Source organism: Oryza brachyantha, chromosome 8 (assembly GCF_000231095.2).
Source record: "Oryza brachyantha chromosome 8, ObraRS2, whole genome shotgun sequence".
Classification (NCBI taxonomy): Eukaryota; Viridiplantae; Streptophyta; class Magnoliopsida; order Poales; family Poaceae; genus Oryza; species Oryza brachyantha.
This window is the reverse complement of record NC_023170.2, coordinates 12,791,465-12,860,712: the sequence shown is the minus strand read 5'-3', so window position 1 is coordinate 12,860,712 and position 69,248 is coordinate 12,791,465. Positions and strand designations below refer to the sequence as shown.

Below are 69,248 nucleotides of genomic sequence, written 5' to 3'. Positions count from 1 at the left end.
GGTTGGACTGTGAAGTGGTCTCTGAGGGCAGAGATGATCCCTTCCGTGAAAACAGATCGCGATGGCATATACTCCTTCATGCGACACAAGAAATCTGTGTGGTTCCTCGCCTGAAGAATAATACAAGCAATCGATTTGGAAATCAGTATGCAAACATCGAGGTGCCTAAAGTTATAAATATCAAATGCAAGGTGCTGAATCACAGTGTTTCTGATTTAGGCTTGGCACTTGTTTTAGTATTCCTGAAATCAGAACCTACATTGAATAGAGCAAAAAGGTGTGCCAACTTCTGCACCATCATTACAGATAACAAATAAATGCCCATTTGTTCTGCGGGAAAAGGAAATGTGTGCATTTTGATTTCAAGTGTGTGCGGTGCTGGGCCACTTAGGGATCAAAGCTAATCTGCTAGTGGTCCAGAAGATATCAGCAGGTTTCCAGACAAGTTGCTGCTTGCAGCCGCTGGACTTCACAAGATGTTTCCTGCAGTACCAGATCTTTGCATCCAAAAGCGGGTGGAAAGCCAGTATGCTCCACTCAATGCATTGCTTTCAGATAGATTGTATTCAAGTACAATAAAATAAATGTTTATATTACAATCCCTAGAGTACAAGTACTTCACTCTTAAGTTGTAATATCCAGACCAAAGAGTAGGGATGGTTCGATGGGTGAATGAACCATGCTTAATGGTAAACCATAACTTTTGTACTGCTCAACTCTTTGGTCTGGATGGACCAAGTGCAATGGTTCATTCACCCATCGAACCATCCCTACTCTGCCTTTCTGTGAAATACTGTTTATGTTTCTAAGATCACAGGTAACCGATCACTATCAGTTACTGAGCTTGGGCCCAAAATCACTGATTGCAAAAATGTTTTGAAAACTCAGACCAAATTATGGGAGAAACTTGCCTACTACAATGTAAAGTCGTGTTGGTATTCATATGCATAGTCATAGTCTAAAAACCAGACCAGAAAGGAGGTTTTAACAGGAGAAAAAAAACTGAACCATGGCCTTATTTCCATAGTTTCCTTTGAATACTGTTCACAAAAGTGGACCACAAAAAATAGGCCCAGTAATTTTGTAAAACCAACAACTGAACAGTTTTGAATCTACCGAACTGCTCTTGTTGGACAAGAAAAAAAAGAAAGAAATAGAAAAGAACAGTTACATGGGCTGGCTAGAGGTCTGGCCCAGTCAGCGCCTTGAGCTCCCTGGCCACTACTTCTCTTCCAATCTGGCTAGTTTTCCACCATGGAGTGGAGTACAGATCCAGGGAATCACCATAGGGAACCAAAATTCAAATGTAATGGCTATTCTCTGCCACTGGTGCAGAATGGATGGGACATGATCGGTGGGAATAGAGGCTTGCAGAAACGATGGACGATAGAGAACCATAAACGATAAACTGACCTAGTTTTCTCAGCTGGTGCAGGAACAGGTGACTAGATTACTTTGTTTCTCTTTTTTGTCATTAATATCCTCTAAGTGGTTATTCTATAGTTGCATTCATAATATAAGTAGTATCGTACTATTAAATTACTATTATTAAAAAATAGAGTGAAGTGTACCGGCAATCCGAGGTGTATCATCTAGGTCCCTATACTCTCAAATTGTACTTTGACGTCCCTAAACTCGATTATGCGTCCATTAGTGGTCGAAACCAGCCACGGAATGACTTTTTAGCCGACGTGGCATCGTGACGTGGATGGTGCTAGCCAGCTGCGGGGGTAATATTGCAAAGGGGCCCTCCAATTTTTTATCGTCACACACATCTCCCCTGTGTCTCCTCGAGTTCTTCGCGCCGCCACTTCTCTCTAACGCGAAGAAGAGACACAGGGGAGATGTGTGTGACGATAAAAAATTGGAGGGCCCCTTTGCAATATTACCCCCGTAGCTGGCTAGCACCATCCACGTCACGATGCCACGTCGGCTAAAAAGTCATTCATGGACGCATAATCGAGTTTAGGGATGTCAAAGTACAATTTGAGAGTATAGGGACCTAGATGACATACCTCGACAAGTTTGAGGACCGCAGGTGCACTTCACTCTAAAAAATAAGCCATTCAGCCATCACTATAGATTTCGGAACTATGGAACACATTATAAAACTATCTGGTTGAGAAACCGCTGAAGCCTTTACCAGATGTTCAGCGGTTTACATATCTTGAACTATTACTGCAGTACCAAAATAGTGCGATGATAGCCAGGTAGCTACTAACCACTTGCCTGTAGCTCAATTTTCCTTCCCAACATATATGGGATTATCAAGTCTGTTAAGGTTAAATTTGATAGTCTTACAAAATAGAAACTGATATCCAAGCATATCTAGGCAAACTTAAAGTTTATGAATTCTATGTTTTGTACAGAAATGTTAAAATATTGGTGTGTTGATAAGGAGAAAAAAAGGAAATAGCTCTACCAGTCGATAATCAGGTGCACGCTTTGGAATTTTGAGATAATCCATATTCTTCATATCATAATCCCATAAGAATGATGTATCTCACTTTTGGAAATTCCTAAGTTGGTATATTTGGCCAAGTTGTTTGGATTGTTTTGGCGGTTTTATAGAAAGTTGTCTCGTTGCATTTTTGAATGTGAAAACTACATTCGCAATTCTCATGGCATCATTTATTTGTTACTTGTCTATCATGTATCTGAGTACAGGCTGTTACCTTTTTGTGCTTACTCTCTGACTAACTATAGTGAATTACTACAGGATTGCCATCTAATTTTATATTAGTTTGTTTTTCTGGTTGTGGGGCTCCTCATTCTACACCTAGGTTGTGTGTATTGTCAATTATGAATTTAGTTAATAAAAGGGAATGGCAATTGTCTTCACATAATGTTGGCATTGTAACCTACTTCAATGAATTCTATGTTTTGTACAGAAATGTTAAAATATTGGTGTGTTGATAAGCATATAGAGAAAAAAAAAGGAAAGAGCTGTACCAGTCGGTAATCAGGTGCACGGTTTGGAATTTTGAGATAATCCATATTCTTCATATCATAATCCCATAAGAATGATGTATGATGAACCCAACGATCTCTTGTTATGGATTGAGCATTGCCCCCAAACTTTCGATGACTAAATGCATAGTCTGCAAAAAGTACCAATACATGAATAAATTTATTTCTCAGATAACATTTACAAAAGTACAGAGTACTACATATTCAAGCAACATATTGGTTCCACGATACCACAATTGAAGTTCTAACTATAAATTTTGGAAAGAAATATGCCAAACTGAGATTCATAGCTCTTCAACAATCAAATTGGTCTGTTAGAAAAAAAACTAAAGATTTAATTAGTTAGGTGATTTTTGCAAGACAGACTAATAAAAAAAAGAATAAACTACATGTAAATATGATATTGATATCTTGAAATTAGAAAGATATAACTTAAAACCAGTATATGAATATGAAATTTGATAATGCAATTTATGAATTAATAGCATGGCAATTTTTATCGACTATGGTAAAATCATGGCATGACTAAATTAAGCTGTCAAGTGATGAAATACTCTGCTGCTATGGCATACCATTCTCACGCAGATGAAATTCACCAAAACCATTAAAGACCTTTCCATACAACTGACCAGTCCACGACATGATGTCCCGTGGAAATGGCTGCAGTCCAGCAATGGCAGTCTTGCTGCATATGAAAGTGACAAACACCGTCCCCTGATCAACGATGACTGTGCCACCTCCACTAAACCTCCTTATAACTGGGACCTGATCCCGGAGTACTGGTTCAGTCTCAACAAGCTCCGAAACTCTCCTGTCATCATCGAAACCATGTTATAAACTGAATTCATCTCCTCCACAGTTGCCAAGACACCTCATTAGGCCTTATCGTATACAACGCCCACCAGGAAGATGAACTTACTTACCCCGACACGCCCATGACGATGGTGGCAGGAGCCGTGCCATCGTTGATGATGCACCAGTTATCCCCGGTGCGACGAAGCAGCCGTTCCTCCAGGTGCAGCTGCTGCAGGATCGGCGCACCGGCCATGGTGACCAGCCGCATGAGCGGCCGGCCGGAGCCTCTCGCTCCAGCCACCCCAGCAGCCATTCCTAAAACCCTCTGTGTGGGGTTGCGCGGCTCAACGCTGCGAGTCAGTCTCGCATGCGCATTCCGTCAAACAGGCAGCGCGCGCGACGCCAGCGGCAGCTGTCCCCTCCCTCCCTCCACGGCGGACAGATTCCCAATCCAAGCACGGCTCAGCGGAGGGGTAGGAAGGAGGGGCTGCGCGAGGAGAACGGATACCTTCCGCTACGGTTTGAACCGAGAAGGGAGGGAGAGAGGGACGTAGGCCAAAGGAGCCCGGCCGGACGCGTCCACCCTCCAGCACCTGCTCGCCTGCCGTGCGCGCGATGACGGCGCCGCCGCGCGGGGTCGGGAAGGATACTGAGACCGCCCTCTCGCCGTCGCCGGCCTGCCTCCGCCGGCTCTGCAGATTGGAGACGGAGGGGTAGCCGGAGGCAGAGGAGGAAGACGACTTGACCAGTTTTTTTTTTCTTTTTTCTTTTACTCTTTATCGGTAAAAAGAAAAAGAATTGATGTTCAAATGGGCTGGAATTAATTGGTTTTGGGCCTCAATGGGTCCGATAGTGAGCAAGCTGACCAGCCCATCAGCCCATGCTGTAGATGCCCTGCTTTGTAACATTATTTCTTTGTAGTTGTATATAAATTATACTGATCCCTCCTCTTCTTTTTATCTGACGTGGTTGACTTGATCATTTATCTTATTAAAAATATTTATATAGTTATTAATTATTTTTCTTTGATTTGGTTTATTACCTATAGAACTTTAAATATGATTTATAATTTTACATATTTATGTAAAAATTTTAAATAAGATAAATGATCAAACATAAATGAAAAATCAACGGAATCAAATAAAAAATCGGAGCGGAGTACTCTACTTCTCCACATGTATAAGGCAGCTGTGCATCGCATAACTAAAAAAAAATTATTTGGTTGAGCGGTGATTTGCCTCTCGAGAAAATGGATTTTCAGAAAATGGCTTAAAAACTAGGACAGGGGATTTAGTGACATTGAGTTACTGATGTGTGGGACTTACATGTGCCTGACACGTATGGGTCCCGTATATTAATGACTCAATATCACGGAGAACGTCACGGGACAATATCACTGAATCTCCGTCCGGTTTTTAGGCCTCTACATGACTACATCCGAACCGGACATACACGACCACTCTCTTTAATTATCTAGTTATGTTATGGTAAATAATAGTTTTTCTGAAACATCTATATCATGGATCATAAAGCACTTTTTTTTTTTTACCGATTTTCTCCCGAAGACTCTTTGCTAACCAGTCGTCGCTTGTGTGACTGATCTGAAGCGTTGAGAGCAACAGACGAAATCTCATAGAGAAGCTTAGACGTTAATTAGTGGATATTTTTCAGAACATATGGACTGTTTTGTGGTGAAAATATGTGAATCTTTCAGTGGTAATAAATCCTTTAGCATACCGAATATAAGCAAGCATTTAGCATCGCAGATGCAAGTATACAACTAGGAAATACCAACTAACAGCGACTGAATAAGTTGTTTTGTTTGTGAATTAGACTTTCCAATGGTTAAATTCAGACTGAATTTTCAAAGATCAAGGCACATAAAAAAGCTCATTCAGCTGGATTCCATCGATCGATTACCAGACCCTCTCCCAACTGCCTCACCCAATGACAAAACAAAAACCAAGCACATGAAAAGGCAATTAATCATAGTTCATCCACCATAATTAAGATCGAGACCCCATGAGATAGCTACAACGCTGCTGCTACCATTTTAGCTTCCCCTGTAGTACTGTACATAAGCAGATCACCACCACTCAACTCACCACCCCTGGATCAATCACCATGCACCCAGATCCATGCAAGGAAATTACCAGAACACACACACACACACACAGTTAAGCCTGAATCACATCCATCTCCTCCCAATTGATTACAGCTTATACATACTCCACAGAAAGAACGAAGAGAGAAATGAGAAGGGGAAAACAAGAACATCTCCTCGCCAGCCTGAACTCAATGCAGTGCACGCGTGCGTGGTTTTCCATCCATCCCTGCAGAGATTAAGGTGTGTGATTTGATCAAATAGATCAGCCTGACAGGGTCTGGATGATGGTGTTGTGCCACGGGTCAGACAGGTGCTGCAGCAGGTTGTCGAACGGGCCCTTCTGCGTCACGTTGTGCTGCACCAGGAACCCCAAGAACGCCAGCATCGCCAGCCTCCCTGCAAATCATATACAGATCGATCGATTTACACATGATAAAAATTTAATCAACCTTCGATGAACGGCCATTCGCCCCATATTTTCGCCTCCGTTTATACTTATATGCCAAAATTCGAATTTTTATCTTAAATTTCGAGTTGATTTTAGGTCGTTTCACCGAAGTTTGATAAAAATACGTATATAAAAATTTATTGACAGATTGTTTTCCGTTTGCAAATATGCCGTGCTTACCGTTGGCGAGCTCCTTCTCCTTGGCCTCGAGGGTGGGCGCGAAGTTGAGGGGGTTGAAGACGCTGCCGGGGTAGCCGCACTCGTGCGGCGGCAGGCTGTAGCTCTTGAAGATGGGGTCCTGGTTGACGCACCCGGGGTTCTTGATGTCCTGCCACCGCCGGATCTCCACGTAGTGGAACAGGATGAACTCCACGACGAACAGCGTCGACGACGACGCGAAGTAGGTCGCCTTGCCGGCGTCGTACCACTGCGGCGCGTCGATGATCCCGGCCTTCGTCAGCACCTCCGGCAGCAGCATCCCGGCCACCCCCAGCATCGCCCACCGCCCGTTCACCAGCTCCGCCTGCACGAACCACCGCAGGTTCTCCGGGTCCTCCGCCAGCCCCAACGGGTCGAACCCGTTATCGCCCGGTAGGCTAACGCCACCCAAACCATACAACCCATTTTCTTATTACACGATGCTCTCTACTGGTAATGGTAATAGAAATAGATAATTATTTATGGTTTAACACCGACGACTCACCTGCCATCGAGGTAGACGGGTGAGGGGAGGCCAGGGAGCCACTCTCCCTTGGCCTCCACCCGAACATTACGCCTCGCCGTCGTCGAGGCGCGGCCGAGGCGGGTGCTCGGCTGCCCGAGGAAGCTAGACTTGAGCGACGCCGCCGATGGCCGGAGCGCCGCAACGGGGGCACGGGCGGTGACGGACGCCATTGCTGCCAGAGAGAGCTCGATCGGGCAGCGGGGATGGCACGGACGTTTTCTTTGGCAGGCAGGGAGCAAGAGAAGCTAGCGTGGCTTGTATTAAACTGTCTGGGAGTGGCCGGCCCGGCCGGGTGGCGACGGCGGCGATGGACGGGCGGGATCGGCGGTGGCCGCGGATCGGACGGCGGGGACGACGCTCCGGGTGGGTGTGGCCAATGGGAGGCGCCGGCTCTTATCCTGCGTTATCCGGATGCCCGGGATACGGGGGGAATCAAAGCGAGGGTTCCTATTGGACGGAGGCCTGGGCTGCGGCTGCTTGCTGCTGCCACGTCGGATCGGGGAGATGGCTGGTGCAGATCGCTCTCGGCCTCACGGTTGATATCTTTTATGCTGCAGGGGAAGGGGCTCAAGAAGTTTTGGAGCAGCGATAGAAAAATATCTGGTCAAATGGGGGTATTGGATAAGTGAAATGATAAAAGCTAGCTTTCGCCTTGCATTTTGGCACAAACCTTATAAACGTTTAGCCCCCATTGTTTAGCTTTTTTTATTGAGAAGTCAAACGGTATTTCTACAAATAAAAGATAATTTGTAAGTGAAAATTTTATATACATACTCCTCCGTCTAGAACAGCTGGACTCATTGACCGAGGAAAAGAAAATCATCTCCTAATCCATTTACTCCGTTTCGCAGCTGCATGCACACTTGCCTTCTGCATGTTCCCATCCTGCATGCTTGTTGAATGGAATGGATAGCATTTAACCGATCGGGATACGATACAATTTTAAACGCATGCATGCATACTAAAACGAAGCAATAAATCATCATTTTCAAGATTTCTTTCACCTCCCAGCCTTATACGACAATCAAATTTGGATTTTTGCTTTTTGATAATATGATGATCAATTCTGGATGGATGGAGTAAAAACAAAGAGTAAAAAATAAACTATGATAAAAAAACTAAAAAACCAACTATAAATTTTTTTGTTTATAAACACAAGCAGAAATAAAAAGATAAGGTAATAGTTTACACGCGTTTCACGATCTAAATTCATCTTCTAAGTGTATGTTAATCTATCCAAATATCCAAATTTGCATGCCAGATTCATGTTGTGAGTAGGTTAATCTATCCAAAATTGCATGGGTTCTTAGTAACCAACCAGGTATGACTGCATGAAGAGTATGACCAAAAAAAGGTACTGCTGTTGCATAGAAGTCGAAAGAATCACTATATACTTAAGTTTTCTGAGCAGAACAATACCAGACATGCTAATGGGGGGGATTTCTAATATTGCCGGACAGTTACAGACACCGACTGACGCAGAGGTACATTTGCGACAGGGAGGCTCGCGGAGTTACAATATGAATAGCTGCATAGGCCAGTTACATCGCAAAAATTGAAGAGAAGATACCCAGACCCGAGTATTGCAGGCAACATTTTGCAATTGCTTGTACATCGGATGAAGATATAAGCTTATTTTGGGAAATACATTAGTTGGCCAGCCGGTGGTGCATGGGGCGGAGCAGCTGTGGGTACACCATATTGTGGCATCTGCTGTGAGGCCTGGAACGATACTGGTGGTGCACCGGAGCTGGACCCAATTCCTGGATAGTGCGGAACAGAGCCTGGCATCATCGGTTGGGTTGGGTATGCAGATGATGCTGATCCGTAAGCCCCTGCCTGCATGTTAGGATTCCATGCTGACACTTGACCAACAGGACTCGCTGCTGCCGTGCTTGCGTAAAAGGAAGCAGCAGGGGCAGTGTTTTGCCATGCCGCTCCAGGAGTCGCTGCTGGCACTTGTGCTGCAGCTTGCAATTGCGCACTAGGATCCGAAACAGTGTAATCTCTGCTTCTCTCGTCATGTGCCTGAACGTCAGAGCAACAGAATTTCAATTAGGGGGAACAAGGCGGAAGGGAAAAAGAAAAAAAAGTTCAGAAAGCGTACTTTGTCAAATTTATTCTGCTTTCATATAGTAGGCTATTTTCTAAATGAGTTACATTCACTAATCATTAGTCAACAGAGAAGTACTTATTGTTTGTTAATTTAGACAAGCCTGAAACTACTATTTATACCTTTACATTGAGATCAGTATGACGAGAGTATGACAGATGAAGCTTACAGTAACCTCCATCATAGATGCAGTGCCCTTCCAAAGCTTGTTTAGCAACTGCTGCCGTTGTGATGTCTGCAATATAGTTTTATTAGTCATATATCCAATAAACTTTGAAGGAATCATAATAATATCCATGATTAAATCTTTGAAAAATCTGAAATAAAAGTCTCCAATGGAAAGTGATGAATCCATTTGTAATGCTCATGATCAAGGAGGCACGTTAATCAGGAAAATCTTTCCATTTGATAAAGTTACAGAAACTAGTGAAGTCATTTCAATAGTCGAAGATTTCATAAGATCAAATATTGTAATATGAGGTGCCACTGTGTAGTCACTTTGGAATAACAGTCACGGTAAGATATAGAAAATTAGAAACAATAACCAACAAATCAGATGCTGCAGTTCTCTTTCGGACTGCAGGTGCAAGATAGTTGTTGATATGGTGGATGGTACTCTGACCCCAAAGTGCTATGCTTGGAAACAATTAAAATAGGTGATATCTGATGCGGAGTACAAGGAGGAAAATATGATGCAATGACAACAGAAAGACCTAAGAAGCAAACCTCTATTAAGAAAGAGAATATGCTTACACAGAAAATAGAAATGATCAAGAAATTACTAAAGGCAACTTTATAGCTGTGGATAGTTGCAGTTCTCCATTCTAAGCCTTCACGAACTCCGACACCCCTCTGCTGAAGTTCCCAAGTTTAGAAACTTACGATGCATAATCAAATACTTAACTCAATAGTCAGCACGACATCATTAAGATGTCTACACGGTTTAGTATCATCTATGAGATGGATTATCAGGAATTCACAACTATACGAGGTGTGGACAAATCACACCCAAGTAGCCAGGTTATGTACATCCAACAAATCAAGGTGTGAACAGGTCATGGTTTATCCAATTTATCAAGAGCCATGGGGCCATGAGTTGCATTTGACAAATACCTGGATATTGAATAAGAGCTTGCATTCCACCATTCTTCTCAAACATTGCAATCTTTTGGACAGTACCAAAAGCAGAGAACACCTGAAATTATCCCATTACATGATTATACAATTTTACCATTATTAGATAAAACCAACTCAAGAATACTAAGGGTAAAATATACTAACAGTATGTAGAACATCCACTGTCACAGCATACTGCATGTTCTCTATTGAAGCTAGAAGTACATTGCTCTCAGGTTCCTTTATCTTCCCATCAGGGCCTAATGTGGGCTGCAGAACTTCCAGTGTGTAAGGAAGGTTTAAAAACATAATGTAATAGTAGTAGATGTTAAAGCATACCTGTGAAATTCCCTCAATTGCTGTTGGGTTCACAGGAAGATATGGATTTGTGTAATCCCTGATCAACAAAAAATTCAGCAATGTGAATTTCAATATTGTTTCATCAACCATATGTTATGCAAAATACAGCTCAAAATCAAATTTTAAATTTTAAATATTGTCAGCTACAGCTTTCTTTTACCTGCTACGATGTGATTGAAACTTGATATTCAAATCCTTGTGTGCAGAAAAGGTGATCCGCAAGTGACAGGTGGGGGCATGATCAGGAAGTAAATATCTGCATAACTTGAATATCAGTAACTCAACATTGGATGTTTGTAACACATAATAATAGTTAAAATTGAGTGGAACCTTGGGATGCTTCTTCCATCCAACGAATTTTTTGCTTCTAGAGCAGTTGGGGCATCAGTATATTGGATAAGGGCCTGCGAAACTCCAGATGATAAACTGAGCTTAAGAGAATTATAATAACAGTTCTATAAGAACTATATTACCTGGAAGCCAGCGGCCTTCTCAAAGGTTGCTATCTTGTGGACAAACCCAAATGCAGAAAATACCTAAAACATTCAGAAACCATTGCAACAAAAAATGAGAATGCAAATCCACCTTCGAGTAAGTTGAACATCTGCAAGATTATGCACAAAGATGAAAAGTATGGAGCATAGAGCGGATCGTACTGAAGTAATGAGCTTGTATGCAACTATAAATTAGTGGACATGCATTATGTAGAGAAGTTTTATATAATGCAGGATGACAAACTTAAGAAGTAATAAACTTGGTAGAAGCAGGAGTAGAAATTTTGAGTTTCCTTTGACATGAACGTGTCATTTATGATTTGAAGTACTTAACTACCTGTGCAATGTAACTTTTATTCTGGGAAATTGATAATTTGTAGACTGTAATACCTTTAAATACTACATCGTTCAAAAGTTCCCTGCCGGGGAATCATTATACATGTCCTAAAATACATGGATTAACACAGTCTAGAAAGCATAGAAAAATATAACAAATTTGCATGCATTTAACAAATAGCTTACGTAAAGCCAATTTTATTTTGATAAAGGAATGTCACAATAGAAGAAAGATTGATGTATTATAGCACCAAAGGACCAAGACAATTTTGAAAGATAAATAACAACCAAGCTGTTAGCTAATTGAAGTGTCACATGTAAAATATACATACTTACCAGATGAATGACTTCTATGGTAATATCATTAGGCTGGATGCCTTCAAAAGTGACAAGCAGGACATTGCCAGAGGAATCACCAGTTCCTTTATTGTTGGTAATTTCTTGCCTATTTGAATACTGGATATATACAGTTTTACCACGAACTTGAGCAGGTTCTGAAGAAGAAGCATAGTATGAAACCATTGAAATTGCCTGGTTTTGATCTGCCTGAAAAACAGGTGCATTTATGATATAAGTGATGGACAAAGAACAGCAACTCAGTGTCCAGTCTACAAACTTCTGAAAAATCAACCCAGAGGGTAATACATCTATGCAACTAAAAAGTAATTTCTCAATGGTTCTTTTATTGCCTAGAGAACACTTATTCTTTTTTAACAGGGAAGAATTTTTCTTTCATGAATCAATCTTTTCTGATGTCTCAATTCAACATAACCAGCAGGTCATCAACCATGTTACATTACAATACCATTGAAATCATAAAGTTTTCATCAACCAAAAATGGAAAAAAAAACTTATTCCAAACAGTGGTACTACGTGATCAGGAATGCAGACCTTTGCAATCAAAGATCGAGCATGTACAAAAAAAAAACTTAATAGAGATCTCTTGGCGATTCACTAACTTTATATCTAATCATATAGTCCAAAGCTTGGCCACCAGATAAATCATGCTCCAACAGTAGTATCTTCTTCACTGTTAGTATTTTAAATTGAGCTAACAAATAAAAAAATCAGTTGATTTTCCTGTGCACTTGAATATCTGACATATCATGTCAGACAACATCCAAATTCATGTGAAGGTAAATGGCCAAATGGAAACAAACACATGCACAAAAGTCAACTAGAGTAAAGCATTTCCAGCACATGACAGAAAGCTGCAGTGTTGTATTCATCTCATTGGAGAGAACCATACCATCTTAGCGGTTCAATTCCAAAGCACATATCCAACTAATAATTGAACACCAGATTCTGGCACTACTACTGCTGCCCAGATCAATGGACGAAGATCAGACAATTTTCCTCTCATAGATCATGCTCCCACAAAAACGAGCAACTAAGGGCCCATTTGGCAGGACTCCAACTCCTAAATATAACTCCATGTGAAGCTTTTTCCGCCCTTTTAGTTCATTTTTTTTTTCAGATCATTCCAGCCCGTTCCAATCCTTTTCCAGGTGGAGCTGAAAGTGTTCGGTTGGAGGGCAGGGTCCTAAACAAACACCGTCGGTACCGGTTACCAAACGAACTCTAAGCAACAGTCGTTACAGTCCGACCCCATCGCTAGATGCAATCGCATAAACCCTAAATCGCGGACACAAGCAGAGTCTCCCCGGCAAACCGGCCTCACACGCGGGAGGGAACGATCGGCACGCAGCTGCGGAGACGGAGGGATTCAGCGTTTTCATATGACGACGCGGGGAGGAGGGTTGGGGGGGGGGGGGGGGCGTCCTTACGAACTCGACGAAGGCCTGGTTGCGGTTGGTGCCGACGTTGCACATGGTGTTGACGACCCTGCCGAAGGGCTTGCAGAGCTCGACGAGCTCCTCCTCGGTGCACTCCCACGGCATGTTCCGCAGGTGCAGCACCTTGGACGGCGTCTGCGTGTACCGGAACTGGGTCGCCGACCCCGACGGCATCTCCGCTCCGCTCTGTGCCTCGCCGGCGGGGCGCGGGGATGGGATGGGTTGGGATGGGGGATGATAGGGTTAGGGTTTGGGTGCGCTGCCGCCGAGCCGAGTCGAGGGCTGGGGACTAGAGAGAGAGAGAGAGAGAGCGGAGAGCGCGCGGAAGGAGATGAGATGAGAGAGAGAGGGGGGGGAGGGGGAGGGGGAGGGGGAGGGGGAGGGAGAGATTGGGATTGTTTGGGTTGGGTGGTTCTAGAAGGAGACGACGATAGACGCGAGTGTGACCGGTGGACCCTTACGCATCTGGAGCATTTTTTTGGATAGAAATAACGAAAATGCTGTATTACCAACGTTGGATCCAATGCCGACGGGATGTGGCTACTGGTTCTAAGGAACGGCTCATTTTCATACGGAACAAAATTAACATTTCACATAAAAAATAGCAGTGACAGCATAGGGGACAAGGGCGGTAACGACCACGATAGCGGCGCACTCTGTTCCCTCTGGCAAACTAACCGTTTCTTACCTCAATCTCCTCCATTCCTATGATGAATCAGCAACATTTTGGTGGATGTCTTTTCTACCTCCTCCATTTATACCTGATTGTCTTAATTTGTCATTTTTCTCCTCAACAGTCTCCTTCTGCCTACATTTTTAGGGTTCATCCAATCAACAAGGACAGAAGCTCATACTAAAATCTATATCAAGTGAGCGTTGCACTATATGTTTTTCTTATTTTTTTCTAGGTGCATATATAGATTCATGTGATGCTTTAAGGTTTTCAGACGTGGTAGGATGAAGTGATACAATCATTGTTGCAAAAAAGGCTAAAAAATAAAATGCAACATCTGCTAAGGTGAAAAATGCATCAAAAACTTCTGTCAAAGGGAAGATTGCATCAAAAACTTGAATCAAAGGGAAGAGCCCTAAGGTGAAACCAAAAGCTAGTCCATCTAAATATGATAGTACATGAAAAAGGTCTTGCAAAAAAAGGAAGAAGCCAAATAGCGAAAATAAGTACTACATATGGATCATATTTTTATGGTTGTGTTTTTTTTATCATGTATATATCAAGATAATACTTGGTAGATATCATACATGTGTCTTAGTATTACCAGACATGATACCACTAGTACTAACATGATATTATTTAGGTATCATACATGGTACATTTGAGGTATCATATTACATGGAAGTAACTAGTCATGATACCATGTCTAGTACCTTAAAGTATCATGCATGGTACATGTGAGGCACCATGCTACTCGACCATAGTACTAAGCCTGGTACCCTTAAGGTAGCACTTATGTTATTCGGAAGCCTATTCGTGCAAATGTCTACCACAGACATGCTCCTCGTCGTCGCCGTTAAGTGAGGTTGAGCGTGCAAAGGCGCACGAGACCGAGCAGGGTGGCGGTGAGGATTAGTGGCGAGAGTCGCACGGATGATAGGAATAGGCGACGAGAGGAGCGCAGGTGATAGGATTCACGGCAGCGAGGAGCGTTGGCGGTAGGAATCGGCGCCGCGGCGGCAAGGAGCGTGTCATAGAGAGTTGGCGTCAAGGAGTGCGTCGTGTCTTGATTTGATGTTGGAATCGGGGTTTATCCCTTTTTCTTAACACTAAATCGTATTGCAGCAGTTCCCTAAAAATAATAAGAGTAAATTACACTGCTTCGTCGTCCATCTACCTTACGGTGCATCAACACCAAGCCCTCATGACCAAAGACCATGTGACACATCTAATGGGATATATTCTTCTGTGTGTCTCGATCCAATGGCATAGATGAATCTGGCCTCACCCAAAACACTCCTTCCCCACCACCGCACTACTGCCCCCTTAACACTGCACTCCTCAAATCCTATTTCAAAATTTTATTTTATAATTGAGCACTCCATATTTAAAAATGATACTTTAAGTATTGTTATTTTATAATGTTTTATCAAACATATTATAACACCATAACGTTAGCACGTGCGTATTACTAGATAAGTGATGTTAAAAGTATTTATCTAGATTTACTCCTAGAATCTTTTATATATAAGCATAGAGATAGTTCTTTAGACCACATTTTATTTTATCTTTTTTTACTTTAGACATGATGAATTTATTATCGCTGTGTTTACTGCACTCCATGTATTTGCTGAAAATAGGTTTAGAGATGGCCATGAAAATTATTTAGGGTAGTTCACATTGCAACATTGATAAATATACCCAATCCAAAGTAAAAGGATAGGTTTAACAAAATAAAACTTAGGTAATAATAGATGGATCTAAAGTGCAATCTAATCTAGAAATAGCTTCAGATATGGAATATGATGAATTGATGGAGGGTGAGATAGTTTTGAAAGACCAAGTCCATGGGTCTTTGCAGGAAAGGACTATAGTGAAGTTGACTGCAGTCAGGGCCGGCCCTGATGCAGGTCATTCAAGGCGACCGCCCTAGGCCCCTAAGAGATAGCCCTACAGCCATGTAATATGCCCCTATATATATCAATTGAACATTATTTGATTTGGCCCAATTAACACATGTTGGCCCAATCTAATCCACGCAAAAGTGAATCACATAAAAGAGGTGGATCGATCTAACTTAGTTGCAAACATCGCTAGCACACACCACACACGTTTTCCCCCTTCTATTTCCCAAGCTCCCATAGTTATTTCTTCGGTTCTTCATGAGATAAGCGTTGGTAACACTGCCCCTTCCGCCTCTTCGCTTCAAGCGCCAAGATTAATGGATGGAAATAATCTAATCTCGTCAATCTCTAGCAATCTTGTCTTTAATTTGCAATAGCTCTACTCAAAATCACCTCATGTTGCATCCATGCATGGTATGCAGTATGCTCTCCTCTATGATTTCTTTCTTCATTGCTGTTAAATACCACTCCATGGTTGGGCTGAGCCCCTGATTTGCTAATTGCTTGCAATTTCGTTTCCCCCTCTTCTAAAGATTTGATTTAGAGCTAGTAAAGAGGTGGAGAGAAAGGGTTTAGATCGGCTATAGTCTGCAGTCCGTAGACAGTAAACTTCACTGGTACGATTTTTTGGCTAATATATTATATATGTATAACTAAGTTATTGCTGTTATTTTGCAAAGTTTCTAGATACTCTATAATATTTTTTTCAGGTGTTTTTTTTCAGAGATCAAAGTTCTTCGGATTATCAGATTTTTGACCAATTTGCACATCAAAGGAACTACTGTTGCTTCTACTATGTCATCTAGGATTAGGAAGTATTTGTCCGGAAGTGAAAAAAAGAAGAAAAAAGCATCTGGATGAGTTTATACAATCATAAAAGGGAGATTTTGATAATTTTTTAGACTAATACTAGTTCTAAAAATCATGATGAATTGATGTGCATGCTAATGAGAATTTAGAGGATACCAATAATATAAATGAAGTTGATAGTAACTTAAGTGAACATGAAAACTTACATGATTCTATTGATACAAGTTCTATGGGTGTTGATGAGCAATCAACTTTTACTATTAATATTTATGATCCAAGAAATTGTTAGTGTATTCACATGTTCTTTACAGACTTGACTTATAAAAATATCATTAGTCATTTGTAGGGGCAGGTCTAACATGTTGGAGGTAGGGGCTTGAGCCTCCGTTACCCCCATTAGGTCTATAATAGTCCCACTAAACCCCTTCTAAAATTTTATGTTAAAGATAAATGGAAAGAGGGGTTGACAGTCTACCTAGTTTGTTTAGACCTCTCTACTATCATTTGCTAGATCTGCCAATAGTCATTTGGAATTTCATTTAAAACTTAAAAGTATTTTTTGTTCTAAAATATAATGGATATTGTCATATTGGATTCACTGGTACAATAAAAAGAAATTTTTTGTTTGTGAGGGTTTCCATCTTTTGTTTTTTTTGTTTGAATGGAGATGTAGCAATATATTATCATATAATTAGCAATATATTATCGTATAATATGCCAACGTTGTAATAAATGAGTGCAACTTTTACCAAGATTTTTCATCCATTATCTAAAAAAAGAGATATCAGCTATACTAATTTTTTACATTGTAGACTTTTTAGAAAACTTTATAAATAGATCCACATAAAAACTTAATCCAGAATAGAGCACCAACACACCTGGCATCGTGGTTGAATAGGAGGGCGTTATGTGGCCTGTATTGGTGCTACCCTCCTGCCACATATGCACCATTGGCCTGCGCAATGCTGATGCAGCCGACGAATGGCGTCGTGGTGCCTACATGGTAGGAGGGCAGGATCCACATTATTTGGGCCCTCCTATTCAACTTGAGCGTCAGAGGTGTTGGCGTCATGAAAAGGTCTATTCCTAAATCAAGTTTTTCTAGAAGTCTATTTGTAAAAAAAAAGTTTTTCAAATAGACAGAAATGTAAAAATTTCAAATCAACTATATGTGACCGTTCTGTCGATTTGCAATGATTATGAATCGATGATGATTATGGTCTCAGTATTGATGAATCAATGACTTAATCGGAATCAAATCCTCGTATGCAAGTTTTTCTTTTTCCTTGTGAGGTTGGTCTTCATCAGATACTTAAGGCCCCATCTTTTTGCATGCTTATAAATTAAAATTTGATTTTTTTAAATAAATCTTAATTTGGCATTAATTTTATGGTTTTTTATCGTAGTTTATTTTTCAGGCTTTGTTTTTATATCACTAAATACACACACATATATATATATATATATATATATATATATATATATACAGTTCCTATTTATAAATTATTTTTCGTTTCCAAATATGCCATTTGGTTTTTTGTTTGAAACAACCAAATATTGATCATGTTAACTTCTACGTATGGATGAAGCTGGACTTGATATAATATTTAACTTTCGCTCCGTATGGATGAAGCTATTCAAAAATAATCAAAGCAATAATCCGCAAACGGAAGTATCTAAACATAAAGAAGGGTACACTATGGATCCGATGAGTTTAAGCATTGCACAGGGTTACTCTGAAGTTGAACACCTAAGTAGTTGCATAAGGTTGGTCTGAAGTACAAGTAGATTGTGTGGCAGCTAAATTCAGGAAACGAAAATGACCATAAGTTCAGAGTTTCAGACTTGACCAGGCAAACATCACATACATTGCATCATGCTATATATCCAATCAAACTGACACAAAAATAAAATCTTGGATATCTATTTTGCATTTTTATCCGGTCAAAATTTTTTTGGAAACAAAAAGTTTTGTATGGAATTATTTTGCTAGACAACGATTTTGGATATTTTCTCTTTGAAATGAAAACAAATGCGGTAAGGCTAGTATTTGGTGTAATTCGGATTTGGTTGAAAACTGTCATGATATTTGTTCATATCGTTATTCGGATGATTCCACAAAAAGGTCCATTTCATACTAACTTCCCATAGGTGTAGCTGTGTAACCCAATTTATTTGTCATTTTTTATTTTAAAAATGGTCTTACTACAAAACTACAATAAATACACTAGCATTATCTTCTTGTTTTATTTTAGAATTAAATTATAAATACTAATTTGTGATCTTAAGATGGAAACAACTTCATATTTGTTAATTCTAAATTTAACATTGTTCATTTTTGGGAAAAAAATAAACTAAAACCCATGGTAGTAAATAAAACTACATACTCATGTTATTTATGATGATCTATTTATTTAATACAACTTTTAAAATATGATCTTCTATCACATAATATAATATATTTATAGTAACTAGATATTTCTTGGTATGAAGCCAAGTAATGCCATTAGTTTGTATTTGTCTATTATCCATATGTATATATGATTGTTAAATATAAATAACTTGATCCATTTTTGATATACAGTAAGCTTAGAACTCTTCGCTGATTTGAGGAGTTAGTTATAAGAGGCTATTATATTTTAGTCAATATTTGTTACTGTATTTGTATCAATACATATTTGCTCCGTATCTATATTCGATAATATTATATTCTATTTTTGTATCCAGGGTTTCCAATTTTGATTCTGAAAAAATATGAAAACATATATGTTAGAGCTACTTTTCATCCGTTTTTAAACCATTTTCATCACTACACCTAGCTCGCCACTCCCCTCACCGGTGTCAGTGACGCTAATCAGCACCGGCGGCAACATCAAAGTCTTTAGGGTACCTTCGGTGCAACTTCTTCCCCATCTCTCCCCATCCGACGATAGTGGGCATCCGCTGTGGATGGCCAAATTAGGGATGATGGTGGCATCCAAACGATCGGATTGCTAGCACTCTAGTTGCGATAGCTCCGATAGGAAGGATATGGTTATGGCAGCTAGAGCAATCGCAAACCCTTGTTCGTGCCTCTCGCGTCCATCCGCCTTATGACTCTATGCACTCCCCTTAGTACTACACCCTCGTAGCACCAGCGTCAACTCTAAGACTCAGTGACAGCATGGATCTAGCTATAGGACAAGTAGATTCGAGATTTGAGGGTTTCAAAAACTTTTGGTTTATACCGGTAACACTCATGGGCACCACACACTTTTCTAGATGTGATATCTTTATGCCTTAGAGGTGAACTTTTCAGGTGAAAAATCCACTTTTGTATGTCTAGAATAGTGAACAATATTGTAGATGTTGTGGCCTTCTTGGAGGTGTAGCATCGGAGGTTCCTCTTTGAGATGGGGTTCTCACTGGATCAACTTTGATGATTATTTCGGTGATAAGAAATGATTAAAATTGGTTAGTTCCTCTACGATATTATCTTCTTGTTTGATGCCAGTTATTGACTGTGACGTGAGCAGAACTCAATCGGCCGATTAGCCGCTGATATAGGAGATTCTATTTCCTTCTCTAAAGAAGATAAGAACTATACGTAATTGCAAGCCGATGGAGTTTCTCGATAACTATAGATGGAGGTGTTATGTCTATATTAGGCATGATATGTTAAATACTTTTCTTGTTTTTTAATAGAGATAGGATTTTATAGTCCGTGGCCTCCCCGTGATAATTGGCTATCTTTATCTCTTTCTTAAAGCAATTGCCAGAGAATAAATATCCATCATTGAGAAAAAAGAAAAGGCTCGGTGAACAGCTGGATATCATATCGACTACTATCTATTATGGCCCATATCGTTTTCTCAATTTAATGAAGAACCGATAGAGCAAGTCTGAACGGGAAAAAAAATAAAACAACGCATTACGTTCACACTTAACGAAATGAATTAGTCGTAATTAATGAAGCGATCAATAAAGCGTCAGCCATCAGGATATATATCGTTTGAGCAATCGTGACGTGCCCCTATCGACCTAATTAGTGTATTCCCAACCTATAACACTGGATGTAGTTTTCATAAACTCCACATTATCAAGAAACTAGTACTAGACACTACTCTTCCAATGCTATTTATCTCACATGATATCTTGGATGCTGTGTAGAAACCATGTCTCATGCAAGACATGGTTTCATTCTCTTTCCTTATTTATTCACTTGCCACATCATATTTCATCCTAGATGTCAACTTATTTAAGGTTATGGACACCATCCTAATCATTGAGTTGGGAACGTCGTCTCCCACTGAAAGCACAAAGCTGTTAGAATCCTGAAAAATTCGCTCCAATAAAGAGTCGAACCCAGTACCTCAAGTGCTACTGAGGCATTTGTAACCACTGGGCTACATGCCCATTCGCATGTGAGTGCCTATTAGTGTGGGGAGCAGCAGCAGATCTGTTGCAGATTCATGTATAGAACTTGCCTGTTTGGGCTACGAGACTTATGAATTGTAATCCAACAAATTACAGGATTAATTTAAGGATTGTTCCTTCTACTATTTTTCCCACTTAAGTGTTGTAATAACATTTAATAAACAAGTATTATATATGTATACATAATACTTCATTCATACTAAAATAAACATTTAAATTTTATACCACAAATAAGCATTCATCCACCGATTCCCATGATTTTAATCATTTCAATGATTTTATACCTAATTACATACATACAAAGGGAATCGAATCAATTTGAAATTTGAAATTAATCATCAAAATAACTAAAAGGGGGTTTTTAAACACCTAGCTACTTGTCTTACCTCGATCTCTAAATAAGTGTACTCTTCTAATTCAAATATAAACTAGAAGAGTGCACTTGTTTCGTGACGGATACAGTACATGCCAAATAATATTTAAATGCTTATATTTAGTGGTGATTTGATGCACGAGTGCTGCCAACGGTGGCCAACCACTAGCTGCGCATGCGGTAAAAATGGTACGGGGTAATAAGAAATTATACGATGAGTTAAAATGAGAAGGTGTAAAAAAATTATGTAAAAAAAATATTGTGATTGGTTAAGATGAGATGATACGTGAAAATGTGATTGTACTTTAAAATAAACCTAAAGCTATATTTTAAAACCGATGGGGGTGGAAGAGGATCGACCGACGAACGCCGCGAAATCAACAAGACCACGGCCGTCATATTAATGGCGCGTCAAGACTAATTAAACCGATAACGATAGATGTGAGTGTTCTAAGTTCACACTTACCGGTGCACATTTGGGATTTTGATCGGCAATATTAGATGGATAGGTCGATTACGCTAGAGTTAATTTTGACACTAACGGATGGACGCTCTGGTTCTTTTTCTCTTTCGCTTATGTATATAAGCCAAAAATTAAAATTTTTAACTTTAAATTTAAACTTATTTTGAATTTTTTTCATCATAGTTAATTTTTAAGCCTTTATTCCTATTCGCTAAGAACATGTAAATAAAAATTTTATTTACAATAAAATAACAAAAACTAATTAAAATGCCATTTACTTTTCAAACTTCAATACAATTATCCCATTCTTTTTAAAATCCAAAGGCATATGTTCTCCACTTTACTAAATTCCAATACAACAATTGATCAAGAAATAAAGTCTTCGGGTGACAAACAAGAGAATCAAAAATAAAGTTTTTTTATGGGATGAGGGAATAACTTTTTATCCGTTCAACCGAGTTGGTATCCTCTCCAGTATTTGCTTCCGCCATACATCATTTAGAAGAAAGGAAGTATTTTTTTTCCATAACCATTGAGTCGAGTAGGGATATCTATAGTATTGCAAATAAGATCATCATATGGGACATGAGTTATCGGGCTCACATGTTTAAGCAGAACTGGTCCTGAGGGGGTCGGAGATGTGGCCGCTCTGGCCCCAAATCACAGGGCTCCCTGCCCCTACCCAGATCGATATATTCTGAAATTTCTAATATTCATCTATAATCTATTAACTCGGTTCATCAAACTATTAAATAAATTAGTAACTCACACGTGCTAATGATAGATTAATTTGACTTAAAAAATCCATCTTGTAGTTTCGTGACACCATATGTAATTAGTTTTTAATTAGTCGCTGAAATAATCTTCCAACATCCGGTCAAACATCTGATGTAACACTCAAACCAAGAATTTTTGTGAACTAAACACGCTCTAAAAATGCCAGAATAAATTTTTGAGATAACATGTACCATGTTTTTTATATAAATATTATTTATAAATATAATTTAAATATTTATAGCAATAATTCACACATGTACATATGTCTATTGATTATTATCATATAGCATAATAGTATAATAGGGATCTCTATATCTATGTTTAGTTTCACACCGACCATACAAAGTCAAGCAGCCATGTGTTTAAGTGGCTCACATGTTTAAGTGAGCAGTAGTATTGCAAAGGTATCGTCGAGTGAGGCGTTGTTTAGTTGTTAAAAATTTTTATCTAAAGGGTCACGTCGAACGTTTAACCAGATGTCGGAAGGAGTTTTCGGATACGAACGAAAAAACGAATTTCACAGCTAGCTTGAAAACCACGAGACGAATCTTTTGAACCTAATTAAACTACAGTACTTATGGCTAATTATGGACTAATTACACTCAAAAAATTCATCTCACGATATTCCTTATAAGTGTGCAATTATTTTTTATTTTTATCTATATTTAATGTTTAATTTAAATGTTTAAATACTTAATGTGATGTTTTTAAGAAAAACTTTTATAAGTTGGCCTGAATCACATGGCCTATATAAAGGTATCCAATAAAGAAAAGGAAAATGGAGCCCTCCTCTTCGCCGTGCCTTCTTCGGATCCTCGATTCCGGGAGGTGGTCGTCGTCCATGGCGGCGGCGGCGGCGAAGGGGCGGCGCGGGGTGCTGGACCTGGAGGCGCAGTTCGCCTTCTTCCGGTCGCAGCACCGGCACCCGGTCAACGCCGCGGCGCACGCGCTGCTCGCCTGGCCCATCCTCTTCACCAACCTCCTCCTCCTCCACTTCCTGCCGTCCCCGCCGCCTCTCGACCCGGCGCTCGCGCTCGCCCTCGCCTACGCCGCCGCCTACGTCGCCGCCGACCGCCGCGCCGGCTCGCTCGCGGGCATCCTCCTCCTCGCCGGATGGGCCGCCAGCCGCGCCCTCGCCGCCTGCCTCGGCCTCGCGCTCGCCTGCAAGGTCGCGCTCCCCACGCAGCTCTTCTGCTGGACGTGGCAGTTCCTCGGCCATGGCCTCTTCGAGGCAAGCTAGCTTCTTCCTCCTTCCGCCCTCCTCTCCTTTTTGACGCCGCTGCTGATTCGCTTCGCTGAATGATCTGCTGCTTGCTGCAGAGGAGAGGGCCAGGTGTGAGTGACCTCCCCGAGGTGTTCTTGATGGAGCCGTTCCTCATCTTGTTGCAGGTGAGCATCCATTCCATTGGAAGGAGGATTTTTTTTGAACGAATTTCACTTCAACTGAACTAATTCTTGTGAAAATCCTGTACAATTCCTGCGCTCCGAAGGAGCCATCATGTATGATGAATTTATCAACTTCGTAGACATTCAAAGTAAGAGAAATTAGGGTGTCCCGGGAAGAAATTAGTGATCGAAGTTGTATTTAGTGGTTGTGTTAAATATTGTTGATGTCTAAAAGATTAAAACCACTTTTTTTTTTGGTGACCGAAGAGAGTATTCGGTAACAGATTAACAGTTAAGGGCAATTGTTCTTGTATAATGGCATCATGGACTTACCTTTTGGAACAGTTGATCCATCCTTTTCTTGATGTACAGATATGAAAGTAAATGCATGGATCTGCCAGGAAATGAATTGGGTTGAACTGATATGTGATGGTGATCAACTCTCTCGTGTTCACAGATACTCAACAAGCAGTTTGGCTATGAGCCATACCCTGGATTCAGCAAGAATGTGGACAAAAAGCTAGAGACTTATCTCAGGGAGAGCAGACACCTCGAGCACAGGAAGGTCACCTGATTGATTTTGACCCAGAATCAGTTCCAGCTACGAGAGCAATCTTCGTTATACATGCACTAGAGAGCATTAGCATCATGTTTCCTTCCATCACGCTGTTCATTTAGTCATGCAGTTTTGTTTGAAGCTTCCACTGCCGATTGCTAGGAACAAAGGTGCAGACAGATACATATTCAGATTTGCCGCGCCAAATGTTCACATATAGTAGCTGATAATTCTTCTGCAGAGCATTTCGTTAGACAACCGAGGAACTCTAGCTGCATTCCTCTCGATCTCATTCCAGCATTCGTTCTGAATTTTCTGATTGTATCGTCTTGTCTGTATGAGTGATCGATGTGTATGTAAATCAATTAGCTGGTGCGGTACCACTATGTAAAAACCCTATTCATCAGTAACTTCTTTTTTTTTTGGGTGATTTCATAATATGAGTTCTTGCTGACCTCTGTCTTTTCTTCTTCTTTTTTTTTTTTTTTACCATGGGCTCCGAATTCAGTAATACACAACAGAATCACAGTCCTGTCGGCACCCACATGCGGTGGTGATGAAATGAGAAATGAAGCCCAGTTTTGCTTTTGCGACGAATCGGAGGGTCTCGGGCTGGGTGGGCTTGTAGGATGAATCTACGTCCTTGCGAAATCTCAACTTCGAGATCTTTGGCCCATTTGGGTGTTTCACTGCAGCACATTGCTCTAGAGCCCGTGGCTCTCGTGACTTTCACTGCCATTTGCCAACCACCCCGACATGGATCCGGATCCTGTGTCTTTAGACGGTTCACACTGTACAAAGCCTTAGCTTGGGTTGGTAATTCCACCTATGGGTTCGGGTCCCTGGTGGGTACCCGTCCCTATGGATACATGGTCGGGTATGAATTTTGACCCGTGGGTAATCGGGTCCAGCGCCCCGCATATGTGCGGGTGAGAGGCCGGGTATTGAGTCCTACCCATGGGGACCTGACGGGGGTATATTAGACTATAATCCCTTAAACTACAGTCCATAAAATATGCAAAAACCCAATCCTAAGCCGATCAGGAGCAAGGTACAGAAACCGGCGAGTGGTGGATCTTGATTATTATGTATTCCGAATGATGGATTGATGGATCATCCATGAAATATTCAATTTTTGTTCAAGCTGAATTCATCATTGTCTTTTATTTATTATGTTGATAAAAGTGAGATATTACTCGATGCGGGTGAGCGGGTCACCCGATCGGGTTGCGGGTACCCGGTCCGGTCGGGTACGAGGATTAAATTCTACCCGTTTCTCCAATCGGGTCCGGGTATAGAATTCGGGTGGCGATTTCAGGTCCGTTCCTGTCCAACCCGCCCCTGACCCGCCCCGTTGCCATCCCTAGCCTTAGCAAGTGGTTTCATGGTCCAACTAGGATTAACCAGACTTGAGGCCATTGTCTTCATAGTGCATATATTCTTGTATGGGCCCACGCTGTAGCTTTTCTTAGGCTCTCACCTGACTGCTCCACTTTCCTACCCACCCACGTCTCTCTCTCTCCTCCCCTATCCACTACGGCCTCCTCTAGTCTACTCTCTCTCTCTCCACTCTTTCATCTCCTTTCCTAAACATTAGATCCAGCGACGACACAAGACGGCTCGCTATGACGACGGAATGAGCTCAACGGTCTCCATGGCTTGGCGGCGGCGACGGGAAGACGCCTCGCGACTAGCGTAGGCGGGCACTACCAGTGGAGGCTTCTCAGGGCAGCAGAGGCGGGGCGGCCGACAGAGGCAGAGGCTTCTCGGGGCGGTGGAGGCTTCTTGGCGGCTGGCAGAGGCAAAAAAGGTGGCAACCGACGAAGGTAGTTGTGACCGGTGGAGCTTGGGCGATGGCACCACACCCCTGTCCTCCTCCTCGGCTAGCGACGCGCCCCTTACCTTGGCTCCTCCTAGGCTCCCACTGCAGGCTACGGCGGAAAAAGAAACTCGACCAATACAGTTCCTCATGAGTGGCTTAGCACGTTATCTGTCAAAACCATTCGTGGCTGGCAAAGACCACGAGCTTCTTGGTAGAGCCACGCTTCCTCACACCTCTCTCCTCTAAGTAAGCAATCCACCTACGTGGTGAGCTGAGACCACTCACCACGTAGGTGCATTGTGAATGCTTAGAGGCTTAGGGCAGAGGCGCACAATAAATGTGTGTGAAGCTATAATACAGAATAATGATTCCATAGCTGCTATTATAGCAACAACGGTTTTATAGTTGTTATTGTAGCAACAATGCAAACCGCCATTTACACAGTACCAAATCACTATTTGTTCGATCGGACAGTTGAAAATACCCTAAAATCATAATAATGTGTGCCGCTACCTTTAGTCTCTAAAGTCAGAGAATCTGGATTCCCTCGACACGCGACACTCCTACATAGAAAGCTAGATTATTCGGTAGACATTATAATTTCAAAATTTTAGTGTTCCTCGGTGAACGTGAAATGAATATAGGCGGAGAAGAATTTTTTATTAAAGACACATATTAATTAGTTATTTTCTAAAAACCGTTCTTTATCTTATTTCTAAAATCTGCACCATTTGGCCACGCTGGTTCCGCCGACCTCAATGAAACCTGGTACATATTTTGGAAATAAGTTCTAGCATGGTTTATGTTTAATAATAAACATTAAAATTTGTATTTAATAAATAAATAAATCGGTGGATGATAGGTTGGAGTAAGATGTGATATGAATGATGCTAAAAATACTTATGTTGCGAAGCAATATTTATATAGTGAAAATACTTATATTTTAGTATGTACAGAGTATTTTGACTTGTTTTCACGGACTGAGCCAGGTTTGGGGCGAGCACAGGGTTCGCCTTACCCTAAAGCCTAAACTCTGCAGAGCTCTACTGTATTTATTGTATCACTGGTCATTTTTTAAAAAACATTATCATTGGCCCCTTCCAGTGTTTCGGGTTCCGATGCTGCTTGCTCTGTACCTCCGTTCCAAAATAAGTTTATTTTTTAGTTTTTAGATATAATGTTTTGACTCTTCATCTTATTTAAAATTATTTTGCGATTAATATTTTTGTTGCTACTAGATGATAAAACATGAATACTACTCTATGCGTGACTAATTTTATAAGTTTTTCTATAAATTTTTCAAATAAGACGAATGGTCAAACTTTAGGCACATAAATCAAAAAATAAAGTTATTACGGACAGTTGTAGTATGAGATTGGTAGCTAGCAATTTGATACCTATGTAGTACTAAATTAAGGCCCCGTTTAGTGGGCGAAAAGAAAATTTTGGGTTATCACGTCTCATGTTTGATCGGATGTCGGAAGGGGTTTTAGGTATGGATAAAAAAAATGATTTATAGCTCGTCTGAAAATCGCGAGACGAATCTTTTGAACCTAATTAATCCATCATTAGTGCATGTGGGTTACTGTAGCACTTATCACTAATCATGAACTAATTAGGCTTAAAATATTTGTCTCAGAATTTTTTCCTAACGGCACAATTAATTTTTTATTTATGTATATTTAATACTCTATTTAAATATCAAAACATTCGATGTGATGTTTTTTTTTTAAAAAGTGTCGAGGAATTCCACTGGGCCTGCTACTATACATTCCCCTTGATGATGTCACTGACGTGGACATGCAGTGATACGTACGGTTGGCGTGGTCTCGCTCCCTCTATCCTGGAGATAGGAGAGTCCTATATGGCCAATGTGGTGACTTGCAACTTGCAAGGAATGATATGCTAGTTTTGTGTGCTGTGCTAATTTCCTGCGTCCTGGCTCTCGATCATATCAATTAGAAATTCTGAATGATTGGCCGTCTAAACAATCTTTTGGTTTCTTCTTATTATTATAAACCAAAATTTAAAATTCAACTTTAAAAGGTCGATTTTAGGATTTTTAACCAATGTTTATTATTCAGCATTAACTTTTAGTTCACTAAGAATACATATATTTTTTCCTAAATTATTTCTTGTTTGTAAATATGTCGTTTGATTTTTTTTCATTAAAAAATCAAGCAATCACCCACCCTTATTAAAACACCCTAAGCTAATATATACTTCCAATCCTATACAATAATAACTGTTTTGATTTTGACCATATCTATAGAGCTGTCTTTTGATATATGAAAAAAATCATATGAGGAGATCTTTTATAAAAAATATTGTTCATAGTATTATAGTATTACAATTTGACAACATTTCTTAGACCTATACCCCGGTCATAGCTAGTATATTTTAGCTGCAGAACTGTGCTTCTTGTTGACTTTAAGAAAAATATACAAAAAAAATATCATATTTTTTCTGTTATAGGGGTGGGTAGTATTTCGGAACAATTTTGTAATATATAGTGCAATATCATCATTAGGAAATCTCAACTAAAAACACATGATATATTGGAGGATAAATCAACAAAAATACATACCCTGATTATAGAAATGGCAAAAAAAATATTGTGCCCACCTTTTCACATTGATGACGTGTGATGCGGGCATAGCTAGGGAACTCCAATATTCCATAATAAATCCATACATCGATTAATGTGTTTTGGTTTCAACTGCGGGTTTTCTCATGCAACTTTATGCATCTAAATTTGAAATTTTATTTGGATTTAATCTATAAATCTTAGCTTTTATTTCTATGGATACAACTGTAAATTACACACAGTAGATATTTAAAATAGAATTGTATTCGATAAACTTTTACCTTCAATTTCTAGAAATATAATTATATTTTATATACTATAGCTTTAAAACAAATGTGTTTGACATACAACTCTTAACCTTTTGTTTCTACCGATATGATTGTATTTTATATATGAATATATAGATCAACTTGCATTGTTGCAAGGTGAGCCTATCATAAGTTCATGACCTAGGTAACGATGCAAAAAATTTTCCATGAGCAGGACATGTTTATGGAGTTTCTAGCAACTATATATATACTCTTAGAATCTCTAAGAGCATATTCAAAAATGGTTAAAATTTAACTCTGCAAATCTTAATTTAGCCATTCATATCAAAAGATTTCATCTCTAAATTGATAAGTAATTCAACAGACTCTCTACCCATACTCTAGAAATCCTAACAACCACGAGAATGACTTGTGGGCCCAACCACGTAGGACTCATAAATAGCAATTTTATTGTGTAATGGCATGACAAGTTAAATAGGTAGTCTCTTGGTGATATTTTAGCTCCCTCAAATAGCACAAATGAGCGCCTTCTGGTACTAAGACTACAAAATCCAAAAAATCACTAATAATTAGAGCAATCTCACTGGCTGAATACTCACGCGTTATTTTTCAGACTTCCAGCTCCTCAAACAAGGATAGGACTCAAGTGAACACGGTTTATCATCAGTCCCCTTATCTTTGTGTCTAAAAGAGATAGAAAATCTCCATTTCAACACCTCTTGATATAGGAATAATAGTGAGAATTTTTATTATTTTTGAACCTTGTTATTTTTAATTTTAAAATAAATTTCCTCAAAACTTATTTTGAACCTTTTGGACATGCCACCTCGCCTAACGTGGTAGTATTTTTCTGCCACGTAATATCACTGGAATGAGCTAATAACATTACCAAACAGCTCTATTTGGTCACTGCAAGTGGGATAGTGTGCCCAAAAGGTATATAAATGAGAATAGTTTTGGAAGTATTTAGTTTTAAAGTTTAAAAAACTAAAAATGTTGAAAATAATTCTAATAGGATGTTTATATATTCTTTTTTTCAGGGAGAAGGTATATTTTTTGTTTAACAACAAAATACCTTCAGTCATCCTTGCCTCTGCATGCAAAATGAACATGCAACCTATTGTTTCAGTTATTGAGAATTGAAAATAAAAGAGGTCTGAAGATGGCAATAGGTGAGACTAGTATATGCATTTAAGTACAAATCCGTATTAAATACATGCAAACTGAAAATGATTTGTAATGCCTTTTCTCTCTCTCTCTCTCTTACAAAAAGTACTTACAAAATTTAATGGGATGCTTGATAGTCCATAAGATTGCACACGCTACACAATTTCCATTGTTTCTTGTTTGAAATTTGAGCAATTTTACCATCCTTCTCAAGATACCTCCTCAAGGATGGAACAATGCTCTTGAAATTTTCACAACCCTATCGGTTCACTTTTGCAAGAGACCACAGTTCCTATACCATGCACATGTACATATAGCTATTATCTACTCCCTCCATTTCACAATACAAACATTTCTAAATTGCTACTCCCTTTATTTTCTATTTGACGTCCTTGACTATTTGTTTTTTTAAAAAATAATTATAAACTATTTTTTAGGATTTCATTTGTTACTAAAGAAACTTTAAGAGTGACTTACAATTTGTATATTTACACAAAAATATTGAATAAGACAAATAGTCAAATGTACACCAAAAATCAACGCCGTCAAATAAAAACATTAGAGGGAGTAGTAACTAAGATGAAGGTTAAAAAGGAAATATTTTGCCTCTTAATAAACGAGGAAAGGTGGTTGGTGAAAGGGTGGTTAAGGGTAATTGAATAACGAAGTGTTTCAGGGTTCAAATAACCTTGCTAGCTAAAATGTTTATATCATGAAAGAAAATCTAAACCATATAAATACTTATATTTAAAAAGAGATAAACTATTATATATCTTCTCATCTAGCTCGGCTCCACTAGTGCCCAACTCAAAAGATACTTATATTTTACTGGCAACATACACATGCTTTTCAATGGAAACATATTACAAAATGTCATAGAATTTGTTTATCTGTTATAGTAACATCAAATTAAATATGGACTATTCCATAATATTAGAAAATAACATGAGAGAATTTGTAAAAGAAAATATAGAAAACAATAGGTGTCAGAGATATTTAAAAGTAGTATAGAAAACAAATATATAAACGGAGATCTTCAAACCCACATCGGCTCCCTCTGTCGCGTCGCGTGGTGCCGGCAGGACGGCTTAATTCGTACGTGCACGCAAACTGGCTAGCTATAGTAAGAGAGTTTGCCCTAGCTAGCAGTATAAATTAAACGGCGCACGCCTCGACTTGAATTCCTTCTCACACAGTAAGAATTACGTTGTTGTATTAGTACACAATTAGCTAGTTAGCTCAAGCTGCCCGCGACCTATCGATCGATCTATTTAATCCTCCGGATCAATCTCACTGTGGGTAAGTTCTTCTTGGCCACGAGTCCGCAGCATATAAACTGCTCTGATCGATGCACCTTCGTTTCAGGTTATAAGCTAGATGTCTTGGTTTTTCGCGGATTCGTCCATGAATTAATGAACATGATCAGTATAATGGCGGAGGAGCAGCGGTTGCCGGCGGGGTTCCGGTTCTTCCCGACCGACGAGGAGCTCGTCGGCTACTACCTCGCCAGGAAGGCCATGGACGCCGCCTTCACCTGCGCCGCCATCCGCGACGTCGACCTCTACGCCTCCGACCCATGGGACCTGCCATGTTAGGCTCCTATAGGCCATAGCTATGATCGATCATTCATGTTGCTGCGTGTCGCCCATATGTAGTTCAATTCTCTCGACCATGCATGTGAGCGCAGCCAACTCGTCGGCGGCGAGCACCGGAGGAGGAGAAGGAGGGGGCGGCGGCGGCGAGTGCTGCTACTTCTTCTGCATGCGGAGCAGCAAGCACCCGACGTCGGGCGCGCGCGTCCGCCGCGCGACGGCCGGCGGGTACTGGAAGTCGACGGGGAAGGACAAGGGCGTGTACGCCGGGAACGGCAGCGGCCAGCTCGTAGGGACGAAGAAGACGCTGGTGTTCTACGGCGGCAGGGCTCCGAGAGGCCACAAGACGAGCTGGGTGATGCACGAGTACTCTAGGGCACCCGGTGGCAACCTCCCCAGACGAGCTCAGGCACGTAATTAAAATCATCTCAATCTTTTTCATATTTCATCGATTTGTTCTCATGTATGAATCAAGGGGTCACCTTATTAGTCAACCGCTTTAAAAAAACTGATCTATCAATCGATTTTATGTGACGTTGGATTGAATCGAACGGTAACAAAAGGAACTAAACAAATTAGCGCGTAGGCAACAAGCACAGATCTTCAAACAAACCTAATTAACAAAACATTTAAAACTTTTCAAACGATTGACAACTAGCAAACCTGATGAATAATATATTCTTCTTTTTTTATTTGACGTTATTAACTTTCATACCTATGTTTGTCGTTTGTCTTGTTCAATTTTTTTTCAAATATGCAAAATTATAAGTTATTTTAAAGTTTTTAATAATAAATCAAATCATAATAAAATAATTAATAATTATATTTTTAATAAGATAAATGGCTAAACATAAGCATAAAAGCCAACTGTGCCAAATATATGAAGATAGTATGAATATGTGATGTAGTTTGAGTTTTCGATAGTTAGTTCTTGATAAATTTCAAAATGTGATATATATTAGTAGTATTCTGATAGCAAAATAACTAGTTTTAGAAACCATATGAGACGTTCATACATATTATACATTTTAGTGTATCAATGCCAAGAAAATGATACAAGAGTAGCCGGGGATGTTTTTAACATGTTTACTTGATGCAGCAGGGCGGCGAGTGGGTGATCTGCAGGGTGTTCATGAAGAAGCCTCCAAGTGACCAGTACTGCACTAGCCTGGAAATGGAGCAGGAGGCGGAGACGACGACGACGGCGGCGGCGGCGGCGGCGGCACAGAAGCACTTCCTTCCGGCGGTGGCGCAGCCGCCGTCAGGGCCACCACCGAGCTGCCGCTCCGGCGGCGGTGGTCGGGCTGCTACGAGATACGGCGGCGACCACGAGGAGGATGACGACCATAGCACGGCACGAGATCAGGAGCCTCCCATGATCAGTTCACTGTGCGCCTCGCCGTCGTCGTCCTGGCTTCTCAGCAGCAATGCCGACCAGTTGGTCCACATCACGCATGGCCACCTGACCTGCGCGTCACCGTCAGATGACCTGCCGGAGCTGGTGGAGTTCGGCGACATCTACGGCGGCCGGATGGACTACCAGCAGCAGCAGGCCTCACCGTCGAATTCAGTTGGCTCATTCCTCGATGAGCGCTACTTCTGGAACTTCTGAATTACGTATATTCCACTCCACTCGATGTGCAGTAAGGCGTAAACCCAGTGTAGGTGCAAAACATGCATGCTTTTCCTGAACAGAGGACATGCATGCAAGTCATTAGCAATTATACGTAAAAAAATCATTTGCATGTAGAATATACATATTCATGCGTGTAAAGAACATTAGGTTGACACGGCAGTTGGTACGAATGCAGAGCTCTACTCATTTACGTACACAATCCTATATGATCTCAATACTCCTCTAGATAAGGGGGAGTGCTTGCACTGTACTTGTACTAAATAATTGACTGGTAGTATAAACTGTTGTGAAATATATTACCAATTATTGAAGCATAATGTTCAATGATCTCTATAGCTCCCAATATTCATGTAAAACATTCATATACACAGCAAGAATTAGGAACTTTGTAACTCTTGTAATAAGAACCAACGTATATTTAATTATGTATACGTACCTACGAGGATACGATCGATCCTGATGGATAGGTTTGTTTATTCCACGTTTGTCAAATATCAGCATTCTCCACTTGCTTCTGAGATTCAGTTGCTTGTTCTTCTCTTCTAGCACTACTGTATTGCATCACTCGTATAAGTATAAGAAAATTCAACTTGCAAGGACTAAAAGATAAAAGATAATGATGGGATTAGTTATTGCTAATTTCGTCATCAATCATGAAAACATGGGAGGTCAGGTCTGATATATCCATGTCACGTGTCGATATTTCCATGACTTGTTCTCAAGTTATCCTGCAAGCCGTGTGGATCTCAACGATCTTGAGTTTCGCATCCAACATGATTGATGTCAAATTAAGTCTTAAACCATAATGATTTGAAACTTGAAAAGGACAGCTCTTTGTAATCAATAATATAATGGATGGATTAATGATTGGACATGTCAATTTCTACCTGTGACCGAGGGCAACTGAAGTCAAGTTGGACATTCCCTGGCTAATCATATAATCCCTGCATGTATATTGCTGCAACAAAAATATAGCAACCGTGTATCCATACTAAAATGAAGCTGCCATGATAGCAGAAGCAGTTAGACCATGATTTTACCTGATTTGATTTTAATACCAAAGAAAATGTGTTTTGAAGGTACTGTATCACGCATTCAGTTTAGTGTTCAGCTTATAAAGTAAAACAAGTCGCCTCATGATAATCATAATCAAAAGCATAATAAAACCAATATTACATATCCCTAAGGTCGGCCACTAATCAATTAGTCTCCTTTCATCCTCCTGTTGATCTGCAAAATGATAAATTATCAGTGTGCTTTTTACCAAATGTGTCTAAAAGATGGTAATTGAGGGAAATAAAACCACCTGTCTTCTGCAAGGTGAGAATTTTGTCTTTCTTGTGTCCTGTCTTAATCTCCTAACCTAACCGTAGGAAATCATTGATGTCAGCTTGCTGTTGGGTTTCATTCAATCATGTGCTGCCTCTGGATAAAAGAGCAAAATTACATACATCAGAACATTACAATTTACATGACAGCACATGCGCGAGCAAAGGAAGCCATAACCAGAGGCTTGCACGAAAGAACCACCTCCGCCACCTAACATTTTGTCTCTCATGTCGAAAACGATCAGCAGTTAATAACCATATAGTACTTACAAGTGAATACATTAATTATGATCCGTAAATCATCTGTAGCTAACAGTGTCCTGGAATTAGGCAAATGATGGAAGCAATCTTCATGCCGACGTTGCTTTACTGTCAAACCTCATGGTTATTGGACCTAATGTCTACGTCCAACATTCTAATTAGGTCAAATTGGTTGGACCTGGCCACAACAGTGAGGAAACTAACACACTGACACCACTGCATATGCATGCTTTACTTTACTCATAAATTTCCGGAAAGCTTTCCTGCTCCGAATTCCTAGAGAAGTCAGGTTACAACATGTATAGTATAGACATAACATCAGAACCTAGGTAATTTATGCATAGCAGAAGCAAAGGACTGTCAGAAAACAATACTAAGAGATCGAAGGGTTATACCAGTGCAGATTCAGGACCTGCAAGGTGCAGGCATGCATGGTGTTGGCATGTTACATGGAAGAAGTCAAGATAACACCCCTGGCGTTTTACTGGAACTGATCGATCACCCAGGCCAAAAAGTATTGTGTGCCTGTCTTCATGCATCTGTATAGAGCATATGCATAGATCATCCATCTTTGCCCATCTACATCGACAGATCAAACGATTTGCGGTAATGTTCACACACTGAATTACTCAATAGTTGAAGTATTATGACAGCCTTCAGTGCATCAGTGGGGCGCTAACAGCTTTTCCAGTTTGGACCGCTTTCAATACAAAGCCTTGAGTTATATGCGTGCTTTAAAAGTGCTGGCCCTGTAGGATATTGAGCTGAATAAGACATACCGCAAGGAAAGGTAATCGGAGGAGACCACCCATCTGGTGCCATTTAAGAGGTTGTGCATCTTCACAGGAAGGCAGTGGGGAAATATCATCAACTATTAGTTCATCACTGTAACTGCCAATGTAGAGATCACTGGCCCTTGTTTTCTTCTGTCACCACATATTACTGCTGCAGTGCAGTGATATCAGAAACCATTGGGCTTTCTGGTTAAGATACCACGGTCAAAGAACTAGCGAAGAGCTACCGAAAATGCATATGTGATTGGGTTGGCAGTTTGTTCTCTTATTCATTCTGTTAGGAATGAGGCAGAGCTCCTGCACTTGTTTAAAAAAAAAGCAGGTTGAACTCCAGCGAGAAAGAGAGAACATGCGGAAATTTTCGCATGGTAACTGGAACATAAGACCGATAAAAAGGACTATCTACCGCTCTATTTGTTTATGCAACTGGTGATCTTTTCTGCCCTCCCTATTTCAGTTGTATACTTAAGAAACATTGGTTATATATGAACCTTCTAGATGGAACACAAGAGGTATTGTTTTTACAAATTCTTCTTTACTTGATTACATTTTATATCATTCCATACATTTTTATTTTTTATCAGTGAAAATCCTTCACTTTCAGAACTTTTAAATGATGTTAAAGAAACTGAAATCGGGCTCACATATAAATAATCCCAGCAAAAGTTAAAAATTAAAGACAGATCACAGAAATATTAGCATATATATCAGTTCTTTAGCAAAATGTTAGTTGTTTAAACGACATGATATTGTTTGTTAATTTCTTGTGACATTAGCTTGACAACATTAATACAAACAACAGTTCTGATTACTGTGTTAAACAGTAAACAGGAACTGTCAACTGTCAAGGAAGGGGGATGAAATTATATGACATGATAATTTCAATGCTGTGCGATTTTTATTTATGTAATCGGTATATTCTTTACAGCATCTATTTTTGCTTCTAATCGTGGCATGCATATTTATGCTACTCAAAACTCAGCTAGTCAGGTGAGTAATATCTGCAAACATTAACACTGTTCACTGTAAAAGGCTGCAATCATATTCATCTCTCTTTCTATCTTGTCTTTTGAAAAGCAAATATTTAATGACCTGACACATCCTACATCTCACTGGAGCAATGACTTGGTATTCTACAAGACATTCACAATTTATAAATTGTCCTGACTATGTTCAACTATTTAGTCCTTCATTCAAGCATAAAACCAAAAATAGCAACTATAAATAGGCATGGGTTCAAGGCATTGCATGTATAGCAAACCAGCACTAGTAGTGTTTACCCAAAAAAAAAGATTGCACTGCTCATTCATAGTTTGATCTAATTAAATCTTTAGTTTCAAACATTTTCAGATAAATAGCCAATAGAGATCAACTATTAAACCCCTTGTGCTGGCCTGCTAAACAACACATCAAATTGGCACACCTCATCAGTGTACCAGACTAGTTACCTACAAAACATAACACTTAATGGCCCTCTTCCCCCCTCCTTTCTTATATTCACTATAAATTTCCAACCCAGAGTCCAAATGACTTTAAGATGATTGTCCTATAGTAAACAAACCAGGACCTTGACTATCACATACCTCAGGGAAAAAAAGACGAGAGAGAGAAAAGAACCATTTGCTTTCTTTACCCCATCACCAACCTGGATTTGGTGTCATTGGTGGGGTCCGGTCACTGTGGAGTTATTGCAGTTTTAATTCATGGGCCATAGTCAATTGGACCAAGTGTTAATCTCACCCCAACTGAAGTCATTTGTTTGTTACGTTATTCTTACAATTGTTGATCATGCTGGAGCTGTACATCTACCTGTACCTAGTAACTTACACGGTTACACCAAATAAAGCCATCACAAGAGCATTTATGCCATGATAAGGCATCAGAAATTAGGGGTCATACCTTCATACCATGCTAATGGCTTATAGCTTCAACTTGTCTTCCTCCATGTTCCAGCTCTATTTATCATTCTCCTCTACATCCAGCTGCCAGCTCTAGGCTTCTGCTTGATAGCATATTGCACTACTCCAATGGGGCGATCACCGTGTTGTGAGAAGATTGGCCTAAAGAAAGGTCCATGGACACCAGAGGAAGACCAGAAGCTGCTCGCTTACATTGAGGAGCATGGACACGGCAGCTGGCGAGCATTGCCTGCAAAAGCCGGTGAGTTTGGACAAACCTGAATTCCACCCTCTTGCAAAGGAATGAAGGTAAAATGCTCTGAAATTTAGTGAGAATTTGGTGACATATTGCAGGTTTGCAGAGGTGCGGCAAGAGTTGCAGATTGCGATGGACAAACTACTTGAGACCAGACATCAAGAGGGGCAAGTTCAGCTTACAGGAAGAGCAGACAATCATCCAACTTCATGCTCTTCTCGGAAACAGGTAACAACTAACAACGAAACAGTTAACTCAAGATTTTTCCCTCTCAAGTTACCTTCACAGTGGTAGTGACCCTTTTGTTGCATCATTGACATATCCTGACTTCTTTGTTTCCTGGCTAAGATAAACTGCATTGTCAGGCCCTGTCAGACTGTTGTCTGACATTTAGTGACAAACCATATGCATCCGCCTCCATCACATCTCCGAGCAAAAAGACCTGATGGATATTGTATCCATAACTCTTGATATGTCATTTCATCTCTGCATCCTGATGTCCACCAAGATTGATGCTAGCATAAGAGAAAAAAAGATCCCTATATGTTCAGCTGACAAGGTTTTGACCTGGTCCTGTTCAGGTGGTCTGCCATTGCAACACATCTACCAAAGCGCACTGACAATGAGATCAAGAACTATTGGAACACCCACCTGAAGAAGAGGCTAGCCAAGATGGGAATTGATCCTGTCACCCACAAAGCCATCAACGGCACTCTCAACAGCACAGCAGGAGACAAATCAGCCAAAGCCACAGCCAGTCTCAGCCACATGGCTCAGTGGGAGAGTGCCCGTCTCGAGGCTGAGGCACGGCTTGCTCGAGAATCCAAGATGCGCATAGCAGCTTCTGCACCAAGCAAACTCCATGCACGGTCAACCAACCCACCTGCTTCAACTTCTTCTCCATGCTTCGATGTGTTGAATGCATGGCAGAGTGCAAAAATAGACCTGGAGTCGCCCACCTCAACACTGACTTTCACAGGGAGTAATGCTAGCATGCTGCCATTCACAATGACAACGGGCCTAGAATTATCCGAAAGCAACTCCAATGTGTGGCAGCAAAGAAGCGATGAACTGGAGGGTGAAGAAAGTGAGTGGAAGTTCATTAGCAAGCAACAAATGCCGGGACTGGATGGCAAAGAGACAGAAGAACAATTAATTGGCTATGAGGAGTCATGGTTCCCAGGGACAGCCAATATCGGAGCTGGCTTCACAGGCATGCTGCTTGATGGATCCAATGTGCATGATACATCAGAATGCTGGGGTGAGTCCAACAATGGTCAAGATGAGCAAAGAAGCCAGGTGTCAGAAGATGCAGAGAATAAGAATTATTGGAATGGCATCTTCAGTATGGTGAATACAGAGCAGCCATCCCAGCAGCCACCTTTGCTCTAGAGCAGAGTCCTCTCCACTTTTAAAGAAAGGCCTTCTGAGAAAAACCATTGGATCATCCAATATCAAAAGAAAACTAAAAGAGCACAGCAAATAGATGCCACAAGTCTACAACTGCTTCATAGTTTGCAAATTTTTCCTCCACGCATTTGTGAAATATTAGATATTGTGGGCCTGTGGGGATGTAGTAAATAAACCAGATTGCAACTTGTCAGTACCTTTCTATTGGTGTAAAACTGAAAATTACTCTTATGTCAGTCTCCAGCTTCCAGGACCGTAGCAGGGACACTGCAATAAATGCCCCCAGGGACTTTACAGTTGTTAGTTCAACGCCCAAGTTGCCTTGTCTCCCCAGATTTGGAAATGAAACCAGAATGATTAACCAGTGCTGTAAAGTCAAGTTTTAACCCTGTTCGAGTCCTTTCATCATATGTTTGTTACGAAAAGAAGGTTCAAAGTTGCATTACTCCCAAACTGAATTTTTTGGTTCAATAAAAGCACTATTTAGTCTTCCATTTCTTCATTAGGATACAAGAAATGAATAGATTTCGTGAACAGTTCAGAAAAGTCGGTGACATCGTCAGGTGCCTAAACACCCAACTATTGAAAAGAGTTCTATATTTTGAGTAGTTTCTCACTAGGAACATATCACTACAGGCGAACAGTTACTGGCATGTTTCAAATGAAAACATAACAGATCAAAACAGGATGAACACTTGTTCAAATTTCAAAGTAACAGTAACAACGCTCGGGGTCAGGGTAATTGGCATATTTCAGGTGCATTAGTCCAAAATCCAAATAATCAATTCACTAAAAGATGGCTATGGAACATTTAGGGATTTTTTAGATAAATTACAGGACTGAGGAGATTCATTTGCAGATTTTCTATAATAAAATGCACTACCATTTGGTGGACAGCAAAAAACATTACAGAACACAGATGTATAAAAAAGTGATTTAGACTCAAAAACTAGGGGAAACGATAAAATTAACAAAAGCAACACTAGAATAGAAAACTGTACTACTACACTTAGGAAGAGAATAGGACAAAGGTATTTTCATCCTAAAGACAGATACACATAGAACACAAGGAAGTTCAGGGATAAACACTTACCTCACAACGAAGGAAGTAAGGACAACCATGGCCCCATTGAAATAACTATGCAGCATTGCATTATTTAAGCCTATAGTACAGGTTCTTCCATCTGCACATGGCTTTTCAAAACAGATCAACCCCCTTGTACTGGATTAAGATTGTACCTCTTTGTTCAACACCTTAGCCTCCTTAAAAATAAAATTATGGTCGTCATTGAAAATGTGATGTATATCAGGACAAAGAAAAAATACAAGACTAACAAGACTATTGGATCTACCATGCCCATGTAAATGGTATAATTACCATAGCTATTGTTCTAGATAAGGAAAAAATATTACCACCACAAGTATAGATCAACACTAACCTTGACATGCAATACTGCATGATGCCATTACCGTAGGCTTTGACAGGATTTACTTTGGTCAAACCAACAACCTATACTGGATGGTACTAACAACATCGACAAGAATTTACTTCACTTTGAATTTTAGAATTAGATCATAGGTTTAATTTTAGGGGTTTATTTGCCACTTTCGTAGCTCAGCTCTCTTTTCATGATTGCTAAGAAATAAGTTAAAAAATTTTGCTAAAAACTATTCTATTATTCTTTAAAAATAAAAATCTGAAAATAAAAATTAGCTTTGGCTTTTAAGAAAAAGTTGAACCAAGCAGTGCCAAAAGTTGATTTAGCTTTGCAGGGTGGGAACTCACCATCAACAAAAAGACATACCAGCTATTCTTTTGAAGTTTTTTTGTGCAGATCTAGCAAATTGTGGTAAAGAAAAGGAAAGAAGTTAAAATATTGTTGTGCAGGCAAACTACTAACACATGATAAAAGTCGTTGACAGCAGCATGATAAAATGACAAGGCATCCCATGAAAAGGTACACATTAGTCCAAGATTCACACCACAAGATAAATACAGTTAACATCAAGGACGTTATCCTCGATAGCTAGTAACATGCACCTTCAGCAATCAGCAGTGTACTCTGGCAGCTCTGCTAGCAAGGGAGGCCTGGACAAGATAACATCTACACCAGTATACGAGTATTGCTACATGGCGTTGTTTGCCAAGTTTACTTTACATGCAACTATGCACGTGCTTTTGTATTTTTTTTATTTGTTTGCTTGAGCACATATACCTAGATCTTAATAGTTAGCATGTGCATAGGACTTTAATAACTTTAATACTGATAACTAACATTTGACTGTGGTCCTATTCCCTAACATGCTATGAATTTAGACAGTAGTTTATCTCAAAAGGTAAAAAAGTTCAAATCCAGTATTGAAATTGGCAGTAAATTTTACACTTTAGGCAAGAAAGAGAGACTCACGCAGTCATGCCATATGGACATTGATATGCCCAAAGGAGAGGCTCAGAACTTCTGTAGTTCTGTTCATGCAAGTTAGCATATGGCAACCTATATGCCTCCATATGAATATAGCTTAGCAGAGTGTCTTCATGAATTAGGACAGACAGATCAGATGAATTCAGTGAAACCGGTACAAATGCAGGTAGGCATTGTAACTAATATGGCTCTAAGTATGGTTTCTTGATAAGTGATTGATTTTCAAACAGATGTAGTCATGTAGATATTGAACTTTTCAAAATAAGTTTACTCCATGAAGCTATTATTAGATCCATTTCCACATTCCCTTTTAATGTGACTACTGGATAAACCATCTGATCTTGTAGGATGTAGATGGTTGCATATGATGCTTCATCTTTTCTAGCCATAGCTTACAATTTATAGGCACAGAGACATACGATATTTTAGAAAAGGAACATTGCAGCAGAACAGAAAAGAAAATTGATAATTATTACTGTGGGATAGAACACTACAAAACTATTCTAATTTCTGCATCTAACAAATGTCAATTAAGTTCCTGACTACTTTGTTGGACTTTATTGTGTGGTATTGTAGACAATGCTAAGGTCATATGCAATTCTGCATGTTTTCAGGATATTATCATCTAGCAAGACAAAACAGTAATGTATTTATTTCATATTGAGTATGTTCAAGAACATATCATGTGCTCTAGAAGCACCTCAAATTAGGTGCTCTCAACTCATAAAACGCCTTCCAAGAAGATCTGTAATATTGGTGATGGTGTGATCCATCATGCGAAAAAAAGGTTTCAAATCCAACTTTAATATACACATCGAGGAAAATATTTGTGGAAAAAGAACCCAAATATAAAAGGAGATCTTATATTGCAATATTTCTTTGTTTCTTCGCCTTACACAAGCTGTATATTTTTTAAAATTTTGTGTAGTTGATGGATGACAACATGTCTATGTTAAATCCTTTTTTTGTCAAAATTTTACATGTTTTTGTACGGTGTTCTATGGATTGGGACTTGGGAGCACCTAAAATTTAGGTGCTCCCTAAGCACAGGGAAGTGCTCTCTAGTACATTCTGCTACAACTGGTATCCTCTGGGATGGCATGTTCACTGCCACACTTAACATGGTGTGCTTGTTGCAGGACTTCTCTAGTTCTCTTGAGTCTTAAGAGACACAATTCATCATCAGTTGTGCATCCAGCCATTCACCCCCACACATTATCAATTCTAGATCCAACTCTGAACAATAAATTTGCAAATATCATAGTAAAACTTTGTGAGGCAAAATTTACAGTTAATAGGGAACCAAGTAACGTTTGGCCTACACTATATCAGGATGTAGTGCAACTTGTCTTTGCTGGATAGAAGAAATTATCTGAGCAATTACTACTGCTTATCCAATGGAATATGGCACTTTGTGGGGCGCTTGTTAATGTCCTATATATTATTGATGATATAAATAATGATTGGAACATTAGAAAAATGAAGAACAGTGCATCTATAGCAGAGTTGCAAGAAAGCAGGATCAACCGGCAAGTTAGAAGTTAATAGCAGTTGCGGAAAGTGGATTCGTTAAATAAGTTAGAAGTTAGTTTAACATGGAAATTTTTCATGATGAGCATTAACAAAAGGGTTATGGAGGAACTCCACATTAACATTCCTCCTAAAATCCTAAGTCCAAACATATCAAACTTCTGAAGATCTCACCTTACATGAGGACAGCATCACACTTCTCAAATTTTTGAAGCCCGTGTCCCTGTGAATATGCCATTCCGATCGCAGCCTCTCCATCCCTGCCAACACCCATGTAATACAGCCTCCATTCATAAGCTCCATCCATCTGCACCAAGCAAGGGGATCCGACCCCAGTGCCATCCCACCCCTCGTCCTCATCTGATGAGCGCAGAACCGGCAACTCACTGGACCGCCTCCATCCCTTTAGCCCATCCTCCGACACAGCCATCCCAATGCTCACCCGCCCATCCGCATCAACGCCCTCATACACCATGACATAGCGCCTAGCTGCACGGTCTCGGATGACATGCCCCTGCCGCACCCCGCGTTCGTCGAAGGACCCGGCCTTGCCGCCCTCAAGCACCTTGCCTTCCTTCCTCCATCGGACGCCGTCCCTTGACCTTGCCAACCCAATCGCGTGCCTCTGAGACATTTCGTCGAACGAGTGGTAGTACATCCGCAGGTCCCCCTCAGCGTGGAGCACCACCTTTGGAGCCGCCACGCAGCGGGCCTCCCACCCTCGGGGCTCGTCCCCGTCATCCTCTCCGACTCCGAGCAGCGCTCCGGTGTGGTGGTCCCCCTCAATGCGGGCCCAGTGGCGGCCGTCCTGGCTGATGGCAAGCCCTGGCAGCGAGGGGACGTCCGCGGCGGGGAAAGGGGAGCCGAACCGCTCGTCGGTGGATCCGGAGTAGTAGAGCCAGTACACGGCGGAGGAAGGGACGCTGCGGCGGACCGAGGCGTCGGAGCCGGAGCCGGACGAGAAGAGGAGCACGTCGGAGGGGCGGACGGCGGCGGTGTCGAAGGCCCACCAGTCGGTGGAGGCGAGCAGTGGGTCGGGCTCGGCGGGTGGGCCCCAGCGCAGGCCGTCCGGGGACGTGGCGAGCGCGACGCGCGCCCTGGACTGGTACCAGAGAAGCCAGCCGCCGCCCGGGGCGCGCTTCACCACGGGGGACCCGGCGCCACGGAGGAGGAGACCACGATCCGCCGCCGCGGAGGCGGAGACGGCGGAGGGGTGCTGGGATGGGGCGTGGCAGCGGAGCGGGGTCGCCGCGAGGCGGCGCGGCGGCGAGAGGAGCGGCGCGGCGGGGAGCATGGCTGCGGCGCTCGAGCGTTCTCGCGTGGGTGGGAAGGTGGGATTACGACGAAATTTTGGGTGGGTTTGGCCGTTTGGGCGCTTGGCTCGGCCTAACACGGATTTTGGCTAGGCGCCTTCTGCTTCTGTTGGCGTATTTCGGTAATATACTCCACTGTGCATCCCTTTGCAGCAACTGCTGAGGGCAGCGACGGCTCATCCAAATTTTATTATTCATATTGTCATTTGAATGATCATTAAAAATAAATTTTCTATTTATATCATGCATCATTCTAACAGAATATCTATATTAAAAAAAATCATTTGTACATATTTTATTAATATTTTACAACCACCTCCTTTCATATTAATATTGTTCTCTCGTCCTATAACTATATGTTGAGATATGAATGGAGAAAAAATAATATACATATTTAGAGTTTCTCTTTTCAATATGGATGGTGTCTCTATTTTTGGATGATGGAATAGATGATCTATTAGGACTCCTTTTTTTTCCCTCACATCATCTATATTCAGGATGAACGATAGGAGAGATAATTTACTGAGTTTACTCTTAGGTCGTGTTACTAACCCATATTCTCACTTTTTCGTGTGCATGTTTTCTAAACTGTTAAACGGTATATCTTTTACAAAAAGTTGTATATGAAAGTTGCTTTAAAATTTAGATTAAGCCCATTTCTCTATTTTTTATAATTAATAATTAATTAATCATATACTAATATGTTATTGTGTTCTTCGTCGGTTAATATACCAACTGCTGAACGGGGCCTTACATGTAAAACTCACTTTAGCACTGTTCAACAGTGCAAAACTGAATAACCCTTATTTTAAGATAGCACAAATGCTAGAAAATGATATCACGTTGAAATATTAGTCATACACATAAGTATCAAACATAATGCATGTGTATTAGACATGATATCTAAATATTAGACATATCCCGTTTTGAAATGATATCCCGTTTCGTAGTCTCCCTCTTGGGATAATGCATAATAGTTCGGCTTCTATATCCATAGGTGGACATATGAACCAAAAGTTAAGAAACTATTAAGACTAAGTCTCAAAACTGCAAAGAAAAAAAAAAGCAAGAAGACAATGAAAAAAAAGCTAAAAGACCAGTCTCATCTTTTTTGCCTTTTATAAACATAAACAAAACAACTTTTTAACTATTAAAACATAATTTATGAGTAAAACTTTTATATACATATTCTTAGCAATCTATAGCAGACCGAAAAATAAACTACGAAAAAATAAAATCAACTCTAAATTTAAATTTTAAAATTTAAAATTTGGATTATAAATATAAGAAAAAAGAAAATATATAGGAGCTAAGCTTCCTTGCCCTGTTATTGGGCAGCAACAACCATTCATATTGCTCGTCTACCACTGTCCCATAAAGTCCATCTCGAGAAAACCACCCCAAGCAAACCCTCGGCACAACCCAAAGAACCTGCTAATACGGATTTTGTACTAAGCTGCAGATAACTTCAATACAAACTGAAAACCCACAGGCTCCTGCTTAGAATTATCCATCTATATTTCTGCTAAATCAAAGCTTACATATTAGGGGTCTAGGGTACAGCATTCATAGACAATAATACAATACATACTAACATATACCCCAAATTTATACATGCAAGAGCTGGCACCGTATAGAGCACTAACTACTGTGCCAATGTTCCTCCGGTTCAATGTGAACCTATGGAATGTGACACGATCAATGTCGGCAGGTTGATGAACATCTATCATATTCATATCAACTGGTTGTTGACAACTAAAGTAAAGTCGTCTAAAGTATGCAGCAATGGCGTGGTTGCCCCTCCGGCCGTCATTCAAGAAGCTTGTTGCATGTGCCCACACCCAACGCTGCAGCCAGATGCCATGCCGCATGGAGGTAGGGGGTTTCTGGGAAGGCGTCATCGGCGATGAAAAGGGCGCCTCCCAGTAGGGAGGACATCTTGTGTAGGTTATGGGCCATCTTGAGCTCTGGGTCTGTGGATGCTCGCTTCGCGAATGAAACCTGGTGAGGAAGAAGAGACAAAGTTACAGTTGATTGTGAATTTGATGCGATGGATAAATAGATGGGTGCGGAATGAATGAGAGAATCCTAAGAATTCATTTCTTGCCGTCAGAACTTAGAGCATGGCATGTTTTCAGCTTTGGAGTACTTGCCTCCATTATCCCAGTGTGGACGGCTGAAACCACCAATGGCTGGAAAGGTAGGAGTAATGTGGATGCTGCCATCAGTAATTTTGGATGCTCGTTTTGGAGCGCTCTGCTTAAACACTACATGAAACATGGCAAGTCAAAATCTCCAGAAGATTAAAAAAAGAAGATAGCTTTACATAAACCATCCAATTTGCAATCATAATGTAATAACACAAAAACAACTACTACTACACATCTAAGATGATATATCGAATATGCATAGAGGGACCAGCTTTCACGTGTCACGGTGCAATACGCAAGAACTAATACATATGGGTATGACTGACTAGTTATGTAGAGGCTGGGAGTTATCTCAACATGATTTTATCACCTTGATGTAATTGACTAAGCTCAATAAAGCTTTAATTACCTAAAAACATATGGGAATAATTGTAGAAACAATGATGATCTCTTCAGTCATCAAGTAGTTGAAACAGACCAAGTTAGTTACATGTATAACATGTTTCTTCTCAAAATGGGTATCTGTATGCAGAGCATAGATTCTGGTTTAACTTGATCGATTATTTTATAAGAATATCTCACTTACAAGTGTTGTAGTGGCAATCATTGTATAGTCTGCCCACCGCATATATTTTCTGATTTGTCCTCTCGAAGTATGATACAAACTAGAAGCAATCCCAACTCCAATTAGCGAGTTTGCATAAAGTGCAGTGTTCAAGTTCTTTCTGCAGGACTGGCACATGACTGTTAGTTCGAGGCTTGGTAGCAAACAAAAAAGCAGATCTTTATGGGATCAGTTTTAAAGTTTTAGAAATACACTTGCCTTGGTGTCTGCAGCCCAAGAACAATGAAAGGGAGAGAGGTGACAACATTAGCAATAGTTTCGCCTGGATGTTTATCACCTGATCCAAAATAAATTTTAAACAATCAGATCAGCAAACAAGATACCGGACCATTTTGAATAGATAACGTTACTGCTAGTTGCCCATACATGAGAGACTACAGTGGATAGGCCTCAGGCATGGGGGTCTTTGTTGCCAGAGTCGCCTGCCAGTGCAAAATAAAAGTGTTAAAGTTAGGCAGAATTCACCATCTGCGACGATTTTTGGATCGTATTCACCGTGTTGGTGCACACAATGATACAACCATGACTTACCGTATTAGCAATCTTCGGCTTGTGCCAACACCATCCTGCGGTTCACAAGCCGCAGGATCCATAATGTGAGTTTTGAAAGCTTCATCATCATTGTATGTTGACTGGCCTGCGAGCTGCACCCCATAGAGTCCATCTAGACCTCCCAAAGGACTTGAATCTTCACGGACTCCCATTTATTCGCCTTAGATGAATCAACTAAGAAGAACAAAAATGGTACTCTGTTGTGGAAAAAAAGTTGAGGGGATGTATTGTTAAAGTCCCATAAGCATAGTTGACAGAAAAAAATGGCATAGAGGGTATGCAAGTAGATAGCGCATCCATACAGAACACATAATTTTCTCTCTAGTCTACTAAATGTTGGCTGTTTTTTGGTATTTTGATGGAAAATTGGTGGTCTCGGTATGCATGCGTGTTTGGACTAATCCAGGTCAAGTTGCAACATCTGTGCGCATATGGTCGTGTTGTTTCATCCGTGTGCAATTATTGGAGGTCAACTTTGGTCAACGGTGAATCTGGACTAAACTCAGGGAGGAGTTGAGGTCCAAAACGATCAAGATACTAGGTGACAAGGTTGATTCCAAGGTGACGCATGGTGAAGGACACCATGCAGGTAAGACTACGCAACGGGTTCACAAGGTTGAGTAGAAGTGTCGGTTTTGCGAAGGAGAAAAGGAGAAGAAGAGAGGAGACGACTCAATGCAGGGAGGCCCAGGTCGACCTCTCCCTCCCCCTTTCTCACGACGCGACCCAGTGAAGGCCGAGGCCTAGCCACGGGTGCGTGTACAGCTGGCCCAACGAAGGCGCAAGCGAAGGTGGCAGCCCATGGTGGCTATGACTCAAGCAAGGCGGCCCGGGAGCGGTGCGAACGGGCACTTGTAGCACACAACCCACGTGGCTAAGGCCGGCCAGGCTAGACGCACCAATAGGCGTGGGCCGCAACAACCCACCAAGCGGGGGAGCGTGGCCCTATCGATGCGCGGGCGTGCACGACTGCCAGCGAGGGCTTGGCAGCCCAGCTGGCCAGCAAGGAAAGGCAGTCCACTGGCCTAAGCAAGGCACGTGGCTACGTGGCCTAGGAGGCCGAGGCCAGCCCGCTAGCATTGTTGGCTGCACGAGATCCATTGTTGGCGCATGGTTCGTGCAAGCAACGTGGCTGGCCTGATGGCACGATTTTCTGCGGACATAGCGTATTTGTGTGGTCTACTATGTGGCCATGCTGTTGTGGTTAAATCAGAGATCATAAAGATACGATCCTAGGGCCAAAAATGCACCTGAGTTAGGATTTCTTCCTAAGGGCATTCAGGACCTTTTACAAGGGGTTTCTAGCCACCTCTAGGCTATAGATAGGGGGTGAGGCCTAATGATACACTTGTAACTTTGAGAAAGAGATATGTGACTATATGGCTTTTGTTTTGGAGAGAGTTGCCCTAGGGGATTTGATTTTTTAGAGTAATTTGTACTTAGGTTTTTGTAATCAATCCTCTTTATTTTATTATTTTAAGAATTACTCTTCACTTTGTACCTAGTTCCGGTGTAAACTTTTTTGAGTTAAAATTCAGAGCAAGCTTGTGTCAAGCAAGTTTATTTTCTTTGCAATTTAATTTAAGCATTTAAATTTCGCACGGCTTTATTATCTCCTTAAACTACGTGGTGTGAGTTGCTTTCTCTCCTTCTATTCTTTTGGATTGTCGTTTTGCTATAAGTTAGGAGACCACCTGTTGATTGCCTCTTGCAATATCTTAATGTTTGGGAGTCTTGCCTCTTGCAATATCTTAATGTTTGGTCAGAATCTTAAGACGAGCAAGATGACTTGATATACTCGGGAAATTTAAAGGCTATAGATCCAAACCCCCTCTCTCTGTAGGCGGTATCCGGTTCTTTAGTATAACTAACTGTGGATATAGAAGTCAGATTTCTATCCATTATCCAAAAAAGCCTACTAAAATGTAGAAATGACTTTTGTTCTTTGATAATTGCTCAGTATCACTAACCTAATGTCATGAACGAAAGGAGCAGTTTGGGCATGCCCACGATTGCTTTGCTCAAATTGAACTGCACGATTAGGTCCAAACAAAACTAATGAGAGATATTTGCACGCTTCACAACAATCGACTCGGCTCGGCGATTCATTCAACGCCGGGCACCACACGGAACAGGCAACGGAAAGCTAAGGCCTCTGGACCCTCTCGCTAACCATCTTCCTGGCCAACAACCGGTCCACCACGAGGAGGGGGGAACCAGCACCCCGGTTGCAGATTCGAGTAAAAACGGCGGGGCAACTCCGGTGCTCGCGCCGGCATTACGCTTCTCTCGCAGGACACCTACCCTACGCACGCACGCACGCGTCCTCTCGTTCTACAGAGGGACAGGCTTAAAAACCAACATAGGAAAGGGATTAAGCAGCGACCGGAAGCTCACCTCACCTCGCGATTGCGGTAGCGGCCGCGCGCGCGCATGCAACCTCTCGGCTCCACGCCGCCGCCACCTCCTCCTGCACGGAGCTAACGAGATCTTCTTCCCCACCCCACGCCGCCGTGGTGGGGGAAGAAGAAGGAGAAGAGGGCGACGTCTCCGGTGTCGTCTCGTCTCCTTTCTTCTCTCCCGGATCCCCGAATATTCGTGAACGGTATTGCGGCGCTCCCATCTGGGCCGCGCAATATCGCGTTTTGGGCCCAATGGGCTACGGACTTCTTTACGGGGGCCCATATATACTTGTAGTGACAGTCTTTCAGCCCATGCGAAAACAACGCTAGCCTTTTGGGTGTTCGGGCTGGGCCTTAGACTCTCAGCAAGCGAACAAAACTGCAATTTAAGCGTTGCGATTTTGTGTTTCCTCTTTTTTTTTTAAATTTTTTCGGGGCCGTTTGAAAATGTTTTTAGATATTTAAACTGATTTTTTTGAAAAAGCTTAGTTCAAAACATGACTTGAATTCTTGTGAGGCTCATGCCACCAAGTCACATACGAGGAGAAACTTTTAACATTTTCCCCCTTTTGATGGCTAGGGCCTCTGAAACCATTGAATTTGGTGTGAAATTTGTGTACTTGCTGAAATTTCGTTCTGTCTTATTCCTAGAGAAATGTTAGTTGTGAAATTCAATTTGTAGCTAGCCAGCAGTCTACACATGATGAGCCTGTGGTTTTGGTTTATTGAATTTTGTGTACTTATTGAATTTTCGTTCTGTCTACACATGATGAGCCTGTGGTTTTGGTTGTGAAATTTGTGTACTTATTGAATTTTCGTTCTGTCTTATTCATAGAGAAATGCTAGTTGTGAAATTCAATTTGTAGCTAGGGATGAAAACGGTCGGGAACGGTTGGGAAAACTATCTAACCATAATTGTTCCTGTATTTTTGTCTCGGAAACGGGAGCGGGAGCGGGACCCTCGATCGGGAAAACGAAATCGGTTACACGGTATTTCGAAAACGATTCATTTTGATCGGGAACATGGCGATAACGATCGGGAATCGATATTTCAAAACGGGAATAACAAACCATATAACCACTTCAAATATTCAACGTAACAAAATTAGTGCGGATATGATACTAGCATAATAAATAAAATAATTAATGAGAACATACAACATCATATAAATTAGTTGATCAACACATACTTATAAGAATATATACTCATAAGAATATAAGATCATGGTAAAGTTCAAAAAGGGAATGTCCACGGGAATTATCCCGGGAAAATACAGGAACCGTGAAAACGGTCGGGAAAACACCTCAACCGTTTTCGCTACCGTTTTCATCGGCTTTTCCTGTTTTTTCCCGGTTTCCTGTTTTTCCTGTTAAAACGGTATTCGGGCGAGAAAATCGATATACGGTGCCGGTCGGGACGGATTTTCCCGTCCCGTTTTCATCCCTATTTGTAGCTATCCAGTAGTCTGCACATGATGAGCTTGTGGTTTTGGTTTATGGGTGACATTGGAGCCATTAAGAACATATAACCACAAGGAGAAAAGAAAATAAGTGGACAGCTTATTCTTGAAGATTGCAAGCCAAAAGTAGCATCTTGTTTGGTGCATTGATGGAATGGCTAATTATTTTGATGTCCTTCGATCCATCACTTTTTATCTTGTAAGATGTCCTTGTCAAATTATAAGGGAACATCAACCTTTCTCCAGCTACTCTTTTAACACTTTAATATGAGTAGGATATGACAATAATATTAAGTTCCTTTCACATGCTTAATTTCTTTTCGTTGTCATTCAACCTCCCATAGTCAAATTCGTAGTAGTTCTCAATTAACACTCTTCTTTTTCTTGTTCTTCTTAAATACAAAGTCAAACACTAGGTGTTGTATGCTTATTTGGTGCTAAAAAAAAATACAAATTATTCTGCACTACCTGTTGGCGTGTTCATTGACACTTTGACAGTAACATGGTCACATATTCCAATTACACATCACTAATGAAAATAATCCTTACAAAAGAAAAACAATGGAAGCAATGATTCATCACCTCTATAATTGTATAATAATCACAGGCTCTTAAAATAATAATAGTACTAAAACAAAACAGTGACGTTGTTAATCGTACTTATCTCAGAGCACATCCAATTTTAATAGTATATACGTCCTTATCTTGTTTTGTACTTAACAGTTATCATGAACAAATAAGAAAAGCTTTTCTTCTGTGTTTTGTTCTTGTGCAAATCTTAATCTGACCTTGTGTGAGGTATCTAAGCTAGGGATCTAGACATGCTGTCCATTTCACTAATTGAAAAATGGCTCCGTTTTTTTTTTTGAAATTTTCACACGATTATATGTCACATCTAATACCATCGGTTCACAAACCGGTAACAATACGACAACAAGTTAATTATCTGATGCATTGCGTATTTGTATCATGACAAAACTATGGTTGTGCTTGTTCATTTCTTTTATTATTCATGTGACAAAACATGATAGATGTGGCGTGTTTGTAATGCCACTAGATGATTGGCGTTTCTAAGCAAGGTAATTTTCTAAAGAAAAAAGAGTATACATGTTTATGACAAGGGTTTATAAAACCAACGCGAATCAGTCAATTTCACGAAAATCGAACTTATCAAACTGAATTTTAAATTTGTGACAAAATTTGACCGGATTTTATCAAAAGTAAACGATTTTCAAGAAAACTGGAAAAAAAACCGCTGGCCTCCATTTTTTGGCTTGGAAATGGTTTGGTGAACTCTGTTTATGCCCTTTGGTTCTTGAAAAAAAAGTTGTGCGCTAAATCTATTTGATCTACTGCCGGAGGAATCCGATTCAACTTTGATAGCCTTTGGTTTCAAAAACTTTGATAGCCTTTAGTTCAAGCCAGCAGCCATCCAACGAATCTATGGGTCCACTTAAGCCGTGTGCTTTTTTGGTTGGATCAGTAACCTGCGTATAAAATATAGCAATAAATTACTATATGATTAATTAATTATTAGCTATAAAAAATTTAAAAATAAATTCATATGATTTTTAAAGCAATTTTTCTATAACTTTAAAAAAACATTGTTAGTTTGAAAAACGTGTTTACGGATAACAAGATAATATAGAGCGTGAAGTTGAGGTTATGCCAGTCTCAATGCATGTTTTATAGGGGTGTCATGCATATTAAATAGGATGCTACATTAGCAAAATTGTTGACTTGGCAAGGTCATTAAATAAGAAAATTTCATGAGATGAGAGATGAGTTTTATGGGGGATGAAACTCATCTGGCTCGGTTATCTAGTTTACAGTCTTGATAACTATGTCATAAAACCATGGACATGTACTGAGACCAAAGAACATAGTCTAGGCATATATGAAGGCGGAAATAGATACATATATGAGGTTTGACTTTTTTAATGCTTCTTTTGGTGACATTATATATAGCCTGCATGTGCCAACATCAAGGACAGATCAAGCTATTTTTTGGGAACGACAAAATAGTCTTGAAAATAAAGGATAGACAGATTACATAAAACCATGTGCTTGCCTGTTCTTTTTACGCAGAAGCATGGGACTGAGAGGCATCCTTTGAAACGTCAAACGTGAGAATAACCTCCACTTCACGATCTATATTGGAATAAGTAAAACACTTCTAATTAGTACTAGTACAGAGTATGATATGGGTTTTATTAATAGTTCATATTTAATACTTCTAATTAGCGTCTAAATATTTAATGTGACAGGGATTTAAAAAAGTTAGGAGTACCCAAACACCCCCTAAGTTTTAAGAGGCTGGAGCTCGTGCTGACTTTTCACCATAATTTTATCTACATTAAATCATTCTTAAACTTTTATAGGCTGTTTGACCATGTAACTTATTAGAAAACTATGTAAGTATCATTATTTGCTAAAACGGCTTAACTTGTTTTTTCACTAAAGATAGTTTAAGCATGATATTTTTTAATATTTAAACTAAATTTTTAAATAGATGGATATTATATATAAAAATTAACAATGTCATGTATTTATAAACACGAAGGGAGTATTACTGCTTGCTAGTTACACCGGTAGGCAATCCTCCCTCTCTATGTACTAAAACCTCCCCATTTAAAAATTGTTGTCTGCATGCAAACTCACTTAGAACCTCTTAATTTACTTAAAGAAGAAATAGAAGAAGTTCTCAAACTTTGATGCTCAATCAGTATTTTTTGACACCCTCTAATATTGTGTAAGTCCTAAAGTCAACTTCTAACGTCATAATCTTGTGTTTAATTTTATGTCTGCTAGTAGATACAATTGCACCTATGTCCCTCAAAATTTCATAAAATACACGAGAAATACCCGGTGGTCTTCTCTACATCCAACCACGTCAGGTTAGTTTGTCAACCATTCTCACTGCTTGCTTGTTGGACCACTTGTGAGACTGGTGTTCGGTTATGTATTTACCGTGTCTTTTTTTTAAGTAACCGTAATGCTTACATCCTCATCTTTTCTTTTTTTCGCTTATATTATAAGTAAAAATTAAAGTTTTAACCTTAAATTAAATTTATAGTTGATTTTGGATTTATTTTTCACCAAAGTCTATTTTTCACTCTTTACTTTTAGAATATTAAGAATAAGTATGTAAAAGTTTTATTTATAAATTATTTTTAAGTTTGTAAATATATAATTTGATATTTTTTATCAAACCATCACCCCCGATAACTCAAAACCACATCCGATAAGATCAAACTAAAGTTACGAAGCGTCAATGACTAATCCCAATAATCGAGAGAACTAAATCTCCAATATTTTCCGTTTATTTTAAGACTCTACACAATGGTGAAAATAATTAATGAAAAAAATCCTGTCCTTGGTACTTATAGTTAATTAAAGCCACTAATGTAATTTTCACAAAAGCAACCTCCACGATATCATGTCGAGTTTTTGGGAAAAGTGGTGCTCCCTTCCCTTGGGTGTTTTCGTATGAAGTTTCCACGGAAGGTCTTCTCCACCATTTTTTGCTGCAACAGTTAGGTGCACATATATGCATATGCATAGTAGTACATTCCACACGTATACAATCATAATATTAAAATGCCTTTTATTTCCTTAAACTCAAATGAACCTATCCCTAATTATTCAAACTTCATCAATAAACTAGTACCCTAATTTCTCAGGGTTTATTCGATTTATAGGATAGAAAAAACACATGATAGAAAAAAGTATAGAAAAATGAAATAATGAATATGTAAAACAGAGGAACATAGAGGTTGAGAGCATTCGAATTACAGGATAGTACTTGATTGTCTTATTCTTTCAAAGAAAATGAAAAAAAAAAGAGCTCGCGGTGGATGCATTTTTCATGTAGTTTTCAGGTGAAATCAGTGTCAAAGGAAAATTTCCTCCAATTTTCCTAAAGTCAGCTTTCTTGGATCCGAATGAAAGGATAGTTAAAAATCCTATGCAACAATATTCCTTCAAAATTCCCTTGAGAATCCTTTGATCCGAATAAGACCTCAAACTCCAGTTCAATAAGGCCCCCTTTGATTCAAAGGAAATTCATAGTAATTTTAGAGGATTTCGTTCCTATAAAATTTTTATTACAAATCCCTTTGAATCAAAGGAATAAACCCTACGTGATGTGCACGGGGCTGACCCGATCTTTCGATGAGTTGTGATAACTATAATTTGAGAGAAACGTTGACGATCCGACTACAACCGTACAAGACGTTGGGTTGCGCCTTAGCGATCGATACACATCTTCTTGGGTGGTTGATCTTGCCGGTGCAAATCAACCTTATTCCTATGAGCAAATCGAAGAAACAAGCAAGAACAAGATAAAAACAATCTGATATTGCAAATAGGAATTAAATTCAAATGATATGTTGGGGTTCCAAAAACAAGCAGACGAGCGGTCTAGCCGGCGCGCACGCTACAAGCAAGTAGCAAAGGCTAAACTTTAATATAACAAAACTCGCGAAAACCTAAAGGGGTACCTAGCTATTTACAGGGGCGGGAGGACGACTAAGGGTGCCCTAGGGTCGTGCTCCACCAGATTGGGGCTCACACCACTTGGCCCCCTCTTGGGCCGGGGTCCCAAACGAAGTTACAAGCCCATTGGCCCAATATAGGTGATGCGGCACCTTGTTTCTGGGATTGTTACCAAACGAGATGGAATTTGACGACGGGGCTAGATTCGTTGGAAAGAGGACTCCAAGATTTTTCCATCAAGTACTCATTGATGTGAGCAATGGTTGTATCAGTGGTAGGCTTGGTCACATCACTACGAAATCCTATGAAATTCCTATGGAATGCCTCTTCCCATACAAGTTTTGGAGAAAATTTAACAAGAGGTAGAACCTTATGGAAAAAATCTTTTGAGTCTTTACCTTTCCTTACCTTTCTGTTTTTTTCACGTGGTCCAATCAAATGACCATTTTTACGTTTTTCCTGTGTTTTGCAATCCTCTGTTTTACACTTATATTCCTGTCAAAATTATATGTTTTTCCTATTTCTCTGCATTTTTATTCCTGTGATTTAAAGAGGCCCTTAAGTATTTGTGCAACAAAACAAGTCGGTAGAAATGGAAGTTATTTTCAAAAGGAGAGAATACTCCCCATCATTGCTGATTCGCATGCCAACGCCTCCAAACCAATCCATTGCTATGAATGCGAATAGTAGGCGTGGATCCTTTATCAACATCTACTTTATAGTAATACTTATTAGAATCAATGATATATTAGTCCTATTCTTTTATGATTCACCAATCAATATTTATAGTGACATTGACCTGAAGATCGGGAATTCTCACCATCGGGCTCATGTAGCCAGGGAATGTCACTACCACATTAGTAACAAGATTGTGTTGTTTTACCGGCTTATCTCTATATTATTCCTCGGTTTTGGCGCACACACTTTTCGAAATGCTAAATGGTGTTCTTTTGGCAAAAAGTATGTATATATTATGGTTCATCATCTTCTGCTCCTTAGATTTTTAACTTTATAGTAGTTAATTCCATCATTATACTCCCTCTGTGCCATATTGTAAAATATTTTGACTATTTCTATGTATTTATCTTTAATCAATACATAATGTTTGTATATCTGTAGTTTTATTAGCATCTCTATTAATATAGATAATGCTAAAAACTCTTGTATTATAAAACAGAAGCAATATCAAATATGAAATATCTATAAAAAATAATTAGATACAAACAATTGTTTGTGACTAGAGAAAAAACGCAGGGCAAAACCCAAGAAGGAAGCGATCACGCCGGTCACGCACCCACCCACCCACCCATCCGGCGTGCACGCGACGGACGCCCCCTGCCCGCGGCCGGCGCCGCCCGTCCCTGGATCCGACGGCCGCGCGCGCCCCTCGTCTCGTTGCCGCACGCGCTGTACTAGTAGTCTATTTACTACTACTGCCTTCCCGCAACCACGCCTCCCCCTCCCCTCCCCTCCCCTCCCGCCGCCGAGATCGGACCCTCCTCCTCCTCCGCCATGGCGCCGTCTCTGCTCGGGGTTAGCACCTCATCCTCATCCTCTCTCTGGCTTGCGAGTGTTGCTGCGCGGCGGAGGATGTGACGCGTTTGTTTGTTTTTCCTTTTTTTTTTTACCGCCGCTGCAGGGGTTCACCAAGTCGCTGGCCATGACCGTGCTCTCGGAGATCGGCGACAAGACCTTCTTCGCCGCCGCGGTACTTGTCCCCCTAACCCCGCCCTCGTCTTCTGGCGCCCTTTTTTTCCTCCCTCTGCTCGTCCTGTTTCTTTTCCGCTGCCGTGCCTCACCCCGTGCGCGCGCGCGCGCGGGGTAGATGCGCGAGGTGTTCGACGGTATGCCTCCCTCGGTGTGGTGCCGATGCGTAGCCGTCTCTCCTCTTCTCTTCTCCTGTGGGGAATGTGGCGATGTGTGGTCTTGGCTCGGTGGTTGTCGCTGCTGATTGGATTGGAGATGGGCAGATTGGAGTCAGGGGAAGCTGTAGATTTCTGTGAGGCGGGTAAGCAGGTCAGCGTTGTTCAGTCAGTTACGGGACCAATTCCCCTACTGTTTGTTAGTACTATCTAAGAAACGGATCTTCTGCTTAACCAAGATTGGGAGCTAATTTTTTGTTTTGTTTTCGTTGCTGGATCCTCTACCCGGTGAATTGGCTATGACTTGCTACTTGTATTCTCAAGTTGTCCCATTTATCTGTGGCTGGGAGCTCTCCTGTTCGGCTCTCCAGCTGGGTTTCTATGCAGGCTGCACCCCATGTTGGCATCTTGGCACAAAGATAGCGAGAGCATTTGGTTTCTTGGACTGATGTGCATTTCCTTACCTGCCACATGAGTTGGTTACTTATTTTCTGCACACTGAGATGCTTGTCCTCTTCCACAATTTTCTCTTTTTTTTTTCACATTTTTCTTTTCACCGTGATAATAACCTTAGAAGCACCGGTAGTTAAGAGTGTTGCCTCTTCAGGTTCAGGGGGCCTTGTGTTAAGTCTGACATAGCAAGACGAACATATTCCTTTTTACTGATGCTCTCCACTTTGAAAAGTTCTTTTGTTCTCCCTTTGCTTGGACGGTTATGGTTTGAGCACTCTTTTGCTTATCTTTTTTCCTTTACCTTGCAAGATTTTGGCTATGCGCCATCCCCGGAAGCTCGTCCTTGCTGGCTGTCTCACTTCATTAACAGTGAGTATTTTCGAAATTTGCATGCAGCAATATAAGTCCATGGTGTACTTATATGTATTGCACAAAAATATTAGGTGATGACAATTCTATCAGTTTCACTTGGTTGGGTTGCGCCAAATCTGGTAAGTCATATACAAAATTGCTGGGCTATATCCCTCAATTATTATTCAATTTTATTTTGTTTCTTTAATACATCTAAAGGCTTCCATGTATTCTGGGTACATTTCATACCTCTTCCATGTATTCTTGGTACATTTCATACTGCTTCCAGTATTAGAATATGGTTCATAGTTAATATTCTAACAGCAAACCTGGGGGAAGTTTACATAGATCTACATAAATTATACCAACGTCTTGCTAGAATCTTTCTTTTGTCAAATAGTTGTTCATATTCTATTTGAAAATGATAGTGCAATTATATTTGTCCTGATTGAACTTTCATTTCAATATCGCTACAGCAGTCCTCACTAGTACAGTAATTGTACTAGTTAAAACTTTAATCTGTAACACTCTCGTTGGTACCTTGGGGTGGATATCAATACCTGAGTACTGACCTGTCCCTTCCAGTTGTTTCCTAGCGATGATTGCCAATATTCTTTACATTTCAAGATGTTACAAATGATATAATTCTATTGAACACTTGAACAGATATCACGTAAATGGACTCATCATGTGACCACTCTGCTGTTCATTGTGTTTGGCATTTTGTCATTGTGGGAAGGCTTCAAAGAAGATGGGTACTTAATGGCTTCTTTGCCATTCAGTTAACCTTCACCTGCTAATGTTTGGTTTGATCTTTTAGTGAATTTCTTTAGTAATTGAATAATGTACCCTGCAGAGATTCAGAAGAATTGGCTGAAGTGGAAGCTGAGCTGGTCAGCAAACTTTGTCCAAGCCTTATGTTATAATTGACCACAGTTCAAGTATCTTGTTGCTAAATTTTGCCTAATTTTCAGGATGCTGACTTCAAAAGCAACAAAGCAGAATCCAAAAATAAATCTAAGGTTAGTTTACAGGTGGTATGCCCATTATTAGTCATTCTTGGTGCTCCTTTCATTATTGTAGATTTTTTCCATTTGCATAAAGTCACAGTAAATAGAAGTCCTGAACTCTTCTTTTCTGTGCTAAAAGGAACATTTCTTTCCCCATCCACCTTTCCATTATCTCTAGATATTATCTATGTAGGAAAATATTTGCATTTTGTGTATTTACTAGAATTAACATGTAGATGTAGAGTACATTGAAATAGTTTAAGCACAAAAGTCATTTTGAAGATATGATCATATGTGAACTACATGTGTTCCGTCCACAATATACATATGATCATGTCTTTGCATAATATTTCTGTATAAACATACTTCAACATGATCTACATCTTATATATTTCCAGAATTTTATAAATCACATAAAGTGGAAATTTTGAAAGGGGTCTAGACTATTCAAAACTTCCTCAATTTGGTTTTCTGATGTTTGCGGAGATTTTTTTTAAAAAAAAAATCCACTTGTGCAGTATAAAATGTTGATATTTGAGGGTAATCCTGCCTTGTTTACCCTTTTCATTTTTGTTTTTTCACTATTAATCTTGATGCAACTCATCCTTCTTGAATGTTAGGTTAATGATGATGCAAAGAAGAAGCAAAGACCATTTGTTTTGCAGTTCTTCTCACCAATTTTTATAAAGGTACCAACTACTGATTAAGTGTTTATATGTATGATATATTTGACAAAGATACGGTGCTTATGTTTTTTCTGGAATTTTAATATGCTCATTTATAATTGTGCTGTAGGCATTTTCCATTACATTCTTTGGAGAGTGGGGTGATAAGAGCCAAGTAAGTTCAAACTTTTGCCTTGTAATGCAATCAATAACCTGTTAATAAGTTTCTGAATCTCTTCTCAGATTGCTACTATTGGCTTGGCTGCCGATGAAAACCCATTCGGTGTTGTCCTGGGAGGAGTCATGTATGAGTTGCATCTTCTGTTGGCCTTACACTTTCTTAACGGTTTAACATGTGATCCTGACAAAACATCATATCGTGCATAGGGCGCAAGCACTCTGCACTACTGCTGCTGTTATGGGAGGAAAAAGCTTGGCCTCTCAAATATCTGAAAAAATGGTAGGAACCATTGCTTCACCGTGCTTTATACTGCCAATTGAGTGCCCAAATGTCCTGTATCTGATGACATGCTTATGTCGTGTAGGTCGGATTGTCCAGCGGAGTGCTATTCCTGCTGTTTGGTATTATGTCATACCTTTCAGGACCAGAAGGAGAGCTGTAATGACTCCAGGAAATTCACGCGAAGTGTTAATCGTGGCTGGTTAACAAGCTTGCTTTCACTACGACTTAAATCTTATCTGAGTAGATGGACGATGGCGACAAAGTGCTGATCCGTTGCAAGCAAGATGACGAGTCCTTAGCTTAGTCAACACATTGTAAACATTTCACTCATCATTCATAAATAACAAGATGGTACCAAAGACTATACTGGGTGCTTCGTGTTAGTCCCAGCACAAGTCAACATTCAGCCAAAACTGCCGGAGTGGTTGCTACATACTGCCCATGCTATTTTTTGGTTGCAGCCATGTATGGGAACTGCTAATCTTTGGACTGTTACATCGCATGGTCTTAAAAGAGGGCTTATATATCATAAAAGTTATCTCAGAATTAGTTGCCTTTAAGTCAGCCTGACGGTTTTCCTAAAAAGTTCTTTCCTTTTGGAATTTGGTTTTGGTTTGTATCGCAGAGACATTGTTTTAAAAGTCAGCGCAAATTTTGGATTGAATGGTGGATTAGGCATCTGATCTACATTGTGGTGTTTTATTGCTGCTTTAGTGTTTACAGCAGCATCTAATTTTAAATTATGTGATATGATTACTAATTTTTTTTGGATTTGATTAATTGGTCCTATGCACACTATACGGCGAGGCACACTGGACTAGCGCCTTCTTGCCGTGGACAACAGTAAGCTAGACGGCCATGAGCTGAATCCACATGAAGCCAGAGTCTCAGATCTAATTTGCCAATTAATTCTGCATTTCTGCAGTCATCTGTTTTCATGAATTTTTTGAATTTTGAATTTTATTTATTAAATAATTTATAAATTTAATTTTGCATTTTAAAAATTACAAAACTAACCTCCTGCCGCTCTCTAGGAGGGCGGAAAAGTGACGTGGCAAACGGCCACTCGGTCGTGACGAACGGCCGGAAACGGCGGCATGGCAAATTTTACATTTAGGCCCTTCCTGCCCTCTGTAAGGGTGGCAAGGATCTAAATGTAAAATTTGTCGTGCCACCCGGTAATTTTTTGATTGAACTGTGGTTAGATACGTATATATATATATAACGTATGTAATTATTAGATCACAAATAGTTCCTTGGCTCAGTGGTTACTATCTTTCTTTTTTATTTAGGTGACCAAAGATCCAATCCTCACAAGAGCATATTTTCTTCCTATTTTTGCTAGCCTGAGAAAAAATCAAATAAAATATGCTGCTACTTAGACTCGACAATTACATACATTGTACATATACGTATCTAACCGTGGTTCGATCAAAAAATTCTCGTTTCAATTGAGAAATTCCCGGGCAGCACGGCAAATTTTGCATTTAGGCCCTTTCCGCCCTTACAGAGGGCGTAAAGGGCCTAAATGCAAAATTTGCTGTGCCGCCATTTCGGACCGTTCGTTGCGACCGAGTGACCGTTTGTCACGTCACCTTTCCGTCCTCCTAGAGGGCAGCAGGAGGTTAGTTTTGTGATTTTTTAAAATACAAAATTAAATTGGTAAATTATTTAATACATAAAATTAAAAATTCAAAAAATTCATGTTTTCATTACCATAAGCATAGCAGATTACATGTGTGTGTATGTGTCGGCTAGGCCTCTTTCTGAACTGGGCCAAATTTGTAGAAGGAAATATTGTTTTGTGGCCAAGACCTTTGCATAATGATTGGTCGGACCATGAGTTAATTTAGTTTCACTTTTCAGTGTTGTGTTATCTCGAGTAAACCTCGTTGTTGCGCTAAAATTAAGCACAACGAAACACCCATTTAATGATTAAAAAATAATCCAAAGATTAAAACTTTTATGTGAGTGTTCTCAGTGATGGATCTAGCCAACGAGATTAAAGGGGTCTGAACAAGTTAGATAGAGTTTCAGCCCCTCTTTTTATTGATCTTTAACATAAAATCTTAGGGGAGGGGGACTTCATGGGGCTCCAATGACTTTAACGGGGGTAGCGAGGGCTCGAGCCTCCACGCTAGATCCGCCTTGTGTGTTCTTAGTGATTTAAAACTAAAAGCAATAGTTGCAATTTTCAAATCAGAGTACCTCTGCTCTAGCCAACTACAGTGAATCATTAATGTTTTGCAATTGGAATGTTAATTACATTACACTTAGTTTGTAATCTCTGTGTTTTATATTATAAACTTTTTAGCTTGGTCTAGATTCATCTATTGATCCATATTTATAATTTATAAATGTTTCAAGATTTATTAGTATCCATATAAATGTAAGCAATAGTAGAGAGTCTTACATTATGAGACGGAGGGAGTACTTACATTTGCTACCATAAATTAGAAAGGCATCAATTACCTACTTTTGTCATGCTAGGCATGTCTACGCCCTTTGGATTTATACCATTGTAAATTTGCTAAATAGAAAAATGTTATTACTATTCGTGATATCAGTTGCATGCCACTAGAACTTTATAAAATTAGAATCCTATCACTCCAGTCACGTCTTCCATCCATCTCCTTTCTTTCCTGTCTTCTTCCTTCTTTTTCTTTCTTCCATCTTCTTCCTTGAGCTTGATTGGCAAGAGAAAGGCAATGATGATGAGCTAGACCGGCAATGGTGACAGTGAGGAAAGGAAGGGGAAGGGTCAGACTAGGTTCACGCGCCGGGTGCAGGTGACCGGTGACCTCGAAATCCTAAAGCGACGTAGCGACCTTCTCCGCTTCCACACTCGCCGGTAGTTGACCTCTCCTCGTGGTGACAAGGAACGTAACCCGCTGCACGGTTGCACCTCTTGTGTCTACTTGTCTTCGATCTCCTCCCGCCGGCCAAAGAGGAACCGTCTGAATATGTCAACGTGGATGGGATCGAATCGATGACAATGATGACAACAACTCTTGAGCCCTCCTACCCCAGCCTACTTGAGCTCAAGCTCGCTATCACCTTCCTTGAGCTCCTCCCACCGGTCGAAGAGGATGGGATTCACAAAATTCAGTTCAGTGGAGACGCCGGCGCCGTGGGAGTAGAGAAGGGTGAGGGTCCCTAGCCCTATCGACCGCCATGCTCCTCGTCCTTCTCCTTCCCCTTTGATTTCTGCTGTTGTGGCCGTGGAGCTCCTTCCTGAGAGTGCCAAAGCTTGCTGACCAGCATGGTCAAAGGAAGAAAATGGGAGAAAGAAGGAAAAAGATGAAAAAGAAAGACGATGGATGGAAAAATGTGACGGTAGTAGCGTGATTTTAATTTTGTGAAGTTTTGCATGTAACCGATATTACGAATAGCAGCGATATTTTTCTAAATCAAAATTTTGCAATGGTATAAAGCGGTAGTTATAAAGCGGTAAAAATGGGGTGTTCTGTTTTAGTGTGCTACCGTGTAACCACTTTAATTATACTGTGGTCAATCACAAAGCCACAAAACCACACCATTTAATCAAACCACATACCACTTTAATTATAACATCCACAGTGCATACCCTAATTAATCCGAAGCACAATGCACCCTTTCATAGGCATGTCTCAAACACAATCAATTCAATGTTGCACTGCTTTGCTAACAAGGTAATTAACCAAAAACTCTTGAGAATGCATGATGATATACGGTAGGGTTAACTTTCCATGCCTCCTAGATACTATCCAATCATGCATGGAATAGAATGGTAAAACATACATGCATGATAGCTGCTGCCTTTATTCCTCACATGTCAATGACAGAAGATGTGCAGCATCATTCATGCTCATGCTTTAAAACCTGAATTTTTAATATTAAATTTGAATCGTAGTTTATTTTTACCTTGACTTTTAGATCGCTAAAACCACGTACTACCTCCGTTTCATAATATAAGATGCTTGACTTATTTTGTAGCAACGTTTGACCATTCGTCTTATTCAAAAATTTAGTACAAATATAAAAAATGACAAGTTGTGATTAAAGTTTTTTAGTAATAAAATAAGTCACAAACAAAGTAAATAATATTTCCACAATTTTTTAAATAAGACGAATGATCAAACATTGCATGTAAAAAAGTCAAACATTACAATTAACAAAGTCAAACATCTTACACTATGAAACGAAGAGAGTATATAAAAAATTTATTCATAAATTATTTTCTGTTTACAAATATGTCGTTTGCCTTTTTTTTCCTCCATGGTTGAATGCGTGTTATTTCCTATATAGCGGCAAGACGTGCGTGCTCATAGGGGTTGTTTAGTTCCCAAAAATTTTCACCCAAAAACATCACATCAAATCTTTGAACACTTAAATAGAGTATTAAACGTAGACAAAACGAAAAACTAATTGCACAGTTATGTGAGAAATCGTGAGACGAGTCTTTTGAGTATAATTAGTACATTATTAGCCATAAGTGCTACAGTAACCAACATGCGCTAATAACGGATTAATTAGGCTCAAAAGATTCGTCTCGCGGTTTCTAGGCGGAATCTAAAATTTATTTTGTAATTAGACTATATTTAATACTTTAAATATATGTTTAAAGTTTTGACATGATGTTTTTGCAAAATCTTTTTTCAATCTAGCTTTAAGGCAAAGAATGGGCGACTAGCTACCTACTTTCCTTGACGTACAAGCAAGACATGAATCTGGCACGCATGGTACACAAAATCCAGCAGTCCAAGAGAATGTTTTGTACTGCTAGCTAAAAAAAAAGTATGCACTTTTCTCTTGTCCTTTTTAGTATCTGAACACATGCAAAAGGATACGTGCCTTCAAAGTTAATATACTCGATGAGTATGAACATGCATGCGTGAGTAAGCTCGGTCTCAACAGGAGCTTTATAGATAATAAATAAGATGTTATATAAATATTTTTAATGATATGATAACGTTTTAATAAAGAGATGAAATAAGTTTTATGGAGATAAAACCCTACATGCATGCACAGTTACCTAGATAACTTGTGTCTTGCATGTAAACTAGGGAACAATAATAGATGAAACTAGGCATTGAGAGAGATGTGTTTTATCCTAGTTTCAAACATTTTTAGATAACATATCACTCTAGATAATCGTGGCCATAAAATTTAATTACATTGAAAATGACCTAGGTACTCAGTTTGATTGCTACTAGTGCATGCCATAAGTTTGAAAAATAATAATCGAACGTAGAATTTCAACCAACTTTTGGATTACATAAAAGATGCGCGCACACCAAAACTAACGTTTTTCAATATCCAGTAACATACTACTCTCTTTAACACAAACTCGTCTTCGACAGAGGCAAACAATTAGTTCAATCTGGTTAAGGTGATCATCTTACATATTAAAAAAAATTCTGGATAGAGTTTTTATGTACGTATTCTTAGCGATACAAAAGCAAACACTAAAAATAAAATATGATAAAAGCCTTAAAATTAACTTTATAAGTACAAACGAAAAGATTTGGGTGTAAAATTATACCGAGAACACACTCCTGAATATGAACTCTCTTGGAAGCAGAATTATAATTCTTATGAAAATACTTATGCACTCACAAGTCACATCACCCCATCACCGTACGTACCCTAGTTCACCCAAACTAGAGGGATAATAGATGCATGTCTTGAGGTTTTTTTCGAAAGTTGTGTTCTAATTGAACTCGTAATTTTGTTAAATCAAGTAGCACTGTAGCAAAACCAACCATGCATAGCGAATTTGAAATCTCATATTTAAAGCCCACATTAGCACATGGATGACCATTGATCAGTACCGAGTAATCATTAGAACTGGCACTAATGTAGCTAGGTTTCATCGGTGTCGGTTCTTCGTCAAAATCGGCAAGATGGAGAACACTCCAATACTCCATGGCCATGGCTTTATTATTAGAGCAATTTTACAGTCCAACAAAAAATACATTGAGATAACGATATCTCGTAGTACCAAATCGTTTCTGATCGTTGGACTGTTAGTGTACATCCTACTTAGCTAGATTCAATGGTAAAAAATAATTTGGTATCTTGAGGTACCGATATCTCGAGATACTTTTTGTTAAACCGGAGCAAATCTTTTATTATTAGTGTCCTGTGTAGAGTAAACACCCACGGTGTCCTGGCCAAACGTTATTGCATCCGTTACAAAAACAGTATACTTTTGCACTGTATAGTTTAACACTCGTCTTATTTAGAAAAAAAAGATTAATATTTTTATTATTATTAGATAATAAACTATAAATAGTATTTTGTTTTATTTTTGAAAATAAGACAGAAAATTAAATGTTGGACACATAAATTCATGCCTACATTTAAATTGCATAGCTTAAAGTATTTTAGATCGTAATTTTTGTTGGATGGCGAGTAAGAAAATAATTTCATGTTAATAGAAGACTAACTACCAGCTTCAAAATCTTGTCGTGTTAGTAAAAGCTAACATATAGCTAACTTGTATAATAATACACACAAATATATGTTATATCATCTATGTATGGTCCAACTTTTAGACACACGCAGTGTCTTGGAACTTGTGCTATAACTACTTTAAATTTGTAGCCTGTTTTTTTCTCTCTCCTGTTATCTCTCCTCTACATAAGTATAAACATGATATGACAATTTTTCAAACCCGTTTATATCACCTATTGTACTAGCCGTAGGTTCAATGGTATAGTCAACTACTAGCTCTAAATTATCTCTAGTCATTCTAATAGCCAACTTTACCTATAAAACATATACTACACTATTAATACCTGGTTCTATTATATAAATCTATAGCTCGATGTTCTTTTTTTTCTCTCTTAATTTTTTAAAATATGTTTATAGTGAGCTTATAATCTAGTGAATCACGTCATGACTACGTGTTGATGATATCAAGAGCATGGTGGACCCACCTCACCAGGCCAGCGGTGGTGGCCTGTATAATGGATGCCGGCGGTGCCGTCGTCGTCATCATCATATAAATCCAGTTCTTCCATCCATCCATCGGTCAATCTCACTCTCACGCTAGTACTCCATCCATTTTTTTTTTGAGGCTGCTGATCTTTTGATGATCTTTCGTCTTATTTAAAATATTTATATAATTATTGACTATTTTATTATTTATTATTAAAATAACTTTAAGTATAATTTATAATTTTATATATTTAGATAAAATTTTTAAATAAGACAAAAGGTGAAACGTAAATAAAAAAGTCAACGACTTTAGAAAAAACTCGGAGTGAGTAGTATTAGTACCACTTGACACCGTATAATTAGCAGTGTGCTAATTAATCAACCTGTTGATGCTTAATTAAACTACTCCTGATATAGTTAATTTGTTGCTTTGGAGATCGTGCGCATTATCAAATACTAGACGGTGGCAAGGCAGTGGGCGTGTCACAACACGTACGAAACATGTATCACGAAAGCTAGTGTTGAGCGACGCACTTGGTTTGAAGATTGATTAGAAATTAGGATGCAAAACATCCCCCATTTAATTACCTGAGGTAGTAATTCTGGTATAGGTAGTGGCGGTATATATAATAGTGGTAGAGGTTACCCCTCATACAAGAGGCAACCTCTCCACGTACAATCTTTAAGAGAAAAAAAATAAAAAGAATATATTGGCTAATTAATAGTTAAAATTAGTGTACCCGAGGTGGTGTGTTGTATATATCACCTGTTAATTAATATAAATTGTTTATATAAACAAAATTAGAAGTGGCATCAAACTCTACTATAAAACTTTTGTTATAGGTAGAGCACTCATCTCTCTCCTCGCTGTCTACTATCTCCAGCTATGCCATGCTCGATCGTAGCTTAATTAATTAGCTCGAACAGGCAA

At 39.9% G+C, this 69,248-nt stretch overlaps 9 protein-coding genes across 12 annotated transcripts in view; 4 read left to right on the top strand and 5 right to left on the bottom strand.

The window, feature by feature from the left end:
- LOC102704443 (lipoate-protein ligase A) overlaps nt 1–4,526 on the bottom strand; it is a 5,371-nt gene extending 845 nt beyond the window's left edge. For all 3 annotated transcript variants that reach the window (XR_001550797.2, XR_005812341.1, XM_006660092.3), the window contains exons 1-4: nt 3,894–4,526; nt 3,543–3,781; nt 2,953–3,101; nt 1–110 (exon numbers count right to left, since the gene is read on the bottom strand). The exon at nt 1–110 is cut by the window's left edge. Coding sequence is in view for 1 of the 3 variants with exons in the window: in XM_006660092.3 (XP_006660155.1) it covers nt 1–110; nt 2,953–3,101; nt 3,543–3,781; nt 3,894–4,078 (683 nt within the window). In the remaining 2 variants the exon portion in view is untranslated. The remainder of the gene's footprint in view (nt 111–2,952; nt 3,102–3,542; nt 3,782–3,893) is intronic.
- Nucleotides 4,527–5,736: 1,210 nt separating this feature from the next.
- LOC102715134 (chlorophyll a-b binding protein P4, chloroplastic) lies at nt 5,737–7,297 on the bottom strand. Its single transcript, XM_006659368.3, has 3 exons — nt 7,024–7,297; nt 6,501–6,916; nt 5,737–6,268 (listed from the first exon to the last, which is right to left on the bottom strand). Exons 1-3 carry the CDS (start codon nt 7,212–7,214, stop codon nt 6,135–6,137), a joined length of 741 nt encoding a protein of 246 aa, XP_006659431.1. The 5' UTR covers nt 7,215–7,297; the 3' UTR covers nt 5,737–6,134.
- Nucleotides 7,298–8,407: 1,110 nt separating this feature from the next.
- LOC102704171 (polypyrimidine tract-binding protein homolog 1-like) lies at nt 8,408–13,607 on the bottom strand. Its single transcript, XM_040526770.1, has 10 exons — nt 13,251–13,607; nt 11,800–12,009; nt 11,107–11,169; nt 10,964–11,037; nt 10,794–10,889; nt 10,613–10,670; nt 10,439–10,543; nt 10,271–10,352; nt 9,280–9,392; nt 8,408–9,072 (listed from the first exon to the last, which is right to left on the bottom strand). Exons 1-10 carry the CDS (start codon nt 13,431–13,433, stop codon nt 8,677–8,679), a joined length of 1,380 nt encoding a protein of 459 aa, XP_040382704.1. The 5' UTR covers nt 13,434–13,607; the 3' UTR covers nt 8,408–8,676.
- Nucleotides 13,608–23,449: 9,842 nt separating this feature from the next.
- On the top strand, nt 23,450–25,063 carry LOC102703892 (2-hydroxy-palmitic acid dioxygenase MPO1-like). Its single transcript, XM_040526867.1, has 3 exons — nt 23,450–23,906; nt 23,996–24,064; nt 24,519–25,063. Exons 1-3 carry the CDS (start codon nt 23,454–23,456, stop codon nt 24,633–24,635), a joined length of 639 nt encoding a protein of 212 aa, XP_040382801.1. The 5' UTR covers nt 23,450–23,453; the 3' UTR covers nt 24,636–25,063.
- Nucleotides 25,064–31,892: 6,829 nt separating this feature from the next.
- LOC102703608 (NAC domain-containing protein 46) lies at nt 31,893–34,090 on the top strand. The gene is made up of 3 exons (XM_040527167.1): nt 31,893–32,052; nt 32,150–32,463; nt 33,157–34,090. Exons 1-3 carry the CDS (start codon nt 31,893–31,895, stop codon nt 33,664–33,666), a joined length of 984 nt encoding a protein of 327 aa, XP_040383101.1. The 3' UTR covers nt 33,667–34,090.
- A 3,832-nt stretch (nt 34,091–37,922) lies between these two features.
- On the top strand, nt 37,923–39,830 carry LOC102714664 (transcription factor MYB106). Its single transcript, XM_006659367.3, has 3 exons — nt 37,923–38,233; nt 38,326–38,455; nt 38,809–39,830. The coding sequence occupies exons 1-3, from the start codon at nt 38,101–38,103 to the stop codon at nt 39,617–39,619; spliced, it is 1,074 nt and encodes a 357-aa protein (XP_006659430.1). The 5' UTR covers nt 37,923–38,100; the 3' UTR covers nt 39,620–39,830.
- Nucleotides 39,831–40,561: 731 nt separating this feature from the next.
- LOC102714393 lies at nt 40,562–44,884 on the bottom strand. The gene is made up of 2 exons (XM_040527166.1): nt 43,765–44,884; nt 40,562–40,900 (listed from the first exon to the last, which is right to left on the bottom strand). The coding sequence occupies exon 1, from the start codon at nt 44,882–44,884 to the stop codon at nt 43,766–43,768; it is 1,119 nt and encodes a 372-aa protein (XP_040383100.1). The 3' UTR covers nt 40,562–40,900; nt 43,765.
- A 1,455-nt stretch (nt 44,885–46,339) lies between these two features.
- LOC102714113 lies at nt 46,340–50,789 on the bottom strand. 2 transcript variants are annotated; one of them, XM_006659365.2, is made up of 7 exons: nt 50,628–50,789; nt 48,210–48,427; nt 48,045–48,100; nt 47,877–47,955; nt 47,640–47,778; nt 47,057–47,170; nt 46,340–46,904 (listed from the first exon to the last, which is right to left on the bottom strand). In XM_006659365.2, exons 2-7 carry the CDS (start codon nt 48,380–48,382, stop codon nt 46,713–46,715), a joined length of 753 nt encoding a protein of 250 aa, XP_006659428.1. In that variant the 5' UTR covers nt 48,383–48,427; nt 50,628–50,789; the 3' UTR covers nt 46,340–46,712. The 2 variants fall into 2 exon arrangements, with proteins under 2 accessions (XP_006659428.1, XP_040382798.1); XM_040526864.1 differs by having other exon boundaries at nt 50,633–50,789.
- Nucleotides 50,790–58,016: 7,227 nt separating this feature from the next.
- Nucleotides 58,017–61,833, top strand: LOC102703329 (GDT1-like protein 5). The gene is made up of 12 exons (XM_006660089.3): nt 58,017–58,122; nt 58,229–58,297; nt 59,214–59,273; nt 59,348–59,395; nt 59,922–60,010; nt 60,112–60,148; nt 60,230–60,277; nt 60,886–60,954; nt 61,061–61,105; nt 61,174–61,235; nt 61,318–61,390; nt 61,476–61,833. The coding sequence occupies exons 1-12, from the start codon at nt 58,102–58,104 to the stop codon at nt 61,551–61,553; spliced, it is 699 nt and encodes a 232-aa protein (XP_006660152.1). The 5' UTR covers nt 58,017–58,101; the 3' UTR covers nt 61,554–61,833.
- Nucleotides 61,834–69,248: the final 7,415 nt, after the last annotated feature.

Excerpts from the sequence above, each read along its gene's own strand:
- LOC102703608 (XM_040527167.1), top strand. The coding sequence starts at position 31,893 with ATGGCGGAGGAGCAGCGGTTGCCGGCGGGGTTCCGGTTCTTCCCGACC. Across the intron at positions 32,053-32,149 it reads CGACCCATGGGACCTGCCAT|CCAACTCGTCGGCGGCGAGC; the intron begins GTTAGGCTCCTA and ends ATGTGAGCGCAG. Across the intron at positions 32,464-33,156 it reads ACCTCCCCAGACGAGCTCAG|GGCGGCGAGTGGGTGATCTG; the intron begins GCACGTAATTAA and ends TTGATGCAGCAG.
- LOC102703892 (XM_040526867.1), top strand. The coding sequence starts at position 23,454 with ATGGAGCCCTCCTCTTCGCCGTGCCTTCTTCGGATCCTCGATTCCGGG. Across the intron at positions 23,907-23,995 it reads TCGGCCATGGCCTCTTCGAG|AGGAGAGGGCCAGGTGTGAG; the intron begins GCAAGCTAGCTT and ends TGCTTGCTGCAG. Across the intron at positions 24,065-24,518 it reads CGTTCCTCATCTTGTTGCAG|ATACTCAACAAGCAGTTTGG; the intron begins GTGAGCATCCAT and ends TCGTGTTCACAG.
- LOC102714113 (XM_006659365.2), bottom strand. The coding sequence starts at position 48,382 with ATGGGAGTCCGTGAAGATTCAAGTCCTTTGGGAGGTCTAGATGGACTC. Across the intron at positions 47,779-47,876 it reads CTTGGGCTGCAGACACCAAG|AAAGAACTTGAACACTGCAC; the intron begins GCAAGTGTATTT and ends CCAGTCCTGCAG. Across the intron at positions 46,905-47,056 it reads TCCACACTGGGATAATGGAG|GTTTCATTCGCGAAGCGAGC; the intron begins GCAAGTACTCCA and ends CTTCCTCACCAG.
- LOC102714664 (XM_006659367.3), top strand. The coding sequence starts at position 38,101 with ATGGGGCGATCACCGTGTTGTGAGAAGATTGGCCTAAAGAAAGGTCCA. Across the intron at positions 38,234-38,325 it reads AGCATTGCCTGCAAAAGCCG|GTTTGCAGAGGTGCGGCAAG; the intron begins GTGAGTTTGGAC and ends GACATATTGCAG. Across the intron at positions 38,456-38,808 it reads CATGCTCTTCTCGGAAACAG|GTGGTCTGCCATTGCAACAC; the intron begins GTAACAACTAAC and ends GGTCCTGTTCAG.
- LOC102704171 (XM_040526770.1), bottom strand. The coding sequence starts at position 13,433 with ATGCCGTCGGGGTCGGCGACCCAGTTCCGGTACACGCAGACGCCGTCC. Across the intron at positions 10,671-10,793 it reads TTTCAATCACATCGTAGCAG|GGATTACACAAATCCATATC; the intron begins GTAAAAGAAAGC and ends TTTGTTGATCAG. Across the intron at positions 9,393-10,270 it reads AGCTCTTATTCAATATCCAG|ACATCACAACGGCAGCAGTT; the intron begins GTATTTGTCAAA and ends ACTATATTGCAG.
- LOC102715134 (XM_006659368.3), bottom strand. The coding sequence starts at position 7,214 with ATGGCGTCCGTCACCGCCCGTGCCCCCGTTGCGGCGCTCCGGCCATCG. Across the intron at positions 6,917-7,023 it reads CCCGTCTACCTCGATGGCAG|CCTACCGGGCGATAACGGGT; the intron begins GTGAGTCGTCGG and ends GGGTGGCGTTAG. Across the intron at positions 6,269-6,500 it reads GGAGAAGGAGCTCGCCAACG|GGAGGCTGGCGATGCTGGCG; the intron begins GTAAGCACGGCA and ends TATGATTTGCAG.
- LOC102703329 (XM_006660089.3), top strand. The coding sequence starts at position 58,102 with ATGGCGCCGTCTCTGCTCGGG. Across the intron at positions 58,123-58,228 it reads TGGCGCCGTCTCTGCTCGGG|GGGTTCACCAAGTCGCTGGC; the intron begins GTTAGCACCTCA and ends CCGCCGCTGCAG. Across the intron at positions 60,278-60,885 it reads AATCCAAAAATAAATCTAAG|GTTAATGATGATGCAAAGAA; the intron begins GTTAGTTTACAG and ends CTTGAATGTTAG.
- LOC102714393 (XM_040527166.1), bottom strand. The coding sequence starts at position 44,884 with ATGCTCCCCGCCGCGCCGCTCCTCTCGCCGCCGCGCCGCCTCGCGGCG.